This window comes from Mesocricetus auratus, unplaced genomic scaffold, assembly GCF_017639785.1.
Source record: "Mesocricetus auratus isolate SY011 unplaced genomic scaffold, BCM_Maur_2.0 Super-Scaffold_100004, whole genome shotgun sequence".
NCBI classification, from domain to species: Eukaryota; Metazoa; Chordata; class Mammalia; order Rodentia; family Cricetidae; genus Mesocricetus; species Mesocricetus auratus.
In genome coordinates, this window is record NW_024429189.1 from 57,230,587 (window position 1) to 57,302,239 (window position 71,653).

At 36.8% G+C, this 71,653-nt stretch overlaps 3 protein-coding genes and 2 pseudogenes across 3 annotated transcripts; all 5 read right to left on the reverse strand.

The window, feature by feature from the left end:
- Window positions 1–6,654: 6,654 nt before the first annotated feature.
- Window positions 6,655–7,605, reverse strand: LOC101833639 (olfactory receptor 4C15-like). The gene has a single exon (XM_005064980.3). The coding sequence runs from the start codon at window positions 7,588–7,590 to the stop codon at window positions 6,655–6,657; it is 936 nt and encodes a 311-aa protein (XP_005065037.1). The 5' UTR covers window positions 7,591–7,605.
- Window positions 7,606–25,748: 18,143 nt separating this feature from the next.
- LOC101829570 lies at window positions 25,749–26,726 on the reverse strand (annotated as a pseudogene).
- A 3,466-nt stretch (window positions 26,727–30,192) lies between these two features.
- Window positions 30,193–32,701, reverse strand: LOC121140281 (olfactory receptor 140-like). The gene is made up of 2 exons (XM_040744973.1): window positions 31,797–32,701; window positions 30,193–30,268 (listed from the first exon to the last, which is right to left on the reverse strand). Exons 1-2 carry the CDS (start codon window positions 32,699–32,701, stop codon window positions 30,193–30,195), a joined length of 981 nt encoding a protein of 326 aa, XP_040600907.1.
- A 14,402-nt stretch (window positions 32,702–47,103) lies between these two features.
- On the reverse strand, window positions 47,104–47,962 carry LOC101829299 (annotated as a pseudogene).
- Window positions 47,963–58,601: 10,639 nt separating this feature from the next.
- Window positions 58,602–59,543, reverse strand: LOC101833370 (olfactory receptor 4C15-like). The gene has a single exon (XM_005064979.2). The coding sequence runs from the start codon at window positions 59,535–59,537 to the stop codon at window positions 58,602–58,604; it is 936 nt and encodes a 311-aa protein (XP_005065036.1). The 5' UTR covers window positions 59,538–59,543.
- Between the last annotated feature and the right edge of the window lie 12,110 nt (window positions 59,544–71,653).

The following is a 71,653-nucleotide window of genomic DNA, read 5'->3' on the forward strand; positions in this document are numbered from 1 at the left end:
TAACTTCAAGACAGCAGCACATATAGTCCTGTTTTCTCAAAGGTTAATGGAATGCAGGTAGACGAAAAATTATGGAAGGAACGGAGAACAAAAAGAGAAGAGTGCTATGAGAAACAAAAGTGGAGATAACATTGCATTGTCCTTCAGAACCATGGGATCTCAGAAAGAACAGATTGTTATCCTATCAAGAAGTAGAAAATTGGCACCAACAAAATGACAAAAACATGTGTATCAGTGTAACTAAGCTTCACTAATGGAAGCAAGTCACACATGTAATAATACCTGGCATTGGGTCCAGATAAGGGCATTTGCAAACTAATGTGTATGACAGAATACAAGAAAACCACTGCTCAAGTCACTCTGACTAGGAAGCCACAGAGTCTTTGGTTCATGATGGAAAGGTAGTGCTAGGGCTCTCAAATGGCCACATAGAAGTCATATGCCATGGCTGTTGGGACAATCCTCTCTAGCACAGCAAATAAATATGTTATAAATAATTATCTTTGAAATACTAAAGTAAGATGTCCTTCCATTTGTACAAGAATTCTATAAGCATCTTGGCTGTGAAAACAGAAGAGATGCATTCATCCTGAAGGAACAAATTGTACATGGGACAGCCCAGCAATGCAAGACTATACATTAATTTGTGTGTGTGTGTGTGTGTGTGTGTGTGTGTGTGTGTCTGTCTGTCTGTCTGTCTGTGTTTGTCTGTGTCTGTGTTTGTGTGTATTGTCCCTAATAGTTGCACTGTAAACCTATAAAAATGCCAAAAGTAGTAGACAGATTTTTCTGTAGACCTCCAAGTCACAAAAAATGTCATGGAGACTTATTATTAATTATAGAAGGTCAGACAATAACTTAAGGTTGTTATTAGCTCTTACAACTTAACTTAATGCATTTCTATTAATCTGCATGCTGCCAAGTAACTGGTGGCTTTTACCTCTCCTCCTGCATGTCTTGCTCTTCCTGCATGAAGCTCACAACTTTTTCTTCTTTCCAGAATTCTCACCACATAAAATTCCTGCCTAGCATTGTCATTATAATCTCATGAGTAGTCCACTTTCTTGTAAATCTGGCTGCCTTCCCTGTAGACTTTCAGTTAATCTTTTGCATATTTATTCTTGAATTCATTTTTGCTAGGTAGTCACAGCTTTAATATTTGTATCTCTTGTGTGGATATACATAGGAGAAATGCATAAGTAAAATACACTTTGAACGTGTGAATTTCTGCCTGCATACACACACACACACACACACACACACACACACAAATACACTGTTTGTTACATATCTGTGAGTAAAACTAATTTACCTCTACTTAGGAAAAAGTAATGTGCTGATTCCCCAGGTTCCATCTTGACCACTGTTTCCTTCTTAAAACTTCTATAAATGGTGAATTCTTCTACTAAGGACTATTTTGTGTTTTTTTTTCATGTGCAACATTCTTTTCTCTTTAAAAGACTATAATTTGTTTATGGTCCCCAAATATTAAATCATTTCTTTTGAAGTATTCTTAGGTTTCTGTTTGAAAAAGCTTGAATGCGGCATCATGTTGAGGGATAGAAGTCTGTTGTATAATGGATGGTCTATAGCTTTCCAGCAGAATTTGAACAGAATGCTGTGTTCCTATCAAACATATGAGCTTAATTCACTCATAAAGAATTCTCTGTCAATCTACAAGGAAAGTATAGGTTTTGTTTTGAAAATACTATATCAAAAACTGTTCATTAAAGAAAGAATTTCATGAAAAATATATGAAAAGCAATATAATATTATATAATATATAATGATTCTTATGATCTGTCTCCTCTTTCATATATCTCTGAGCCTTGGGAGGAGAGATGTGATAAAGACAGCCCATCTTGGGCTGAGTGAACTTTCTATACATAGTCCAGCTATGAGTCTCTGTGTTAGTTACCAATACATTTAAGAAGGGGCTTAGATTAGATATGAAGAGGCCTGTCTTAAAATTAACACTTAACGAAGCAAAATGAAATGAAAAGTTGTGAATCTGCAGGAGAGCAGAGAGGTATACCAGAGAGTATTGAAAGAGGAAAAGGAAAGAAGAAATTTTACAATCAAATTATAATCTCAAAAATTTTAAACAATCTAATCTTAGGAGAGCGTGTCAGATTTTTAGAGAGCTTGTCAAATGGATGAGGTAATACATAAAAGTAGAAAATTGTGCAAATATGAATAATAACTAACAAGACAAAAAATAAACAACAAAGCCAAGCCAGAAAGAAACATCTGTGATGAAGTCCTATGGCTGTTCTTCTTCCTACATCTCCTATGTTCTGATGAGTTGTGTAGTCATTGGGATCAACATTATATAAAAACTTTTGGAATTAAGTTTTCCTAATTATGCTCTTTTACTGAAAATTTCAAAAAATTTCTATGCATTATATTTTGATCATATTCTTTTTCTTTCCCCAACTCCTTCCGGATCCTCCCCACCTCTGTACCTACCCTACATTCTATTCTTTCCCTTCTGTCTCTCTCAACAAACAAGAAAACCAAAGCAAACCAGATAACCAATAAGATGAAAATTACCAAAATAAAACAAAAGGCCTACTAGAATATAAATAAGGAGTCCATGTTTTTCTTGACTATCTTCTCCTCAGCATGGGCCTTCCCTGACTCATGGTTGAGATGCTTAGTGCTCCTCCACTGAAGAACAATGGCTTTCCTTCTGCCAGAAAGTATCCATTACACATGACTTCTTGGTTAGAGGTCGGCCTTGATGCCCATTCCCTCTTCTCTGTGCTTGGGTTTTCTCTTATGTGATCTTGTGCTGGTCCTATGCATTCTGTCCATTTTCTGAGTTCATATGTGAATCTGCCCTGTTATGTCTGGAAAATATTGTTTCCGTAAATTCATCCACCATTCCTTCTTCTTAAGATATGTCTCCTGTAAATTATAGATATTAAAGCCTTGAGGGGGGATGTGATAAAGACAGACTGTTTAAGGCTTAATGCTCCATAGCTTGTTACTGTCTGTACATTGTTCTGCTATGAATCATTCTGTTAATTATCATATACCTCAAGAAACTTTTCTGATAAGGGTTGATTGATGGACTTGCCTATACATTGTTAGGGATTAATTTTATTATTTTGCCCATTTAACAAAACAATAGTATTAATTTTCCTGTAGAGCCCATGACCTATTTGGTCTGAGGTTCCTGAATTACCTAAAAGTATCATTTATTGTATATTGGTTCAATCTCAGGAAGTGAGTTTTAATTTTAAAAAAAGGGAAAAAAATGCTATGTTATTCCCAAAAAGTAACATTAATGCTACTAGTGAACTATTGGATATATCTTCCCGGCAGGTTGATGTTTATTTGGATTCTATATAAAAGCTAAGCTACATATTTTCTGATAGTGTCTTCTCTTTCTCTTTAGACAATACTCATTTCATACCTGAATTATAAAATACTTTGAAGTTGTCAGCATCCCAGCCCTCTGTACACTGTTGCCATCAGATAGGATAGGTTATTTGATGAGGAATCTAAAACTATGTAAAACAATTAACTAAAATTTTAATTAAAAAAATATGTTTACTCAGTAAGGAAACTAAAATAAAAGCTTTACTTACATTCTATCCCACAACTGTCAGAATGGCTAGAATCAAGAAAGCAAGTAAATGGTGTGTGACAGGTATGAGAAATATAAAATATGACTCCCTTCTAACAAATACTGTAAAATCCGTGTTTAAAACAAATAATGAAAATATTTTCATCTCCCTTACCTTATATGTAAATGTTTTAATACTCCCAATCCAGTAAAATCTTTGTTTATACAAAGGCCCTTGGCTATATTCTAGGAGTTTGATGGCTTCTAGAATTATCCCTTCTTCATTTTCTGTACACTTGTTTTTACTTTATGTCCACAAACCTATGTCTGACCAAGGGAAAAATGACTTATTAAATGCTAGTGAGAATGTTTTCAGCTGTTATGAAAATCAATATAACAATTCCTAAAGTGCGACCCACGGAGGGGACCCCCGTGGGGATGAGGTGATGAGGGTCACTACTAATTTGGTGGGTCTTCACGAGCAGATCCAATCTTAAAAAGCAAACTTCAAGAGGTTAAGACAACTTTTGCTGATCAAGAGCATTTATTCTTGGGGTGAAATGGTTTTTATAGGAAGAGAATCTCAGGGGGCGGTACAAGCATGTCAATCAAGTCTCAACTCAAATATACACCAAATAAGGTAAAGATGAAGCTGTAATTATCCATCAGTTGCATTCCACAAATGATTGTCAGTGTAAGCCAGGTGCAGGAATTAGGGAGGGGTAAAAAGTGTTCAAAGGAACACATTAACCTTTTGTTAACAAAGACAATTGCTCTATAAGGGTTACTTCTGCCTATCATTATGGTAAAAGCATCCAAAGGAACACATTAACCCTTTGCCAACAAAGGCAATTGTTCTATAAGGGTTACTTCCCCCTGGCTAGGCGAGTGGGCTGCCCTGTGTAAATTTCACTTTTGTGGTTAGCTATTTCCTTTGTCCCAAGGGCATGTGTGCCCCCAGTCACGTAGGCAGAAGGCCAAGAAATGGCTGACATACTCCATTTTGTTCAAGGTTCTTAGCAGTCCCCAATGCTAAAGTATTTAAGAACATAATATATAACCTCTATCTACAACTCTATAGTCTATCTAGCGAACCAAAGTAAATTTACAAGGGAGATATATTTATACACAGGTTTACCACACATCCACATGGGCCCTAATAGATCATCACTTAGAAATGTGATATAGACAGAGAATAGTTTTATGTAGCCATAAAAAAGAATGAAATTATGCTGTTTATAAGAAAATAGATGGAACAAGACACCATTGAATGAAGTAAAATAAGTCATTTCATAGCTCAAAATCCTAGTGGATTTTTATCTGGTATGTAAGAGAGAGGGAAAATGAGGACACAATAGTTAAAGGGAAACTACTAGGAATGAAATATTGTGAGGTGGAATTTATAGTAACTTAAGAAAGGAATGTGATAAAATGCATTACATGTGTACATGGAAATATTATAATATGACCTCTTATATTGTAATACATTCTCAAAAGTCAAGGAAAAGTACACCAGGGTGTCCATGGTTTGTTACACAACTACTAAGTCCATTGAAATGTTTATACTTTGTCCAGATAATGGTTTAAAACTTAATCCTTTATGAACTTCAAGATGAGACAACAATGAATGAAATAATTGCTGTCTCTTCATCTATTCTGAGAAATCTTATGCAGTAATGGGTACAAGTCACACAAAAAAGGATGATAACATTGGGCCTACAGAAGAGCTTCTATAAAGTGGTAACTATGTGTATGATTAAATATAAAAATCTCCTAGATCTGACTACCCACAGCAGAGTTCCCAGTTCATAATAGGAGAGGAAAGGGAAGACTTGAAAAATAGACACATGCTGGTGATAGGCCATGGCTGTGAAAACACAAGGTATTAAGGAAAAGGCAAAATGATTCAATACCATTTTTAGAATACTCAATGTGTTTTAATAATATTGGCATGCTAGAAAAATTTTAACTATAACTACAATGCAAAATGAGATAATAGCACAATTTATCTTTTCTTCTTTCTATTTTTCATGAGGAGGGGTATTCCTGTTTTCAAAAGTTGACATAGAAATCTTCATGTAGATCAAATTGGTCACAAACTCATGGGGAATCTATTGCCTCCACCCTCTGAGTGATGGTATTACAACAAACACTATGTCTAAACTTGAATGATTGCTTTATTAATAACTTTTAATAAAAGAGTTTTTACTTTGAGTATAAAAGTTAAGAAGATTAAAGTCAGTGTATCAATTAGAATACAATCCTCTTTTGAGAACTTTCTTTCTTTCTTTTTTTAATGCTAGTGTTTCCCAATGTTTTATTGCATTTTAGGGGCAGAAGGAGCCAACTCACCAAACTGTAGTTGACCTTACCTGTTTTAGAAGGGTGAAATTTTTAGAACTCTTTTGGTTATTTTCTTAACAGATAATTGTTCACAATTATGGGATCCTCCCATCTCCTTTCCCATGGCTGACTGGCCTAAATTGTCTCTCAACCCAAGAAGAAAACATGCACTGCCAGGAATGGCCAACCAAGAATAATCTCTCAATATATCAAGAAATAGTTCAAATTCTTTAACAAATGGCAAAGGACCCCCATGACATAATGGAGTCACAAGAGACAGGGAACCTACAGTACTTTTGTGATGATTTTCCTTCTATCCTTTATGAATTCTAGATGATACTGACATCACTACAATGAATTGAAAAAATTTTACTGAAAATAGGTTTAATAAGTTTTCATCCAAATTTATATGACATTTTGAATTACCTACAAATTTCTTTAAATACTTGGAGTTAATAGCCACTGTTGTAGCTATTAATTTTGATTCCATTCTTTTTAAATTAATAGATCCTAAGTATAGAATTCAATTGTCTTTCATATACACACATAAATGTGGAGTTTCCAACTTAATGAATATGTCTGATATTAAAGGGAAAACAGCATTCTCTAAAGCCAAAAATAATGCTATTTCTCAATAATAGCGTTAACTCCTCATAGGAAATAAACATACTGTTCTTTGTGTGCAATAATTTTGACTTCTTTACTGTTAATATTAATTTTGATATAATGTAGCATTTTTATTTTATATTTGAATGTATTATCAATTTCTTCCATACTTTCCTTATAGCATTCTTCATGTCCTTATTCCTAAAAGTGTAAATCATGGGATTAAGCAATGGGGATAACATGGTGTAAAATATTGCTACAATTTTGTCAAAGGAGAAGGCAGTAGGAGGTCTTGCATATGTAAATATACATGGGACAAAGAACAAGATCACAACAGCAATGTGGGACCCACAAGTAGACAAAGCTTTCCATCGCCCTTCAGAACTGTGGGATCTCAGTGAGAGCAAGATAAAACCATATGAAACAAGCAACAAAGACAAGATTATGATGCAGATAAACCCACTGTTGGCAACCACCAAAAGGCCAAAGATGTGAGTGTCAGTGCAGGCAAGCTCCAGCAAAGGGTACAAATCACATATGAAATGATCAATGACATTGGGTCCACAGAAGGGCAGCTGCAAAGTGAAGATGATTTGTATGATGGAATGTAAGAATCCCCCTGCCCAGGCCACCCCTACCAGAGAGCCACAGAGCTTCCTGTTCATGATGGAAAAGTAGTGCAAGGGCTTGCAAATGGCCACATAGCGGTCATAGGCCATGGCTGTCAAAACAATCACCTCAGCCCCACCAAAGAAGTGTTCAGAAAAAAGTTGTATCATGCATCCTTCAAAGGAGATGGTTTTTCTCTCATAGAGCGAATCCACAATCATCTTTGGTGTCATGGCAGAAGAGAAACTTGCATCCAGTAAAGACAGGAAAGCCAGAAAGAAATACATGGGGGAGCCCAGCAGTGTAGGGCTACAGACAATGGTCACCACAATTGTCATGTTGCCCCCAATAGTTGCCATGTAGACAAATAAACATATAATAAATATCAGTTTTTGAACATTTGGATTCTGTGATAGTCCCAGGAAGACAAATTCAGTTATTAAACTCTGATTTTGCATGGTTTCCAAGGAAAAGTGAAAATCCAGTAGAAAATATGTAATTTGGTAATGATAAACACTTGCTTCAATCCCATTTATAATTTTGCAATCAACAGTGACTTATTACAGCTAAATCCAAAATTACAGTGAATGCTTGATTTCTTTGAGAATCAAAAAAAAGGAAAGAAAAAATTTTACAGGGTGACAGAAGCTCAGTCAGTTTGAGGTAGAGATATATAATAGAACACTTAAAATCTAGAGGTCTGCATACATGGAAATGGAAACAGCTATGTGTGGAAGATTTTCCATTAATCTCCTCTTGTGCAAACAAATGGAAAGAACAACTGAATTATTACACTTATTACAGACATATATCGTTTGAGAAGCATATATTTGTAATAGTATGGACATGCTCATATCTGCTTGTTTAGAAGATATAAACGAATGAATAATATTTTACTACAAAGGTTAAAAATATGCTTTGTTAGCCAGGCAGTGGTGGCACATGCCTTTAATCCCAGCACTCGGGAGGCAGAGGCAGGCAGATCTCCGTGAGTTTGAGGCCAGGATGGACCGACAGCCTCCAAAACAATACAGAGAAACCCTGTCTCGCAAAACCAAAAAAAAATATGCTTTGTTTATAAATTCTACTTTCAGTTAATAGAAATATTTTAACTATGAATAAAACTAACAAACCTGTAAAATGTACAGTAGTTTCTCTGATCAATTCTCCAATTAATTTCTCCTAGGTGCCTATACTATGAATCCCAAAACCATTTACAAATTATCATCAATATCATTATGATAAAACAAACTTCAAATGATCATGGCTTCAGCGAATATCTATGTATCATCCAGGTAAGTGTACCAATACACATCTCAGGGTCTGACTAGCATAGCCAAAGGTTAAAGCAGGAAAGAGAACAGATAGAAGTGAATCAGAAAACCAGCTCCTGAATCTTGTAGACTGGCCCAATACAGGATTTTCTATTTGTTCTGTGGCTTGGAGCAAATTACTTAAGGTACTAAAAAATCTCAAAGCCCCAGGTGACATTTCTGTATTTGAACATGATAAGAATGTCACTTATTGGGTTCTTAACAGGAAAATATGATACCATGAAGGCAGTCTGAATATCAGGAGAAAACAGTGTTGAAGTGTGAGAACACACCCCACAATTAGAATGATGGCATTCTACTCCTAATTCTAGTTTTACTATCACTGGTGGTGATAGACATTGTACCAATATTCATACATGTTTAAAAATGTTCTAAAAATTATTTTGGCTGGTCACAGCATAATCATTAACAATAGTATAAACATGTGCACTTTGCCCACAGATAAATTTATGGCAATACCCTCTGATTTCCTGCTTTAGATAACTTCATTGTATAAAGAAGATCAAATCAACTGGGACAGTAAAAGGAAGACAAGGGTTATATTAACATATTAATAATTCTTATCACCTATTTTTTAGCAAGTTTTCTTAATTAAGCTTATTCAAATAAAAGCTATCTTGAAAAAATGTTTAAATTCTACTGCCAAATACCTAACAATGCCAGCTTGCTCATGTAGTAGCCATTGTCACAGACAAACTAATGTACTTCTGTATCCTCTGACAGAAAATGGACAGAGTAACATAGATCAAGGTCAGCGATTTCATAAAGTCCACTGGACAGCTTTTACAACTGCATTTTAGAAAACATGTATCAATGATGACAGACGTCAGCATAGTTTCTAAGCAACATTTTCATAAAAAGTAAAAACTTAATTAGCATGAAATAGACTATGTCCTTTATATATTATGCTGTCTTCATTTGGAACCCTTAAATTGCAACAAATAAGTTGCAATTTGTTCATTTAATTATTTTATAAAGTTTATGAATAGTATTTCTGAAACTCTAAATGTGTTTGGAAACTTTATTGTTAACAACTGAAGCTCTAAAAGTTAATATAAAAGTGAAATGAGGCAGAAAACAATATAATTAATGGTGCATTACAGATACTAACCAAAGAGAGAGCTGCCTAAAATAAGCATGGATAGATGATTATATGAATCAAATATTTATTCCTCACCCATCTATGTAAGAATGTTCCTTTATAGGACTATCTGGGAATGATGTCCCTTTCAGATTTTGATACTTCCCTAAGCTCTCACTGATACTCTAATGATTGTCTCAGATACTTCAATTATCATAAACTTGATATTTCTGGAATGGAATGGGCTGTGATACCATTCCTGTGTTTCACTGGTGTTCATTCCATAGGGTACCTGAAGCTTCTTCTGGAGTCTTGCTAATTCATGTGACTTGAAGGAAACATTAAACCTTGGATAGCACCAAAATAGTACAGGGCTCTAAATGTTCAATTTTCCTGAACATTCTTAAGCAGGAACCAAAAATAATTATTTGCAAATATCAAACACAATTATGGAGAGTAAATAGACACATTTAACTCAGCATAGTCTACTCCTTGACTTCTGTGATATTTCTTACCTTAAGGTCCATTCTAATCAACTTGATTGGTGTGTAATTGCGGACATTATAAATTCTATGTTGTATATTAACAATCAGAAGAAGGGCAGCACTTCATGGTTCTATATCAAGATTCTTGAGCATTCTCTGAAAATTAACTGTTTAATCTTAACAATGAAGACGTGTTCAAGGATAAAAATATGTTTAAAAAATAAAACTGTTGTGGAGGCAAAATATAACATCTGCTTATTACATTATAACTGATTTGCATTTACTTCACAGATAAAATTTAAATATAATATTAATACTATTAAACCTATAATAATAGCTGCTTTGCATCTCACTTCAAAATTCTGCAGTTTTTATTTTGATGTTTATTTTGTATCAAGACTTGTTCCACTAGTTCCACATGTGTTGTTTTTCCTGTTCCTCTCACCACTAATCATAGCATCCCCAGTTTATATACTACATCCTACCTATAATTCCCTTCTGAAAATGAAATAAAATAATTCTAAATCTCACTGATGTCAATCAATTTCTTAACAATTCTAGTGATGACACTGCTGCTTTCTATGTAGTAGCTTTATTCGATGTCTGGTCAAACTCTAAGGTTCCTAATTTTTTCTTCTCATCATGGGCAAAGTAAAGGGGCATCTTCTGTAAACCATGGCCCCCACACGCTGTCTTCAGTATGTGATTAAAAAGAAACAGAAGAAGCAGTATTTTCCTTATTTCCAACCAGAATTTAAAGAGCTTTCCATGGGACTTGAGAACATGTAGCTCCATCCATCTCAAGGCTTGGAAACTTTCCATTATTGTGATTATCCAAGACATAATTTTGAGTGTTGTTTCTTCCCCACTTGTTTATAAATTTCTTTGTCCCCAAAGAATTAGAGGATTTTTTTCTTTTCTTTGAACTTCTGCATTTCTGTTTGAAGAAGTTTCCAGATATGAGTTGAGTTCTGAAACACTATTCCAGCTGTTCACAAAAGAAACATGGAATTTCTAGAAGACTAGATTATTTATCAATGGATAATAAAATGTCTATTCACACACAGAAATATTTGCTGATTAAAACGTTATGTTTTCCTACCAGAAATTGAATTGGAGATTCTTTGCCTTTAAAACTAAATGCAAAATTTTGACAATTATTTTTTTCTTGTATTATAGAGGTGACAACACAAGACTGGCCAGTGTCATATTAGTGAAACACAGCACTAAGCTGGAAGCATGAGAGAAAACTGGTACTTAACTCTCGGGCAAGTTCAGAAAAGACCATAGAGTGAAATACTTCTGATTTGTTCAATTTCAATATCACATTCAACTTAGATTTCACAACTCACAAAGAAAAGTAGAATTGAGGTGATGCATATAGAAAAATCAAAGCCCTGAGCATCAGCTCTTTAACAATCTATAGAAGTAAACAGAGGTGGTTTGTTTTCATTTTGGTTTGGGTTTTTTTTTGTTTGTTTGCTTGTTTGCTTGTATGTTTATGTTAGTTAAAAGTTCACAAGCTGGTCACTTTGAAACATCTAGATTTTTTACTGTTTCTATGATTTCCTTTGCTTATTATTTTGTTATCTATTTCAATAAATGGAGTGGAGTTAGACCACAAAGAAATATCTGAAGTGAAATAGGGCAGACAATGTTAAAATAAATACCACATTACTCCAGTTAGAAAACTGCTGATTGTTGCCAAGTTATGGGTGGCAGTAATGGACCTAAGACCTGTTCAAACAGAGGCAAATTATATATGGCAGTGGAAAACTAGACAACAAAAAAGCGTAGTGAAGCTCTGGATTTTAGGAGGGAACCTACAACCACCAATTTACTAAATCAGCACAATCTAAATATATGACCATATAGCAATATGTAAGTGTAGCTCTCATCCTTCATCAAGGAATCTTCACTTTCCAACAGATGGAGATCATTACAGAAAAACACAATTGCTGCTTGAGGTAAATGTGGGACCTGCTTAGGCCCAACTCCCCAGGCCTAACTCCCCACATCCTCTCCTTGGAACTTCCTGGGTTGGATCCTTGTGTAGTGGACCTGCTCCTGCAAGCAAGATCATACAGAGCCTGTGCTCATCACAGTCTTGGCTCCCTAGTATCACTGCTTGAGTCTTTGGCTGTACACCCTCTGCTTGAGTGAACCTGCCCTAGGGCATATGAACCATCAAGAGTCTGCCCTCATCAAGGTCTTGGTCCCCCTATGCCCTCTTCTTGAGAACTTCAAGGGAGCTCAGACCATGCAAAGTTGCTGACATCAAAGTCTTGACACACCTACGCCCACCTGGAGGTGAAAGGAGAGAGAAAGACCGACTCGCTCCCAATGGAAGAAGGGATGGAAGGATGACAGTATAAGAACACATTCATCAATAGAAAGAACAATATGACACCACCAGAATCCATGGATTCTACACCAGCAAGACCTGAACATCCCAACATAAATGAAGCAGAAGAGAAGAACCTTAAAAACAACTTTATGAAGACAATAAAGGCCCTAAAAGAGGAAATGATAAAATTCTTCAAAGAAATGGAAGAAAAAGCAAAGAAAATTTTACAGGAAATGGAGGAAAAGACAAACCAAAAATTAAAGAAATAATTCTCTTAAAGAAAGCAAGGCAAGCAAAGCCCAGATAAAACAACCAAACAAGTGAAGGAAACAATTCGAACAGTACAAGACTTGAAAGCTGAAATAGAAACAACAAAGAAAACACATAATGTGGGAATGCTGGAAACAGAAAAGCTGGGTAAAAGATCAGGAGCTACATATGTAAATATAACCAATAGAATATAAGAGATGGAAGAGAGAATCTCAGGTGTTGAAGACTCACTGGAGAAAATAGAGTCATTAACCAAAGAAAATCTTTTTGTTGATGTTGCTGCTTTTTAAATTTAAAAACATTTTTGTCTCTCTTTTTTTAAATTAGAAACAAGCTTGCTTCACATGTCAATCCCAACTTCCTCAACCTCCCCTCCACCCCTGCCCCCCCAACAAGTCATCCAACTCCCCAGTCAATCCCACTCTGTTCCCCAGAGAGTGAGTGCCTACATAGGGGATCTCCAAAGTCTGTCATATTATATGGATCAGGGCCTAGGCCCCTCCCCAATATGTCCAGGATGAGAGAGCATTCCTCCATGTAGAATGAACTCCCAAAGTCACTTTTTATGCCAGAGATAAATACTGATCTACTACCCAAGGCCCCACAAATTGTTCAGGCCTCCTCATAGATGACCAGATGCAGGGAGTCTTGATAAGTCATGTGCTGGTCTCTAAGCCATCAGTCTGGGTCCATGAGCTCCCCAATCTTCATGTCAGCTGATTCTGTGGGTTTCACCAGCCTCATCTTGATCCCTTTACTCATCACTCCCCGTCTCTGCAACTGGGTTCCAGAGTTCAGTTCATTGTTGAGCTATGCATGTGTGCCTCTGCTTCCATCAGCCACTGGATGAAGGCTCTAAGATGGCATAGAAGGTAGTCATGAAACTCATTATCAGGAAAGGGCATTCGAGGTAGCCTCTCTACTATTGTTTAGTTTGCCAGTTGGTGTCATCCTTGTAGATCTCTGGAAATATCACTAGTGCCATATCTCTCCTCAAATATATAATGCCTCCCTCTATCATGGTATCTCTCACCCTGATCTCTATTCTTCCACCATCTCAACCTTCCTACTCCACAATGTCCTCCTCTCCCCTCCTCTTGTCTCCCATTCTTTCTTTCTGATCCCTCTCTGCTCCCTACATGCTCTCAATCTGCTCAGGAGATCCTGTCTCTTTTCTGAGGCAACATACATATTTCTCTTAGAGTCCTCCCCATTTCTCAGACTCTTTGATTGTGTGATAGTAGGCTGGCAATCCCTGCTCCCTGTCTAAAATCCATATATGAGTGAGTGCATACCATGTTTGCCTTTTTGTGACTGGGTGACTTCACTGAGGATGGTTTCTTATAGTTTCTTCCATTTGCCTGCAAATTTCAGGATTCCATTTTTTCCCACTGAGCAGTACTGCATTCTGTAAATGGGCCACATTTTCTCTATCCAGTCTTCAACTCAGGGGCATCTAGGTTGCTTCTACATTCTAGCTATTATAAATAATGCTGCTATGAACATAGTGGAACAGACATTCTTGTATGAATGCAATCTTTTGGGTATATGCCAATGAGTGGAATTGCTGGGTCTTTTGGTAGACTGATTCTCATTTTCCTGAGGAATCTCCATGCTGATTTCAAAAGTGGCTGTATGAGTTGGCACTCCCACTACCAGCAGTGCAGGTACATTCTCCTTTCTCCACATCCTCTCCAGCATAAACTGTCATTGGTGTTTTTGATTATAAGCCATTCTTACAGGAGTAAGATTGTATCTCAGAGTTGTTTTGATTTGCATTTAGGTTAACCAAATCCCTGAAACAAAATATACAGGAAATATGGAACACTGTGAAAAGGACAAATATAAGAATAATAAGTATAGAAGAATGTGAAAAAGTACAGCTCAAGGGTAAAGAAAACATTTGACAAAATCATAGAAGAAAACATTCCCGACATAAAGAAGGATGTGCCTATGAAAGTAAAGAGGCTTTCAGAATACCAAATAGTGTGGACAACAACAACAAAATCCCTTTGTCACATAATAATCAAAGCATAAAATTTACAGAATAAAGAAAAATATTAAGAGCACTAAAGGAAAAAGGAAAAGAAACATATAAAGTCAGACCTATCATAATTACACACAAATTCTCAATGGAAACCCTGAAAGCCAGGAGGTCCTAGATATATGTTCTACCAACACTAAGAGACTACAGATGGCAGGCCAGACTATGTCCAGAAAAGCTTTCAATCATTATAGATGGAAAAAACAAAACAGTCCATGACAAAATCAGACTTAAACAATACCTATCCCAATATCCAGTACTAAAGAAAGTTCTGAAGGGAAAAGTTCCACCCAATGAAGTTAGCTTCACCCATGAAAATATAGACAATATATAATCCCACTAAACCAAAATTAAAAAGAAAAAAGGGGGGTACACACAATGCCACCACTACCAACAAACGCAAAACAAACAAGAATTAACAATCACTGGTTATTATTATCCCTCAATATCAGTAGTCTTAACTTGCCTATAAAAAGACACAGTCTACCAGAATGGATAAAAAGACAGAGTCTACCCATCTGCTGCATACAAGAAACATACTTCACATTCAAAGACAGATGTAACCTCAGAGTTAAGGGTTGATAAAATATTTGCCAATATAATGGACCCTCAAAACAAGCTGGTGTAGCAATCCTAGTATATAATAAATTAGACTTCAAACTAAAATCAATCAAAAGAGATGAAGAAGGTCATTTTCTATTCAGCACATGAAAAGTCAAACAAGATGAAGTCCCAATTCTGAGCATCTATTTCCCAAATATAAAAACATGCACATTCATAGAAGAAATATTACTAAAACTCAAATCACTCATAAAACCTCACCCACCTACAGTGGGAGACTTCAACACTCCACTCTCACAAATAGACAGGACCAGCAGATAGAAAATTAACACATAAAATAACAGAAGCTATGACCCAATCGGGTTTAGCAGGCATCTATAGAACATTCCAGACACAAAAAAATAAACTTGTTTTCTCAGTGGCACATGGAGACTTCTCTAAAATTTACCACATACTCTGCAACATAGAGCACTTCAACAGTAAAAAAAATATTGGAACAATGCCTGTATCTTATCACATCTCCACAGTTTAAAGTTAGAATTTAACAACTACACAAAATGCAGAAAACCTACAAACTCATGGGAATTAGCAATTGCACCATTCCTGAGTCAAGGAAGAAATAAAAAAATTAAAGACTTCCTAGAATTCATTGAGAATGGAGATGCATCGTGATCAAAATTATGGGACACTTTGAAAGCAGTGCTAAGAGGAAAGTTCATAACACCAAGTACCCACAAGAAGAAATAGAAAACAGCCACACTAGAGAATTAACAGCACAACTAATAGCATTAGAACAAAAAGAAGCAAACTCACCATAGAGGAGTAGATGCCGGGAAATAATCAAATTGAAAACAGTACAAAGAATCTAGGAAACACAGACTTGGTTTTTCAAGAAAATCAACAAGATAGAAAAACCTTTATCCAAACTAACCAAAAGGCATGGAGAAAAAAATGCTAATTAACAAAATCAGAAATGAAAAAGAGGCCATAACAATGGACACTGACAAAATCCAGAATCATCAAGTCATATTTTGAAAATCTATATTCAATAAAATTAAAAAATTAAAAGGAAATGAACATTTTTCTGGATAGATATCATTTACAAAAGTTAAATCAAGACTAGATAAGCTTCTATTTTTTCTCAATAACTTTAGTTTTTTCCATTCCAAAAGACCAACCACAATGAGGCAAGTTACTTTTATTGTGATTTTATTGTCTTCAAAACACAATCAGTACAGAACTGGATCATTTATCTCCATGCACAAAACTTAAATCCAAATGGATCAAAGACCTCAACATAAATCCAGCCACACTGAACCTCTTAGAAGAGAAAGTGGGTAGTACCCTTGAACGAATTGGTACAGGAGACAGCTTCCTGAACATAACACCACTAGCACAGACAGTGAGATCAACAATTAATAAATGGGACCTCCTGAAACTGAGAAGCTTCTGTAAGGCAAAGGACACAGTCAGCAAGACAAAAAGGCAGCCCACAGAATGGGAAAAATATTCACTAACCCCACATCTGACAGAGGGTTGATCTCCAAAATTTACAAAGAACTCAAGAAGCAAGTCTCCAAAACACCAAAGGATCCAATTAAAAAGTGGGCTGCAGAACTAAATAGAGAATTTTCAATAGAGGAGTCTAAAATGGCTGAGAGGCACTTGAGAAAGTGCTCAACATCCTCAGCCATCAGGGAAATGCAAATCAAAACAACTCTGAGATACCATCTCACTCCTGTCAGAATGGCTAAAATAAAAAACACCAATGACAATTTATGCTGGAGAGGATGTGGTGAAAGGGGAACACTCCTCCATTGCTGGTGGGAGTGCCAACTTGTTCAGCCACTTTGGAAATCAGTATGGAGATTCCTCAGAAAAACGGGATAAACCTACCACAAGACCCAGTAACTCTACTCTTAGGTATATATCCAAAAAATGTCCATTCATACAACAAGGATGTCTGTTCCACTATGCTCATAGCAGCATTATTTTTAATAGCCAGAACTTGGAAACAACCTAGATGCTCCTCAACCAAAGAGTGGATAGAGAAAATGTGGTACCTTTACACAATGGAGTAGTATTCAGCAGAAAAAAAAACAATGGAATCCTGAGATTTGCAGGCAAATGGATAACAATAGAAGAAATCATCCTGAGTGGGGTAATGCAGTCACAAAAAGAGAAACATGGCATATACTCTCTCATATATGGAATTTAAACATAGATCTGGGGAGTGCCAGCCTACAATCCCATGGCCAGAGAGTCTGGGAAACAAAAACTTCATTCAGTGGCTGATGGGAGAAGAGGCATACTCCCACGGCTAAGCACTGAGCTGAACTCAAGAAAGCCAGTAACAGAGAGGGAGGACTGATGACCAAAGGAGTTAAAACTAGGCTGGTTTAATCCCAGAAACAGCTGACCTGACAAGGGTTAACTCTTGAATCCCAGGGTGATGACTGGTAATCCAACATGGGACTGATCAAGACCCCCTGAATGTGAGTGTCAGTGAGGAGGCCTAGGTAATCTATTGAGCCTTGGGCAGTAGATCAGTATACATCCCGAGTATACACATGGACTTTGGTCTCCCATCCAACAGTGTGAGATGAACTCTCACCCTGAACTCTTGTGGGGAGGGTCTAGGCCCTGCCCTGGATGAAATGACAGACTATGGACACCCCCATGGAGAGCCTCACCCTCCCTGGGGAAATGAGGGGATAATGGGGAAGTTGGGGGGAGGGTACGGGAGGAGGGGAAGGAAAGGGAGAGGGACCTGGAACTGACTTGTGAATCAACCATGTTTCTAATCTAAATTTAAACATAAAAATAAAAAAATAATAAAAAAGAATAGATAAGCAATTTAAATTGACCAATAACCCCTAATGAAATAGTCATCAAAAGTCTGCCAACCAAAAAAAGCACAGGCCCAGATATTTTCACTGCAGAATTCTACCATAAATTACAAGAAGAGCTAATACCAATCAATACTCCTCAAAATGGTCCACACAATAGAAGCAGAAGAGACATTGCCAAATTTTTTATTCTTTTTATTAATTTCTTTTAATTTAAATTAGAAACAAGCATGTTTTACATGTCAATCCCAGTTCCATCTCCCTCCACTCCTCCCTTACCCCCCAGATACCGCCTATCCTATCCCCTTTCTGATCCCCCTGGAAGATGAGGCCTTCCATGGGGGATCTTCAAAGTCTGTCATATCAGTTGGAGCAGAGCCTAGACCCTCCACCATGTGTCTAGGCTGACAGAGTATCCTTCTATGTGGAGTAGGCTCACAAAGTCCATTCATGTACTAGGGATACATACTGATCCACTACAAGAAGCCCCATATATTATCCAGGCCTTCAAACTTACATGCTTGTTCAGTGGGTTTGGAACATTCCTATGCTGATTTCCCAGGTATCAGTCTGGGACCCATGAGGTTCCCCTTGTTCGGGTAAGTTGTTTTTTTGTATCTCTCCAGCCGGGTCTTCACCCTTTGCTCATCATTCATTCCTCTATGTAGCTGGATTCCAGGAGTTCAGCTCAGTGTTTAATTGTGGATTTCTGCTTATGTTTCCATCGCTGCTGCTGGTTGTGGTGGCCAAACTCTTTTTTCACATGGCTACAATACATTAGTACCCAAGCTACACACAGACACAACTAAGACAGAACTACAGACCAATCTCCCTTGAGTACATTGATGCAAAAAACTCAATAAAAGTACTGGCAATTGAATGCAAGAACACATCAGAAAAATCATCCAACGTTAACAAGTAGGCTTCATCCCAAGGATGCAGGAATGGCTCAATATATGAAAACCCATCAATGTAATCCACCATATAAACAAACTGGAAAAGTAAAAACCACATGATCATCACACTAGATGCTACAAAATTCTTTGACCTAACAACATCCCTTTATGATATAGGTCTTAGAGAGATTAGGGATAACAGGAACGTACCTAAACACAATACAAGAAATATATAGCCAGCATCAAAATAAATGGAGAGAAACTCAATGTGATTCCTCTAAAATTAGGAAGAAGACAAGGCTTTCCATTCTCTCCATATCTCTTCAATATTTTACTTGAAGTTCTAGCTAGAGCAATAAGAAAACAAAATGAGATCAAGGAGATAAAATTTGGAAAGGAAGAAGTCAAGCTTTCATTACTTGCAGATGATATGAGACTTTCCATAAGTGACATGAAGAATTCTACCAGGGAATTCCTGCAGGTGACAAACTTCTTCAGCAAAGTGACAGGATACAAAAAATATCAGGAGTCCTACCATATACAGATGATGAATGGGCTGAGAAAGAAATCAGAGAAACATCTCCCTTTACAATAGCCACAAACAACATAAAATATCTTGGGATAATGGTAACCAAACAAGCGAAGACCTGTACAATTAGAACTTTGAGTCTTTTTTTGGATATCAAATTAAATATTTTACTCACAAAATGTAAAGCATTATGTCTTCTGTTGCTAGGTTGAAAATCATCTCCAATGACTGTATATTTTTAAAGATTGTAAAACGCTTTTATATGTTAGTTCTCTCCAGTATGATGTCTGTTCTTTTAAAGCTAGGTAAGTATGTACTGAAACAATGAAATAATAAATTGGTATTAGTGATCAACAGATGATTTAAACTTATTAAGCTACCTTACAGTGTATTTGAAGTTTAAGAAGCCATTCTTTTAACTATAATGCATATCTGGCTGCTATATGTAATGTGAAACATGAGGCATGATAAATCCTCTTACAACTACTTACCTAGCTTTCACAGAACTTTGAGTCTTTAAAGAAAGAAACAAAAGAAGATATGAGAAAATGGAAAGATCCCCAGGGATGACCCCAACTAAGAATCTAGGCATCAGTGTAGAGGCTGCCTTTGATGCCCTTCCCCTATGATGAGATTGATCCTGGAGTCTTCATCCAGTGGCTGATGGAAGGATAAGCAGACACCCACAAGTAGGCACTAGACATACTCCTGGAATCCTGTTGTTGAGAGGGAGGAGGGATGAGCAATGTAGTCAAGACCATGCTGGAGAAACCTACAGAAACAGCTGACCTGACTTAGTGAGAGCACACAGACCCCAGCCAGAAACATGGGAAACCAGCATTGGGCAGATTCAAGTCCACTGAATGTGTGTGCCAGTTAGGAGGCTTCGGCAGTGTATGAGACCTCTAACTGTTGAATCAGTATTTATTGCTTTTGCTTAAATGGACACTGGGAGGCCATTCCCTATGGAGCAATACTATTTCAGCCCAGATTCATGGAGGAATGCCTAGGCCCTCCTCCAAATAATGTGACAGACTCTGGTGATCCTCCATGGAAGGCTTTACTATCCTTGGGGAGTGGGTGTGAGATGGGTTGTGGGCCAGTGGGGGTCATGAGAGGATGGGAGTGAGAGGTAACAGGGTGGGTTATTGGCATGTAAACTACGATTGTTTCTAAATAAACACAATCAGTCAAAATATGGACTTATAGAATCCAGTCCCAGTGGCTATTTCTATACCATAGCTCCCACATGGAAGGCTCAGGGAGCCTTTCAGAAGAAGAGAGGAAGATTGTATAAGCCAGAAGATCGGAGAGTTTGCTGTGAGATTATGTCTCCTAGAAATTTCAGAAGCTGCACCCATGAAGTCTCAGCAACATGGTTGCCTAAGCATAACCTAAGTAAGAACATGCTAGAGAGGACAGCTGAAAAACTATGGGGCCCCAACTCTACATGAAGAACTACAGGCAACTAAAGATTGCTGTAAGTGAAAATACAGTCTTCCCCAGGCAGAGAACACCAGTTAGTTTTTCAGTACCAATTTTTGGGAACAAGAGACCTTGGCTAGAGGCCCATTTCCTCATCAGCCTGGGAGCAGGCAGCTGTAACCAATAGAAAACATGTTTACCAAAAAACAATCCGGTGACCATAAGAAATGTTTACTGGAGCAATAAGTTCCTGATAAGTGCTCACCCACAGGAACACCCTGACCTTTACTGTTCCAATGACTAATCGCCTTTTCCTGACCCCACCACAGCTTCCTCTGGTGTCAGGGCATATAATAACCAACCAGGATAAGAATAAAGAGGGGCCTTCTTGAGGCCTTCTGGAAGCCTTCTTGAAGCGTTCTTTTACCACCGACTGGTCTCTGTGTCATCAATCCTGACACCCTCCACAGATTCTTGGCCAGGCTGTGCAGGGAGCAAAGCACCAAATAAATATGAAAACATACATCTAGTAGTATACAAAATAAACAGGGTGTATTTATGTTCACATGTTTTTATTTCCATGACACTTATTGATATATAGGCATCTCTCTATATATATTTTATAACTGCCTTATCAATTGCTATATGAAAATGCTTTGTCTTTGTGGGGGCAAAGGAGGGAGTACCTAATTTTTTATTTTTATTTTTAAAACAATTTTATTTTACATAGCAATCCTGGTTCCCTCTCCCTCCAGTCCTCCCACTGCCCTCACCATCTCTGCACCCCACCTCACTCCCATCTACTCCTCAGAAAGGGTGAGGCCTCTCATGGAGAATCATCAAAGTCTGTCACATCATTTGGGGCAAGAAGACCCAGGACTTCTGCCCTTGTATCTGGACTGAGCAAGGAACCTCTCCATAGGAAATGGGCTCCAAAAAACCAGTTCATACAGTAAGGAAAAATGGGATGAGGTCTATGATGCAGAATTCAGTTATAATACCTAGTTCCTCATACTCAAGAAAAATTTAGGAAATTTCATCATGAGTTCTCTAAGTAGTGCATAGAGTCAAGGAAATCAGTACCTAAGGTAAAATAGCAAATCTCTCTGACATAATGGTACTTTTTTGTCAGGTAAAACATAGTAACTTAGTCATAAAGATGGTTGAGATATGACTTATGAGATTAAAGCCATTTCTGAGTTACATGCTGAGGTTCAAATGTTAGATCTGAGATCTCAGTGTAATAGGAACTACATATAGGTAATGGATGCTATGAAGTTTGATCTTTGTAGGACATTATTGGGTTGATATTCTACTTCTACTTAAAATAGATGTGTATTAATTTGCTTCAGCTTCAACTTCATATCATGAATATTCCTGAATTTTTCATGTTATAGTAGATAATCATATAATTTATAAGTAAATCAATATTTACTTCAGGGATGAAGATCATTAGAAAAATAAAGTTAGCAAAGTTATAAAACATCTGCAAGACATTTTCGGGATTTGAAAGGTTACAGTGGTCATATGAATGTACAGAGCAGTTCTGAAGTGTACAATTGAATAAGTTCAGGTCTATTTCTCTTGCTGCAAAATTATGAATAAGATTACACATGTTAGTTTAGGGATGTCATCATGTTCCTTCAAATACTTTTTTTATTAAAAAAATTTAGTTCTAAATTTAAATTCAAATTAGAAACAAGGTTTCTTCACATGTCAATCTCACGTCCCTCTCCCTTTCCCTCCTCTCCTCTGACCCCTACCCACCACCCACGCAAAACCCCCTCCTTTCCCCAGGGAGGGTGAGTTCTTCCATGGGGGTGTCCATAGTCTGTCATTTCATCCAGGACAGGGCCTGGAAACTCCCCCAAGAGTCCAAGGTGAGAGTGCATCTCTCATTGTGGGATGGGCACCCAGTGTCCATTTGTATGTGAGGAATAAATACTGGTCAGCTACCAAAGGCCCCATAGATAGCCTAGGCCTCCTCACTGACACCCCCATTCAGGGGGGCTTTGGCTCAGCGGTTACTTCGACAGTGCATTCTGCTTGTTACTTACACTCGTGGTGTGTTCAAGCTTTGCCTCCAGCCCTTGCAAAGCTTTCAAATACTTTTTTAAAATTGAACAAGAAAATGTTTTCTCCATAAAGCTCTTACACAGACCAAAGTTTTATTAAGATCACATTCTTTGCTGGGCGGTGGTGGCACACGCCTTTAATCCCAGCACTTGGGAGGCAGAGACAGGCAGGTCTCTGTGAGTTCGAGGCCGGGCTGGACCGACAGCCTCCAAAACAATACAGAGAAACCCTGTCTCGTAAAACCAAAAACCAAAACAAACAAACAAACAAAAAACAAAACAAAAAAAAGATCACATTCTTTTTTGAGATGTGGCAGGATAAGAAAACTTAAATCTGGGTAATTTTTGCTAAGTAATTGGTATAAAGAGCAATTGTTGAGCAAAGGCTTTTGAACCTAAGTTTTTAAAGCTATCAAATCCATGTTGGATTTGGGTTTTAGTTGTACACTGAGAATGTATCTTTGATAACTCTGCTCTCACTGAGCTTAAGAATTAAAAGGAAAAAAATGTCTGCTCAGGGACTCAGCCTTCCCACGCCACCTCACTAGTGCTCAGCACTGACCCCATCTTCATTCTGCTTGCTTATCAACACCTTTTCTATTTTGTTAAGAGTGCTCTCTCCACTGGGCTGCTTGGGATGGTATCATCATTTGGTTCTCAGTTTAAAAGTTCCCAAGGAAGACCAGCTGATTCCTAGAATTAATCAGTTATTCAATGCTTCAAAGAAATGACCCCAAAAATCGTTTATATCTTGGGTATCTTTGTTTTTATTTTTATATAAATTATTTTCTTCATTCACTAAGACATAAGGTCCCAAATGTAAGCAAAACATAACATCTTATCTACTATTTCTGGAATATTTGCCAAAACTTCAAACTCAACACATCCTTGTAAAATGAAAGAACAAAAGTTGTAGTTGTTGATTATAGCTGACGATTTTTTTTTTGGTTTTTTGAGACAGGGTTTCTCTGTATTGTTTTGGAGGCTGTCCTGGAACTCACTCTGTAGACCAGGCTGGCCTCGAACTCACAGAGATCCACCTGCCTCTGCTCCTGAGTGCTGGGATTAAAGGCGTGTGCCACCAAAGCTCGGCTCAGTTGGACTTTTTATACATAGATACTGGCTAAACACACACACACACACATATTTAAGAATGAAAATAATTATTTCAATAGTTTATTTGAAAACTATAGTTGATCCTATCCTTAATGTTATGTCATATATCATACATACTTGTTTTAGGATACCAGAATATTAACTTATCCAGAACGTTAGGCTTCACATACACCTAATTAAGGAAAAAATTTAAACACCATAGTATATTTATGGAATTTTCACAGAAAAAAATATTTAAGAATACAAATATCCATTATTGTGGGAAGCCAAAATTCTGAATGTAATAGCAAAACCACACCCCCATAGCCATTCAATTAAGCTGCACAAGTCTATAGAGTTGTTTTTATCTTGTGGAGAATATAAGATTTCAATTCAAAGACATATAATTTTAAAATCTCTGCAATCAACCAGAAGTGACCCTGAGTTTATTTCACTAAAGAATAACAAGAGAATATTGGGAAGTGCCCCAGAATGTAAAGTGTTTGCTGCACAAGGAGAAGGACCACAGTTCAGGACCCCAGAATCTATATGAAAATAGGGTAGCCTATAAAGAAGTTGGCTGGTCATAGTTTCCAAAACTATGACTTTTGGATTCAGTGAATGATCCTCAAGGAAGGTGGAGATCCATATGGAAAATACCTTTGCCTCAACATGCATGCACAAATATCCATCTTCATATTCATCAGCACATAGATATGCATTTGCATATATATGAAAATGCAGAAGTGTATGCATGTATGCACACCATAACCAACTATACAAACACACACACATGTGGTGTGTGTGTCTGTGTGTCTGTGTGTAAAAAAAACCAACATAAAAAATGAAAAATGTTAGACCAGAATTTCAGTGAATGGTGGCTACTATATTAAACAGCACTGTAATAAACAGAAACCACCTTAAACCAGAACATGTGGAAGCTTGTGATGATGTAAGTCAAAAATCCAAAAATGCTGGTATTTGTTCACCCTGCTCACTTGCTTTTCATCTTTATTTGCAAACTTTTAATACCTAAATGTCTTTGAGACTTATTCTCATCAAGTAGTATTTATTAAGCATATGTTAGGTGACTAAGAGTGTTCCATTAACTAGGGTTACAGCATGAAGTGAGAAACACAATCCCTGCTGTGACAAGAACTAAGAAGTGAGCAGGGAAACGTAACATGTAATCCAAGTAATATTTATAAAGAAATACTGATCATGAATCTTAAAGAAATAACCTGAATATAGAGGTTTACAATAAATGAAGTAAATTACTAGAGGAAATCAGGAAATGCCTCTCTTTTAATGTAGGAGTTTATAGGGAAATAGAAAAGTATAAATTAATAACTAAACAGCCAGTAAAAATAAAGCAAATCCTTTGAAAATTTATTTCATCCAAGAGTAGACTTAACAAAGAAAATTCACTAGTCTGTGAAAGGTTCACACTATGGGTTGTTTTGCTTTAGTTTTTGTTTTCACAGATGTTCCCAAAGCATTGAGAGGGAGAACCTGTATTACAAAATATGCTGGTATGGTGAGCTGAAGATATGGGCAGAGATGGATTAAGCAGGATGCATTGAACCTGCCTTTTAAATTTGGAAGTTGCCTCTTCTAATGTGTATCTAATGGTCTGGAATTAATGAAGAAGGTATATCTCCAAGAGATTTCTTTGTCTTTGTCATACAATGGCAATCAGGGCCCCTTTTCATCCACATTTTCCTCAAAACACTTTTCACCTGTGCATTCCACAAGATATAGATCAAAGGATTTAACATTGGTTTAACAATGGTAGCAGACAAAGTCATGTCATTGTCTATGGGGCAAGTGACCGCAGGCCTCCTGTACAAGAAGATACATAGTACAAAGAACAGCACACCCACTCTGAAGTGAGAACTACATGTGGAGAGGGCTATGCACCTTCCTTCAGAGCTGCAAGACTTCAGGGAAAACAGGATGACTACATAGGAAGAGATGAGGGTAAGGAAAATGGTCATACACATCACCACACTATTGATAATGTCTAAGAGACCCAGGATATGGGTGTCCATGCAGGCCAGTTAAAACAATGGAAACAAGTCAGAGATGACATGATCAATGATATAGGTGCCACAAAATGGTATTTGATACATGAAGAGAACCTGAATAGTTGCATGAATATATCCTCCAACCCCAGCTCCTCCCACCATCAGACAGCACTCGAGGACTAGCAATGGTCATATAATGCAGAGGTTTACAGATGGCCACATAGAGGTCATAGGCCATCACAATGAGAAGGATGATCTCTACCCCACCAAAAATGTGCTCAGCAAAGGGCTGGGCCATCCTTCAAGGGAGATGGTAATGTTCTCAGACAGACAGTCTACAATCAACTTGGGAGCAGTAACTGAAGAGTAGATGACATCCAAAAGGGATAAGGAAATGAGGAAAAAGTACATGGGGGATCTTAGATTCAGATTCATAGTTATAGTTACCACAATCAATAGGTTTCCCAACAGTTTGGCCATGTATATGATAAACAAAGCAGAGAAGATTGTTCTCAGCTCTGGAATCCTTGTGATGTTCAGAAGAATAAATTCAGTCACATTCTTTGGATTCTCCATTTGTTGTGAATTGGTGAAAGCATGGAATTCTTCACTGAAGCATCTATTAAAATGTATTACTTCTAATTAATAGCTATCCAATGAACTGGATGTTTTTGCACCCCATGTTTCCACCCTCTTAAGCTTTCTTGTTTTGTTTTGTTTTCTCTAACTAACTATACACACTACCATGTGTTAGATGCTAACAATAATGTATGATGGCAACTTCTGTTGTAACCCCAGAAGTCTATATCCTCTCCATCATTCAACTCAGACTTTCTGTTATGGAGCTTGATTCTGCAACAATAATCCCTGTTTTGGAGTTCTACAGCATACAAAGTCCGAAGAAAATATGCCTTTAATACCTTGGTGGAAGTCAGATAGTATTAAATAGGAGCAAACTGATAAATCTTAATCTGTTTAATGCTATCTGGACTTACATTTGTCTTTTCCTGTCTCACGTTTCCCAATGAATTTCCTGTTTCCCCAATGTCAGCTGTTTCTGCTCAGCCCTTTCCTAGGTTTCTGCTCTTGAAAACCTTGCAGATAGGCTGTTGACCTTCATTTATCGTTGAACATACTCAAGAATTCAGAAAGTATGTGAGTATTCATGTATTATATATAGATATATAGGTAGATAGGTATTTATATAGATATAGCTATTGAATGTTTATATTATACTCCTTTATGACTTGTAAGATTATATATGCCTGGAAATTTCCATTTATCAAGAACCATAAGTATATAATCTAACAAGGAAGAGGCCTTCTAAACTCATTGGTTTTTGTTTTATTTTGTTGACAATTTCGTGGGTTGTGCAGTTTTGACCTGTCAATATAATGTATTTTTGAGTAGTTTAAAAGCAATGGAGTTCACTGTGGTAATATCATATAGAATTTGTTTTGTTGATCCTACTCAGCTTCTCTCTACCATACCCTTGCCACTCACTTGTAACATTCTTCCCCTCACTAGTTTTCTTTCTGTTCTAATTTTATATTTAGTCACAAACTGTCCTTTTCTCCTCTTCCGTTTCATAGATCCTTTTCAACTTTTATGACATCCCACATACATATAAATACAAAATGTCTGCATGCATACAAACACACATGCCTACACACACATACACACATGCGTACATACATATTGCAGGAAGTTTGGTGTCTTTGTACAGGAGAAACACCCCAGTGTCAGAGTGAGCAGATTTAGTTCTCTTATGCTGGAAACCTCCTTACAGATGACTATTCAGTGCCACTGAAGCAGAATGAGCAATAGAAATCAAAGCCAATGTGAGCCAGGGGCTGATTAAAGAAACAGTGTTAAGATCTTTATAATTTTCTTTCCTAATTTCTATAAAACTGTAAGAGATAGCTGCAATGAAATGTCATGCATATTTAATCTTAGCCTTGTTGATTCTGAGGGAAGAAGAGTATGAGTTGGAGAACTCTGAGATGTATGGTGAATACATGACTCAAAAAAGAAAACAAAGGCAAAATATTTACAGGAGATAAAAGCTAATGGCAGCCGGGCAGTGGTGGTGCATGCCTTTAATCCCAGCACTCGGGAGGCAGAGGCAGGCGGATCTCTGTGAGTTCAAGGCCAGGCTGGACTGACAGCCTCCAAAACAATACAGAGAAACCCTGTCTCGTAAAACCAAAAAATAAAAAAATAAAAAAAAGCTAATGGCAAAACAAGACTGAAGACTGTGAGAAGTCCTGAAACTCAGATAAATCCATTTATTTGATAAATCTACAGCCCAATCTGCTGCTTACTATATCCTTTGTCTTCTCAAAAAATGCCATCCTTTCATCAATATAAAAGAAAGAACAAGAATGCAACAGTTTGGTTTTGAGCCACTGCTACCACACAATGCTTATGAACTGGTTTTAAAAGAATCTTAACTGTAAAATGTTGGTAGCTCAGACCTCTCCATTCTGAGACCAATTGTACAAACAAATAAAACAAGTGAATACTTAACATACTTGAAATAAAGTTGTATTTTGGAATTTAGTTGTTGTAATAACCTCAAATGCCATCTCTCAGACTAATTGCCACAATTTCTATCAAGTAATTTTAAGGCATCTTCAGTTTCATTTTTTGTCAATTCTATGATGTGCAAGAACCACTCACCGGATGATCCAAGCAAGTAAAAGGCAAAGATTATGGAGGGAACTTATCTAGGGCCATTTTTACCAAAAGTCCAGTGCCAGTACACATGTTCTCAGGGCCAGTTCCTCTAGAGAATAGTGATGAATCAGATCAGGGTAAGGCAATCCAGCCACCATGGAGGAAGTGACTTTGTTAGCAGTAGAGTTTCTACTGACTTCAAAGGAAGATTAATGCTGGATGTTCTGAGTGTCCCAGTATCTATATAGGAAACAGCTTGTGGTTTGGAAAGGACTTGAAATTTTCTTTGTAGATTCTCAAAAGTCAGCCAGCAAAATACCTCACAAAAATCACCCATAGCATTGTGTCTACCATTTAGTTTTATTTTGATCTTAATTAGTAAGCTGCCCCAAAACATATTTTAGAAGGAACACTATTAGAATATTGTCTCTTAAGTAATGGACTTGTGAGGAAATAGTTCAGAGCATAATTTGCTAGAGGCACAGATTGCTAAGCTATACATATTTGCCTCATTTCAATCACATTCCTATGTGACCATGTCTCCACTGACTGAGAATCTAATCACTCTACCAGTAATTTCCCATCTATCCCCATGCCATTGAGAAATTTCCCAGAAGCAGAAGTAAAGTGGAACAAGGCCAAGATGATACTCTACAAAGCAATCGAAAGTCATAGATCATAGTAGGAGCTTTTCAGTTTCTTATTTCACAAGTAAGTTATTACCTTCATGAACATGATTGTCCATACATTGGTTTATCCAACTTGAAATGAATCGAGGAAAGGGATTTTTTTTACCTTAGCTACCTAGTTAGTACTCTGTCCTAAACATTTTTTCCAGTCCTGTTATTCTTATCTTTTAAGATTATTATTGAAATACACATAAAATACCAACATTATTTTCCTTATGAATTTTAGGAAAAACACAACACATTTCCTTTTGTTTAATATATATATATTGTATGCTTGTATGTATATATGTATTATATTGTGATCATATATACACCATTACCTTCTGCTATTACTCCTCCTACCCCTGCCAACCCTCTTGTTAACTAGCCCCTCTATCTAAATAACATCATTTCTCTAATTATCCCAAATCTTACAATCTTTCTGCCCCTGGACTTGGCTATTATTTCTTCACTATATATAATCATATGGCAGCAGTTTTTGAGATTTACTTGGTTTAATAAGAAATACCATAAAATTTCTTAAAATTATTAACAAGGAGCAAAAGTCCATCCCCTGAGCTTGTCTGACATGTTTTTAATTTCTAATTGTGCTTTTAAATTGTCTACTTAACTTACTCACTCATACACTAAGAAGTTGGTATATCACTTAGGACAAAGTCATCAGCCTCGGTATTCTACCTGAAAACACCCTGTCTTCGAATAGAGGACATTGTCTCAATACTTCTCCTTTTCCCTGGCTTTTCATGATATCTAGGTAATCACAGGACAAAGTAAATGACAATTAGCGTAACTTAGAGTCTGTTGAAATGTTTATTCCTCACTAGAATGTTATATTTTAGTAACTTAAGTGCTGAATGTTTCATCTTCCAGGCTTGATTTGTGAGGGAAAATGTCATTTTTCTAATAATTTGATATATTCAAACATTAAGGCAGACCAGATGGTCACATTCCAAAAACAAGTGTACAAGGTCCACAATTAGAGTATGTTCAAATTATGGAAGAAATATCTCCCTGAACAGTAAATTTGAGAAAGGGGATATATTCATGAAGCACGAATGGAGAGGCTACAGTGAAAGAATCTTGGATTTGTAAAGGTGTTTCTGTAATAATATGAAACATCTTTACATTGCTACAACTGAGAAAAGACAAAATTAAATAAATAAAAGACTAAAAAAAGAAAAAAATGACATTTCCTCAAAGGGTAAAGGGACACACCAACAATATGTACCAATTCCTTATCTTTTTGTATAAACATACCATGAATTTTGTTCTTTCTTTGACAAATGGAAGACTGAGAGTGAGAAACTGTATTTGAAACCTGAAGCTGACTTGATGTAAAAGCATTTCTCAACTTCAATTACCTTCTTTGTAAGATGGATACAGTGTCATTAAAATGATCAGTTTAGATCCTAGGCCATCTACCTAAGTGGATGTTTCTGTTAGATTTTAAGGCATTTAGTATAAACATATGAATCATACATACGAAGTAATAGCATGAGAAAATCATATATCAGTGTGATAAAATGGATGAATATTTTCTCTTATTGCTACAAATGGCTACTCTAGCTATGAAGAGGGAAAATGTACCTATCTTTTATATCCTAAAAAATATTTAACCATGATAATATTTGAAAAATAAGAACAAATTTGGAGTAATTTCAAAATTTCTACATATATTTCATCCTTGGGGGCTAGGATTGGGCAATAACAGGTCAGAAATTCTTTCTTCTTCCTTTTACATACTTGCTCTACTACAGTTTAATATTTTTTGCATAAATAATACAAAATACACATGACATTAAAAACAAGCCAAATTTTCTTTTGTTCCTCAAATGTCTAATTCCTATTTATCTATTTTTTTTTTGTTACCACGTTCTATGCAAAATTTACTTTAAGTTCTGCCTCTAAGTCAGTGTCACCCAAGTAATAAATGTATGAAAATATTAAATTCTTAATGGTGACTCTAGAAAAGAAATTCTCCAAAATTATTAAAAGTGTATACCTGGTGTTTTTTATTAGAAATCAAGACTCTATGAATATTAATATTTTAACCTTGAAAACAAAGCACACAGTAAACATTATTAAAGGTTCACAGAAGGCCTAGCAGCTAATAAGTGCCCCAAAACACTGTTGTGGGAAGTTTTGTTTTTACTACTTGCTAACAATCTGTGAAATTTGTAAATTCTCTTTCACAGTTTACCACAAACACAATGCCAGTAGCTTATCTGCATCACCACCTTCTTGTCATGTGGAACAGGTTGTTACTCTCCTCTTCAACAAACTCTTCATAGCATTCTTTACCTCTGCATTTCTTGCTGTGTAAATGATGGGGTTTAGCATGGGAGTGATGATGGCAAAGAACACAGTCACCAGCTTGTCCACAGAGTAGGTGGTCACAGGGCGCATGTAAGTAAATATGCAAGGCACAAAGAAGAGAACAACCACAGTGAAGTGAGAGCCGCACGTGGAGAGGGCTTTATTTCTCCCTGCAGAACTATGAGATTTCAAGGATTGCAGGATAACTATGTATGAGATAAAGAGCATGGTAAATATGAGCAAGCACATGGCCCCACTGTTGGCAGCCACTATCATACCCAGCCTGTGGGTGTCTCTACAAGCAAGTTTCAATAACGGGAAGAGATCACACATGAAGTGATCAATGATATTGGGGCCACAGAAGGGCAGATTGATCATAAAAAATATTTGCATGGTGGCATGCAGGATTCCTCCAACCCAGGCTATCACAACGAGGAGTCTGCAGAGCCCTTGTTGCATGATAGTGACATAATGTAGAGGTTTGCATATGGCCACATATCGGTCATAGGCCATAACAATGAGGAGGATAATCTCTGATCCTCCTAGGAAATGCTCCACAAAGAGCTGAGACAGACAGCCACCCAAAGATATGGTTCTCCTCTGGTACAACAGGTCAACTATCATTTTGGGTGTGGTGACAGAGGTGTAGAAGGCATCTATGAAGGACAAGTAAGTGAGAAAGAAGTACATAGGTGCTGAAAGGGTGGGGCTGAAGGAGATAGTGATGACAACAAGTAGATTAGCCAACACGGTAAATAGGAAAACAAGCAAAAAGACAATGAACAGTATTTTCTGCAAGCGTGGATTCTGTGTGAGTCCCAAGAGAACAAATTCAGTCACGTTACTCTGAGGCCTGTGGAGCTCCATTCAGGAAATAACACCTCAAGATCTGAACTCCCTACAGAAACATAAAGGTAGGTAATTAATCCTGAATGTATTTGTCATCTGATGTTCACACCACAGCAATAGTGCTTTCTGTAACTGTGGAGGGATGAAATGAACAAGGCGATCAAGAGCATGATATTGAAAACCACACAGAGAGCTGACAGGAGCTAGTGGAAATTCACAGACTATGGACCACCAGCTGGGGAACCTGCATAAAACCAAACTATACCCTGTGAATTTGGGTGACGGTTATATGGCTTGATCTGTTGGGGATGGCCTAGCAGTGGCACCAGGACCTATCCCAGTTGCATGAACTTACTTTTTCAAGCCCATTTCCTATCTTGGGATACATTGTTCAGCCTTGATATATGGAGGAGGTGCTTGGTGCTGCTTCAACTTGGTATGCTAGACTTTGTTGACTCTCCAAGGAAGGCCTCACCACCTCTAAGAAGTAGATGAGGAATAGGAAGGGAGGAAGAATAGGCGTGGGAAAAGGGGAGGGAGGGAGAACTAGCTTTGATATATAAAATGAAAAGTAACTTTAAACAAAATAAGAAAGAAGAATTTTTGTGCTATTCACCTTCCATGCAGTTAAGTGTTGGCTACAAATATAGTTTATTCTTCAAATTGTGTTCCCCAACTATTTCTTTATCATAGCCTCTTTTCTTTATATATAACATATCAATATATAATATATAAATATGCATTAATTGATATATAATATATCACCTAATAAATAACAGAATGCATAATGCATATGTAATATGCTATATGTAATATATAAAATTGTAATTGTGCATTAATTAATATTTAATATATAAATTAATACATAATACATGTAATATATAAATACACACTGTATGTATGTTTGTTATTGGGCAACCAATTTAGAATAATCATCTTTAATAAATACATAGTTTCAATTGACTTGGAAAATAATTTTATTTAGGTTTTCAAAAACATGAAGACTTACTATGGAAAAGAAACACTTATTTTAAATTTTTTTAAATAGAAGTTTAAAATGAAAGTGGAAAGAAACTGACTACTCCATAAGATAAAATAACATGCTTATACACACATATATGATAATTGCTATGAACTAGCATCTATTTGGTAATTACCCAGTAAATATTTGTTGAACCCACATATATGTATATCTATGTGCATGTTTTCCTATATGAAGACTATAAAATTGTCTATGTTGATAGCCTGAAGTGATCCCACTCCTGACATTTTGTCATTAAGCATCATCTATCTAGAAAAGCATGTGTCCTTCCCATTTCTATGTAGTTTTAATCTTCATGTTCTCAGTTCTTTACCAGTCATGCACTATACATCACTTTTGGATAAGGATATAAATGTAACTGTAGAATATGTGAAATACATTGTGACACAAATTTCCCAAGAAATAATAAGAAAGCATATCTATAAAATACATTTCATATTTTCTATGTTAAAGGGGATAATATACTTCTGCTTTTATTATTCAAGATGAAATTTTCACACATTTGTAAGAATGGCATGCTGTAGCATCACTGTATCTCTTACTTGAATCAACATGTCTGGAGAGAGAGCAAGACACATACCCAAGATGACAGTGACCTTTGTATCAGCTTGCAACTGTGGTTCGCGACATGCAGGCCAAAACCCTTTTGGTGGTTACATATCAGAAATCCTGCATATCAGATATTCATAAGAGTAGAAAAATTACAGTTGTGAAGTGACAATGAAATAATTTCATGATTGGAAGTTATCACATGAGGAGAAACTGTATTAAAGTTTCATAGCATTGACAAGATTGAGCACCCTGACTTGGAGAAATTAAAACTGTTTTAGCCTTATTTACAATTTTCCAATATTAACCCTAGAAATAAACCCTAAAATAAATATATTTACAAAACAAACATGGAGTCAGGTGATGATGGCCCATGCCTTTAATCCCAGCACTCAGGAGGCAGAGGCATGTGGATCACTTTCAGTTCAAGCCCGCCTGATCTACAGGACAGTTAAGTCTACACAGAAAAACTCTATTATAAAAAACAAACAAACAAAACCAAAAAAGATAAACATTATATAGGAATATTTTAGTTGCAATTACCAAGGAGTGAGATTATTTAGAAATCATATGAACTATAGACATTGGAGAAATGTGTATGCAAAATGTTGCAGATCAACTGGAATGCTATGTAATGCTCAGTAAGGTGTTTTATCCTGGCAGAGTTTTGCATACCTGCAGTCCCAGTGTTGGGAGATGGAAGCAGGAATTTTCAAAACTCAAATCCACTCTCTGTCATACAGCAACTTCTAGACCAGCCTTTGTTGTGTGTGTTTCAAAAAGAAACAATATTTTTTTTAATTTTTAAAATATCATAGGGAAACCCTTAAATTATCATATTAATTGGAGAAATTTAGAATGAAAAAGTTAATACATAGTATGATTTTTACTAATTTAAATATAAGGAAAAAACTCCGGGATACTTTTACTTCTACTGGAGTGGAATTAGCAGTTATCATATATATTGTTTAGCACTCTGAGTACAAAAAAAATCTAGAATGGCTGGGATAGTGGGTGTTTATATAATTTTTAAGTTCTATTTTCTCTTTGGAGTCTATAATTATGTTTTATTTACAAAATATAAAATTCCCACCTCACCTATCAACTTGTCTGACAAATTCAACGTCCTGGGCCCCAGGTAGCTGTTAGTTCTTCAAGACATAAAGCTGTAAGGGTAAAGATGTCAACTAGCTCAAGCATGCTAAATCATTGTTGATTATAAATGTCTACTTTGGATAATGCCTTTCTCTGGAGCTTATCACTGATTGCCAATGTGCTCTGTTAGCAGTGAAACTCTGAATTTTCTGACTCCTGACTAATTAGACCTCAGGAGTATTCCATTGCTATTAGTAAACTTTTCTAAAAAAACAATTATATGACTTAATACAGATAACTTGCATAGCATTTGCTTTTAATTAACATTTCTTTGAGCCCAGCTGAAGATGAATCACTATACCAAGAGAAACCAAATCAGGCAACTACTAATGAACTTCAATATTTGATGACAAACTAACTAATATTTATGAGGAGTCTAAGTTAAACATTCAAATTAAACCATTACGTGGGTGACTGTGATTTTTCATTATAATATTTTATCTACCAACTGATACTTCATTGTTATATTGAAACATTTTCAGACATAGTGAGTTTCATTTATGACCTGGTACCATGCTGGCACATCACACCAGGTACAATTGGCAGTGCTTCAGATCAGTCATTTCTCATACTGAACATTGAATTGTAGTATTTGATGATGATGAAAATTGTCAGATTTTCAAATTATATTCATATATGTAAAATTCATTTGACAATTTATATTAAATCTACAGAACAAAAGAAAGCATTGGTCTTACCATATTATTATACGAAAAACAGAATCAGGTTATCATAACATCATCTGCTAAGATAAAATAAATAATAGCCACACCTCCTGAGTCCAGGGTCAATGCCCTTATTCTCAGATGTTTGTCATTTGTACAGAATATGCCATGGTACATTTATGCTGTCATATGTTGATAAGTATATTGGAATTATCTACTAAAAGAAATATATACCAATATTTGACTATTTTTTGTTCTTGCATATTACATCCCAACTGCAGTTTCCCCTCCCCTTTCCCTAGTCTCTATCCCATCCCTCCCTTCTTCACTAGATTCCCACCCCTGCTCTCCTATCAGAAAAGAGAATGACTACCAGCGATGTCAATTAACCATGGCATAATATGCCGCTATAAGACCGGCACATACTATCACATCAAGGATGGACAAGGCAACTCAATATGAAGAAAGGGGTCCCATAAATAGACAAAAGAGTCATCGACCACCCTCATCCCCACTGTTTCGAATCCCACACAAACACCAAGCTACTCAACCTTAGCATATTTGCAGAGGACCTAGGTATGACCCCTGATTTCTGTGAGCTCCCATGAGTCTAGGGCAATTGATTCTGTGAGTCAATGTTCTTGTGGTGTCCCTGATGCCTCTGGTTCCTCTGATCCTTCCTCCTCCTCCTCTACAGGACTCTATGAGCTTCACCTAATGTTTTTCTGTGAGATTCTGCATCTGCTGTAATCAGTTGCTGGATGAAGTGTCTTTGGTTTCTTTGATGAAGACTATGCTAAGTTCCATTGGTTCCATGCTGGTGGCAATGAAAGAGAAGCATCAGGTGGCAAGTGAAGTTCATAGTGTTGGTCTACCAGGAGGCAACTCTCTGCTGGGTGAATACTGTTTAGGCAAGGCCATGGGACTACAGACCCCAGAATGTTATTTGCTTCTGCTGTGACTTTACCTGCTTGCTACTGCAATATTCATCTGGTATCTAGCATGGTGTGAATGGATGGGGAGAGATATCCACTGCCTGTAATATAGTATCTTTATCTCATGCTAAACTCCTGTTTTGCAGGGCATTTTTTTCACAAGACGTTTTTTATTGTTATTGATCTAAACCTATTCATCCACTCCTCTTCCCTCCCACCTCTCTTCTTCCACCTTCCACCTACCCCCATACTCGCAATTTACTCAAGAGATCTTGTCTTTTTCCCCTTCCTAGGTGGATCCATGTACATCAATCTTAGAGTCCTCTGTTACCTAGGTTCTCTGGGGTTCTGACATGTGAGTAGGCTGTCCTTTTCTTTATGTTTAATATCTACTTACGAGTGAGCACATATTGCATTTGTCTTTCTTCATCTGGGTTACCTCACTCAGGATGACTTTTTCTAATTCTTTCCATTTACCTGCAAATTTCAAGATATGACTATTTTTTCCACTGAGTAGAACTCCATTATGTAAATGCTCCATATTTTCCTTATCCATTCGTCAGTTGAGGGGCATCTTGGTTGTTTCCAAGTTCTGACTATTATGAATAATATGGCTATGAACATAGCTAAGCAAGTATTCTTGTGTTTTGAGTGTGTATCCTTTCGGTATATGCTCAAAAGTAGTATTGTTGGGACTTGAGGTAGACTGATTCCTAATTTTCTGAGCAACTGTAAACTGATTTCAAAGTGGCTATAAAAGTTTCCACTCCCACCAACTGCTGGGCATTTTTATCAGTGGATTATCAAGAGTATTTTTTTCCGAAACTGCAAAATCTAAATTAATAGTAATAATTATAGCCTATACAGAGTTTTAATGAATAAAAATAAACACAAGCATATGTTTCACAGCCAGGGACTGATTTTCACCTAAGGAGCTGCATAGACTGCAGCTCAAGGTAATGACTAAAAATTGAGTCCCAGTAGCCCAGCTAGTTTAGTTCTTTTAAATTTAGTATTGGGTCATATATTCACAGGTTTTTGTAGTGCATCATAGTTGAAAAAAAGTTTTGAAATTATCAAAGCTAGGCTAAGATGCTTTTGTTAAATAGCTTGGAGGTTAAGAAACAACCCGTACCCAACAGGAGATGGAGAGACTCTCCCTCCCATACCCACTGGAAGAAGAGATGGGAAGAATAAAGTATGAGAAAACATCCAACAACAGAAAAACTTACATGACAACACCAGAGTCTCAGGACTCTACACTAGCAAGACCTGACCATCCAAGCACAGATGAAACAGAAGACAATGACCTTAAAAACCACCTCAAGATAATGATAGAGGCCCTCAAAGACAATATGAGAAAAATCCCTTAAAGAAATGGAAGAAAACACAAACCAAAAAATGAAGAAATCCACAAAAGACCATAAGGAAAGCCAAGAAAAAACAATCAAACAGATTGAGGAAACAACTCAAACAGTTCAAGACCTAAAAACTGAACTATAAACAATAAAAAGAAGAAAAACTGAGGTAATGCTGGAAAAAGAAAAGCTGAATAAAAAATCAGGAACTATAGATGCAAGCATAACAAGCAGAATACAAGAGATGGAAGACAGAATCTTGGACACTGAAGATAAACTAGAGAAAATATATTCATTAACAAAAGAAAGTCTTAAATGCAACGAATACTTAAAACAAAATATCCAAGAAATATGGGACACTGTGAAAAGACAAAACCTAAGAAAAATAGGTATAGAAGAAGGCGAAGAAAGAAGCCCAGCTCCATGGTGTAGGAAAAACATTTAACAAAATCATAGAAGAAAATTTTTCCCAACCTGAAGAAGGAAATGCCTATGAAAGTACAAGAAGCTTAGCGAACACCAAATAGACTAGATCCAAAAAAAAAAGTCTCCTCGTCCCTTGCCACATAATAATCAAAACACCAAACATACAGATTAAAGAAATAATATTGAGAGCAGCAAAGGAGAAAGGCCATATAACATATAAAGTCAAACCTACCAGAATTATACCTGACTTCTTCATGGAAACACTGAAATCCAGAAGGTAATAGATAGATGTTCTACAAACACTGTGAGACCACAGATTCCAGCCCAGACTATTATTCCCAGCAAAACTCCCAATCACTATAGACAGAGAAAACAAGATATTCCATGACAAAACAAGATTTTCACAGTACATATTCACAAATCCAGCCATACAGAAAGTTTTAGAAGGAAAACTCCAACCCAAGGAAGTTAGCTACACTCACAATAACATGGGAAATCTATAATCTTACTTTAGCAAAAGCCAGAAATATGGGAAAATCTCACACAGAATACCACCACCAAAAATTGACCCAAAACAAATGAGAATCAACAATCAAGGGTCATTAATATTGCTGAATATCAATGGTCTTAACTCACCTATACAAAGACACAGGCTAACAGAAAGGATACCAAGATGGAATCCATCTTTCTTCTGCATACAAGAAACACACCTTACCTTCAAAGACAGAAGTTATCTCAGAGTTAAGGGTTGGGAAGAGATTTTCCAATCAAATGGACATGAGAAGCAAGCAAATGTAGCTATCCTAATATCTAACAAAAAAGATTTCAAACTAAAATTAATCAAAAGAGACACAGAAGGTCATTTCACATTCATCATAGGAAGAATCCATCAGGACAAAGTCTCAATTCTGAACATCTATGCCCCAAGTACACAGCTACCCACATTTGTATAAGAAACACTACTAGAACTCAAATCACATATTAAACCCCACACACTTACAGTGGGAGACTTCAGTATTCCTCTCTCACTACTGGACAGGCCCATCAGACAGAAATTTAACAAAGAAACAAAGGAACTAACAGAAGTTATAACCCAATTGGTTTTAGCAGACATCTATAGAACATTCCATCCAAACACAAAAGAATAGACCTTCTTCTCAGCACCACATGCCAATTCCAGGTCCCTCTCCCTTTCCCCCCCCCCTTCCCATGCCCTCCCATCAACCTCCCCAATATCCTCTCATTTCCCCAGGGAGGAATCCATGGGGGTGTCCACAGTCTGTCATTTCATCCAGGGCAGGGCCTAGACCCTCCCCCAAGAGTCCAGGGTGAGAGTGTATCTCTCATTGTTGGATGGGAGCCCAAAGTCCATTTGTATACCCACGGTTTTTATTGCTGTGAAGAGATGCCAAGACCACAGCAACTCTTTTATTTTCATTTTTTAAAATTTAAATTAGAAACAAGTTTGCTTCATGTGTCAATCCCAGCTCCCTCTCTCCCCCTCCTACCCCGCTCCCCCAAACAGGTCCCCTAGCCCCCCTCCCAATCCCCACTCTGATTCTCCATGAGGGATCTTCAGAGTCTGTCACTTCATCCAAGGCAGGGCCTAGGCCCTCCCCCAAGAGTTCAGGCTGAGGCAGCATCCCTCATTATGGGATGGGCACCAAAAGTCCATTTCTATGCTAGGGATAAATACTGATCTACTACCCAAGGCTCCATAGATTGCTGAGGCCTCCTCACTGACACCCACATTCAGGGGATCTGGATCAGTCCCATGCTATACTCACAGCCATCAGTCTGAGGTCCAAGAGCTCCCCCTTATTTAGGTCAGCTGTCTCTGTGGCTTTCACCGGCCCAGTCTTGACCCCTTTGCTCATCATTCTTCTGTCTCTGTCACTGGGTTCCAGGAGTTCAGTTCAGTGTTTAGCTGTGGGTATCTGCCTCAGCTTCTATCAGTCACTGAGTGAAATTTCTTTGTCCCAGATTCTCTGGCAGTGTGATTGTAATTTAAATTGGGTGGCTTGTAAACAGCTCAGAGGTTTAGTCCATTATCATCACCATGGTGGGGAGCATAGTGACATGAAGGCAGACAATGTACTGGAGAAGTAGATGAGGGTCCTATATATTTAAGACAATAAAAAGTGAATCCTCTTTTACGCATAGAAAATTGAAACCTCAAGCCTAATTCCAGAATGACACACTTTCTTCAACAAGGCCACAACTCCTAATAGTGCCACTCACTTGGAGAGCCATTTACCTTCAAACCACCACATCCAATATTCTGATATACATATGCATGACAGAACATTTGAAGGGCCACAAAAAGTTGTGGCTGTTGCTGCCCAAGGACAACCATCTATTTAAACCCCATCTTCAAGACACAGGTTATATTCAAACTTATAGATGATCTGAGAGCCAGTTAATTTATTACTCAGCTCCTAAGATGATAGCCTTTGACAGAAGTGCCCAGCTACTCACAAATTCTGACCCACAGAAGACATCTGCCAAGATATTAAGATCATTCTAGTATTTTAAACCAGATTTAACACCCAGGAGTATCTGACAATGGGCACTAATTTGACTCTGAATAGCATGAATGTTGTGAAGATGTGAAGAATAGTGTTGCAAGGTAGTCATCCAATAGATGGACTTGAGAAACATGTTAAGGTAAGAAATCAAGCTGTACTTCAATTTCATATAATGAATGAAAGGCAGTAATTTGTATATTGGTATAAAAATTTAATTTGAAAAGCAATTTTTGAAAGAATTTATATTGTTTCTATATGTAATTGGGGTCAGGTTATAGGCCTGATAAATAGAGGCAGATTTTCTTCACAAATCCAGCTTCCCTACATCTGTAATAGCTTTAATTTAAACCCTTATCCCTGGCATTTTCATGTTTTCCATATGTCAACGTCTCTAATTCCCAAAATTATGAATATCTGTCTTTTTTATGAGCAGGAGGCATTGACACAGGATTTCTCTGTGTAGCTTTCTAGACAAGGCAGGTCTCAAACTCCCAAAGATCTGCCTGCCTCTGCCTCCCATGTGCTAGGATTAAAAACATGCACCACCACTGACTGGCTAATATTTATGAATTTCTTAATTCTCTATATTTGTTTTATCTCTCAGGAAACACTTATCTATAATACTTTTATGTTTTCATCATTGAATAAAAATTTCATGCATAGCTTATAGTCAATGTGTGAGTGAGTTCAACACCCTCAAAAGAACATAGGAAAAAGAACAATGTAACTGAGTTCATCCTCTTGGGCCTCACCCAGAACCCTCAGTACCAAAAGATCCTATTTGTCTCATTCTTGCTCATCTACATTATGGCAGTAAAGGGCAATCTGCTCATCATGGTGACCATCATGGCCAGCCAGTCCCTGGGATCTCCTATGTACTTTTTTTCTGGCTTATTTGTCATTGATAGGTACTGTCTATTCTACTGCCATTGCTCTGAAAATGATTGTTGATTTGCTCTATGCAACAAAACCCATTTCTTTCCAGGCTTGTATGACTCAAGTTTTCTTTTCCTTTTTTCTTTTTCTTTTTTCTTTTTCATGACAAAAATGCTTAGGTATTTTGTCTAAGCATCAGGATACATGCCAAGTGAGATTTCGTAAGCTATAGGAGTGGGAGGGCCTGCTCTTCCACTGTCCCTTACCCCAAGTTTTTCATGAATATTTGACAGAGTGTAAAAGACTTAGAAAACCATCCTGCAAACAACACAGTGGTGTTATGCTTGTAAACCTCTCTGATTTTATACTTTTTTAACTTTAATTTTAAATAGCTTTCTTCACATGTCAATCCCTATTCCCTCTCCCTCCCCTCCTCCTCACCATCCCCCCCCAAGCTTGCCACTCTATCCCCACTTCCTCCCACATAGGGGATATCCAGAGTCTGTCATTTTGCTCAGGGCAGGGTCCAGACCCTCCCCTAAGAGTCCAGGCTCAGAGAGCATCCCTTTTTGTGTTATGGACACATGAAGTCCTTTTGTATGCCAGGGATAAATACTGATCTACTGCCCAGGGCCCCATAGTTTGCCCAAGCCTCTGCACTGACTCTCACACTCAGGGGGTCTGGATCAGTCCCATGCTGGACTCTTAGCTTTTGGTCTGGGGTCCAGGAGCTCCTCCTTGTTTACATCAGCTGTCTCTACTGGTTTCACCAGCCAGCTCTTTGCCCATTTGCTCATTGCTCTTCTCTCTGTCATTGGTTTTCATGGGTTCAGTTCAGTGTTTAGCTGTAGGTGTTTGCTTCTGAATTTTTCATTTTATTTCTGATGATACATAATTAACTTCATTGTTTGCACAATTACAAGAAGTAATCAGGATAGGACTCATCTTGTATATATTATAAAACACACACATCAGATCCCATAGTTGTCTGCCAGGTCTTCTAGCAAAAGGCAGTGATGAAACTGAATGTTTATTATTAGAAAGTGTGCTGGAGGCCTCAGAATTTCATAAAAACTGCCATGAGAATAGAAAAGGTATTAAAAAATGAGTTTTCATCACTTGGCAAGCTAAGGAAATATTTATAAACTGCTCTACTCATGTTCCTTCTATAACCAAACTGCTTTACATCAGGTAGTAACACTAAAGATATACAAAGAATTTTAATTTGTCAAATGGACGTGTTTCGCTTTGAGAATTTGGAAAATTAAAATATGTGCACCATACAATAGACACACTTTCAGTATTTCAATGGACTCTGAGCTCTGAAAGGGCTGATTCTGTTGTTACACACCTATTAGAGGTAATGACTACTATAGATATACCTGCACAAATAAAAACAATGTTCCAGTAAATTGAAACAGTTTTTAAAATATTATAATATAAAGCATGTTACTAGTATGCTCCACAATCCTATAGGACAAGCAGTTGTTCAGAGATCTAATTGTGCTTTAAAGGGAATGTTCTGTAAGTAGGCAGAGGGAACCAAGACCCCCTCAAAACAGATTACATAATGCTTTACTAATTGTAAGCTTTCTTAATGCTAATGAGAAAGGAAATTCAGCTGAAGAAAGACATTGAACAATAGAAAAAACTTCTGAGCTGAATCAGTGTACTTCAAGGAAGTATTGACCTTAGTATGGAAGCCAGAATATATATGCTGGGGTAGGGGTTTCACCTTTGTTTCTACAGGAGATGAAAAGTTTTGGAGACCATCAAAGTTGATCAAGGTCCAATTTGAACAGGAGAAATGATAGGTTATCCACAAAGGGATATCCCAGGAGTTGTATGGAGACCTCACAGAGGTCGGGGGAGTGTTCTGTTCTTGTCTTTATAGGAAAACAGAAATCACCCATCTTCAAGAAGCCAAAAGACATAAACAAGAAAGGATAGCTACCCAGAAAAAAATGAAGAATCTAATTTATAGTACCAATATCTATTCTTAGTAAGGTCCCGCTACCTAAAAACTTACATATCTTTTCTTCCTAGTACTCTAGTAGCCCCAATTCATGTAAAAATCAATGCTGACTTTGAAGTTGGATTTGGTTTTCCAAATGCCAACTAAATTCAAGCATGTTGTTAAAATAAAATTCAGACTTTCTGCCTTATATCAAGATACCAATTGGTGTCAGAAAGAAGAAAACAAAATCTAGGGGCTATTGTTTTCTCTAAATTCTGTTATCTCTCAAATATCCCAATTTTACTCATTTATTTTCATCCTTATTGTTATCTTTCCCAGAATTCTCCTTGTCTCCTGGTATGCATACCAATTCAATTTGAACATTCTGGGTTGATATTAATGTTTAAGTCTTCCACAATGAACAATAACATTTGCTAACAGCAATCATTGGAATCTCTGGAAAGACGATGGGGTCCCACTTTATTGATTCCACTTGGTTCAACTTGATGTTTTTGAACTAGTAAGCACCACTCTATACTGCTTAATATATCTTCTTGTAAACTAATTTTAGCAACTATTAGCTATAGATAACTTAAATTGTTAGATTTTTGTATATTAACTGAATAGGATCTTCTTAATGTTTACAGTGTTTTGCATGCAAATATAACACTATCTAAATATATTTATATATGTGTGTATAATATATTGATGCAACTTAGGATATTTTGTTATATTTCACATTTCAGTTCTATTTCTGTTATCGGGAAGTAATGTTTTGAAATCTTTATCCTTGCTAAATTATTTTGGGAAGCTTCAACCATTGAGCAACTTTTTCTGAGAATTACAGATTATAGTTACCCATGCTTCTTATACCTATGAGGTTAGTTAGACATACAATTTTGATCTTCAAACACTTTGAAAACCTGAAGAATATGGCATTTAAATGTTTTAATATTAGTACTCCATTCACTTAGACACGATTGCTCCTGACAGCACCAAGCTATTACCAAGAGTATGTTGGGCACTGATGAAACTACATATGGAGTTAAGTCTCTCCTCGGCTATTGGCCTCTTGGGCAGTACGCTTGCACTTCCTGTCTACCTGGTATTGTTATTTTCCTTCTCAGATATTTGATGAGGTTGAAGACTATACATTCATAGCAATATCCTCATTTATCTTAGAGTTAGACTTTCCAGATCAGGACTACTATGAGAGTAATCTCTGTAATGCCTTTAACCTGATACTGGGACATGTAGTATTTATCTGTGTTACTCAGTGTTGCTCTTGCTGATAGTAGGTTTTAATCTGGGTATGTTTACCAATCAAGTTTTTCCTGGAGTATACTTGATGTTTGTTATCATCGTATATAAATAATTTTTGCATGAGGCTTAAAATCTTCTTTATATTAAAATTGGAATTTTAGGGGTCTTGTCAGTGAACTTGTAATGGTGGCCACAGACAGCAGCACAAAGAGAGGATCTTGAAGCATGGTTTTCCTTGTCATGGTCTTTATGGTGGGTCAGTGGATCCGGTAGCAAGAGCAGGGAAATGCTCCAGTGGTTCTTTGTGTTTTTTCTGTATAATTGTTCCCCAATAAGCAGCCACTTATCATTTATCTAGGGTTTAGTGATAAAATTACATCCTCGCCTTCACATGGAGGATCATCAAAGTCTGTCACATCATTTAGGGCAGGACCTGAGTCCTCCCATATTTATCTAGGCTAAGTGAGTATCCCTCCAAAGAGAATAGGCTCCCAAAGCCCATTCATGTACTAGAGATGAATACAGGTTCCACTGTCAGAGTCAACATAGACTGTCTGATTAGGAGGACTTGTTTGGTCTTATACTAGTTCCCCAGTTGTCAGTCTGAGGTCCATGAGTTCCTACTTGCTCAACTGTTTCTGTGGGTTACTCCAGCATGGTCTTGACTCTTTGCTCATAAATCCTCCTTCTCTACAACTGGATTCCAGGAGTTCAGCTCCTGGTTTAGCTGTGAATCTCCACTTCTGTTTCCATCACCTACTGGATGAATGCTCTATAATGGCATTTAAGGTTGTCATCAATCTCATTATAGGCGAAGGGCATTTAAGTTAGCCTCCACACTATTGTTTAGATTCTTAGTTGGGGTCATCTTTGTCGATTCCTGGAGATTTTCCTAATGCCAGGTTTCTCTTTAAGCTCATAATTGCCCCCTCTACTATGGTATCTATGTCCTTGTTCTCCTTCTCTGTTCTTCCCCCAAATCTACCTTTCTGATACACCATGTTCTCCTCCTCTCTCCCCTTCTCACTCCACTTTCTCCAACCTCCCTCTCTTATTCCCATGCTCCCTATTTACTCAGGAGATCTTGTCCCTTTCCCCTTCTTGGAGGACCATGTATGTCTCTCTGAGAGTCTTCCTTGTATCCTAGCTTCTCTGGAGTTATTGACTGTAAAATGGTTGCCCTTTGCTCTATGTCTAACATCTACTTATAAGTGAGTACATACCATGTTTGTCTTTCTGTGTTTGGGTTACCTCATCTTGCTCAGAATGGTTTCTTCTAGTTTCATCCATTTGCCTGCAGATTTCCAGATGTCATTATTTTTCACTGATGAGTAGTATTTCCTTATGTAAATGTACTACATTTTCTTTATCTATTATTTGACAGTACATATATTAAAATTGAAATAATACAGAGAAGCATGGCCATGTATAAGGAATGAAACTCAAGATAGGGCAACCTCACACCTAACCTTTTAAGCTTATACAAACATATTCTCTGAAGAATGAACATAATCCTTTTAAAAATTGATTTTGAATAAGAGACTAAATATCCAAAAGACAAAACTAATAAAAAGGCAAATGTTTGCAAAAATGTAAATTATCTTCTTAAAAATTAAATATACAGGGCTTCATTATTTAAGAATGAAATAGTCCACCCACAACTGAGCTATGATTTTTCCCCCGAAATCTCCTCATGGCATTTTTCATTTCTGCATTCCTCGGAGAGTAGATTAAGGGATTCTCTATCAGACATTTGAAAGTTAAAAGCACAGTGTCCAGCTGTTAGAAATGTGGAAATAGGTCTTGCATACAGGAAGATGCATGGAACAAAGAATACAACAACCACAATGATATATGTTGGACATGTATACAAAACTTTGTGCTTCCATTCCATACTATGTGCCTTAATGGAATGTAAAATTACCCCAGAGGAAACCAGAAGAATTAATAAAATGACAGTAAAATTTGCTCTGCCACTAGCTATCACACAGAATCCAATGAGATAAATATTGGTTCAAAGAAGAATTAGTAAAGTGACAGTACAATTTGTTCTTCCAGTAGTTATCATACAGAATCCAATGAGGTAAATCTTGGTACAAGCTAGTTTTAGCAAGGGATACATATCACATAAAAGCTGTTAGTGTTGTTTGGACCATAGAAAGGGAGCTGATGAGTGAAGATGAACTGAATTCATGACTGAAGAAAAACCCCAAGCCAGACCCCCAACAGCATGAGAACACGCACCTGATATTTCATGATGGTAAAATAATGAAGAGGTTTACAGATGACCACATAGGGATAATAGGCTATCACCACCTGAAGAATGACCTAAGTTCATTCTTGTGTCATAAAAGTAAGATAGGAAATGGTCTTTGTTTCATAGAGGAAGACAATGATTATTTGAGGGGTAAGTAGAACAGATAGAATTTATAAATGATATTAAGTCAGAAAAAAGTCAATAGGAGATTTGAGGGCAGATTGCCCATTACTGTCACCATGTCAATGAAAAAGAATGTGACAAGCATAACGTTTTGGCCCTTAGAGTTCTGGGTGAGGCTTCCCACTTGTTCTTCTGAGGATGTTGAACTCACTCAGGTATAGGAACCTACAGAAAAGATCAAATGATGAGTTTGAAATGATTTTAACTCCATGTCACAATGAAGACATTTTTTTCAACAGTTATGCCATGCTGGTTACACAATATCTCACTGGAAAAGGAGAGTTTGAATCTCTTCAATCATTGCCCACTCATTTTAAAAAATTCCTTTCTACAACCTTAAAAATTAATCATCAGGGATCGTATAGCAGAACCTCAGATGATGTATTCATGAAATTATCTACTGAGAGTAAAATCACAAGAAGAAGCTGTTTTTTCATATTCATGCAAAATAATATCTACAATATAAACAATAAAATATTGTGTCGAAGTTTACATAAAGCCTTTCTGATTACATAGTATGATGCTATGAGCTTTTTTGTGTTTGGTTTTTTGAGACAGTGTTCCTCTGTGTAGTCATGGATATCCTGGAACTCACTCACATTATTTAGTTCAAGCTGGCCTTGAACTCAATGATTCTCCTGTCTCCCCAGTGCTGAGATTCAAGGTGTGCACTACCAATGCCTGGCTAATATGAGCTCCTAACTTCTGTAAATTGCAGCAATTCTATCAAACACATTTGATTGGCCTTTAAATGCACAATCTAAATATAATTGAATTTCAAACTTCCTTAGAGATGAGAGTGAGCAAAATTAATGTTAAATTTACTCTCCATGAAAATCAAAAAATCAGTGTTTTCCAAAATAATGCTCAGATTTTAAGAGCAGCACTGGCTGCTCTTCCAGATGTGCTGAGTTCAATTCCCAGCAACTACATAGTGGCTCAAAATCATCTGTTTTGAGATATGGTGCCCTCCTCTGGCCTGCTGGCAGACAGAACACTGTGTACAATAAATAAATATATGAATACATAAATAAATACATAAATAAATCCTTAAACACAGATGTTAAGGTAAGCTTTATATAAATTATGCATGTATTTGTACTCATACAAATAAGTATACATCAGTTGAATTCATTTTTTTATATTCACGGCTATTTTGTACAAAAAAGCCACACAATTCATGATACATTGGTACTTTAAATGTTTTCTTCTCATGTTTTAGGATATATTATTACTATTTCTGTATCAAAAATTCAAAAATATAAAGAACCTGCTTTTGCATAAGAGTTTCTATGACAATATGCAATCTTTGTCTCTGTTATTTTGGAATAATCAAGCACAGCATAGTATTCCTTATTTGGGATCATATTTTATTTCCAAATATATATAGGTTGCTGAATTCTTATCACTGAGAATTCTATCTCAATAGATATAATAACATTTTTATTAGAATATTTTCCCATTAGTAAAGCTAATATAGTATGTGCTTAAGGCTGTTATAATCACTGCATGAAGCAATTCTTATTATTGGTTATTAAATATTCACATTAATTCTAAATGTATATATCATTTATTCTTATTTGAGTTAAGTAAATCATGTATTGCTATTTTCAGATGTGATTGGGTGACAATTTTTGTGCGAGATTCAAACAGAAAGATTGACAACATACTCCATTTCATTTTTTTTTTCTTTTAATTTTAAATAGCTTGTTTTACATGTCAATCCTAGTTCCCTCTCCCTCCCCTCCTCCTGTACCCCCCCACCATTCCCCCAGCCTCCCACCCTATTGCCATTTCCTTCCACCTGGGGGGATATCTCTAGAGTCTGTCATTTCACTCAGGGCAGGGTCCGGGCTGAGAGAGCATCCCTCTTTGTGTTATGGACACACGATGTCTGTGTGTATGTCAGGGATAAAAACTATTCCACTGCCCAGGGCCCCATAGTTTGCCCAGGCCTCCTCACTGACTCTCACATTCAGGGGATCTGAATCAGTCCCATGCTGGACTCCCAGCTGCTGGTCTGGGGTCCAAGAGCTCTCCCCTGTTCAGATCAGTTGTCTCTGCCAGCCCATTCTTTGCAAATTTGCTCATCACTCCTCTCTCTCTGTCATTGGGTTGCTTGGGTTCAGTTCAGTGTTTAACTGTGGCTGTTTGCCTCTGCTTCCATGAGTCAATGGATAGAGGCTCCAGCATGGTTATAGACATCAAGTTCAATATCAGAAATGGGCATTTGAGGAGGTCTCTCCACTATTGCTTAGCTCGCCAGTTGGTGTCATCCCTTTAGATCACTAGAGGTTACACTGGTGCCTGTTCTGTCTTCCAATATATGATGCCCTCTTCTCCCTATTCTTCCCCCCTCAACCTTCCTGCTCCCCCATGACCTACTCTCTCTTCCTCTTCTCCCCCTCTCTACTTCCCATCTCCCACTCCTCCCACCCCTCGCCATGTTCCCCATCTGTTCTGAATATCTTGCCTCACTCCTCTTCTCTGGGGTACCATGCATATCTCTTAGGTTCTTTCCTGTTTCCCAGACTCTGTCAGTAGAAGTGAAGACTGGCACTATCCTCATCCATGTCTAAAATCATATATGTGTGAGTACATACCATGTTTGTCTTTTTGTGGCTGTGTTACCTCACTCAGGATGGTTTCTTCTAGTGCCATCCATTTATCTGTGAATTTCAAGATTCTATTGTTTTTTTTTCTACTGAGTAATACTCCATTGTGTAAATGTACCACATTTTCTCTATCCACTCTTTGGTTGAGGGGCATCTAGGTTGCTTCCAGGTTCTGGCTATTACAAATAATGCGGCTATGAACATGGTGGAGCAGATGCCCTTGTTGTATGAATTTGCCTCTTTTGGATATATGACTAAGAGTGGAATTGCTGGGTCTTGTGGTAGATTGATTCCCATTTTCCAGAATCTCCATACTGATTTCCAAAGTGGCTATACTAGTTGACACTCCCACCAGCAGTGGAGGAGTGTTCCCCTCTTTCCACATCCTCTACAGCATAAACTGACATTGGTGTTTTTGATTTTAGCCATTCTGGTCAGTGTAAGATGGTATCTCAAAGTGGTTTTGATGTGCATTTCCCTGATGGCTAAGGATGTTGAGCACTTTCTTAAGTGTCTCTTGGCCATTTTAGCCATTTATTGAGAATTATCTATTTAGTTATGTACCCCACCTTTTAATTGGATCCTTTGGTGTTTTGGAGACTTGCTTCTTGAGTTCTTTATAAATTTTTGAGATTAGCCCTCTGTCAGATGTGGGTTTAGTGAATATCTTTTCCCATTCTGTGGACTGCCTTTTTGTCTTGTTGACTGTGTCCTTTGCCTTACAGAAGCTTTTTCTTTTGAGGAGGTCCCATTTGTTAATTGTCTATCTCAGTGTCTGTGCCACTGGTGTTATGTTAAGGAAGTGGTCTCCTGTACCAACTAATTGAAGAGTATGTCCTCTTTTCTATTCTAAGAGTTTCAGGGTGGTTGGATTTATTTGGGATCTTTGAGGCATTTGGACTTAAGTTTTGTACAAGGTAATAGATATGGATCTATCTGCAGTCTTCTGCATGGCAATACCCAGTTATGCCAGCATCATTTTTTGAAGATGCTTTCGTTTTTTCCATTGTACAGTTTTACCTTCTTTGTCAAAAATCAAGTGTTCATAGGCGTGTAGGTTAAAAACACAGTTTACAATTTGGTTCCATTGGTCTACCTGCCTATTTTTGTGCCAATACCAAGCTGTTTTCAGGACTATAGCTCTATAATAGAGCTTGAAGCCAGGTATGGTGATGCCTCCTGAAGTTCCTTTATTGTATAGGCTTGTTTTGGCTATCCCGGGCCTTTTGTTTTTCCATATAAAGTTGATTATTGTTCTTTCAAAGTCTGTGAAAAATTGTGCCAGAATTTTGATAGGCATTGCATTGAATCTGTATTCTGCTTTTGGCAAGATTGCAATTTATATTATGTTGATCCTACCAATCCAAGAGCATGGGAGATCTTTCCATTTTCTGGTATCCTCTTTGATTTCTATCTTTAAAGACTCAAAGTTCTTGATATACAGGTCAGTCACTACCTTTGTTAACATTATCTCCAGATATTTGATGCTGTTTATGGCTATTATAAAGGGTGATTTTCTCTGATTTTTGTCTCAGCCACTTCATCATATGTATATAATAGAGCCATTGATTTTTTGAGTTAACCTTGTATCCTGCCACTTTGCTGAAGGTGTTTATCAGCTCTAGGAGTTCCCTTGCGGAGTTTTTTGGGTCACTTATATAAACAATCATATCATCTGCAAATAGTGAAAGGTTGACGTCTTCTTTTCCTATTTGTATTCCCTTGATCTCCTTTTGTTGTCTTATTGCTGTAGCTAGAACTTCAAGTACAATATTGAAGAGATATGGAGAGAGTGAACAGCCTTGTCTTGTTCGTGATTTTCAAGAAACTGCATTGAGTTTCACTACATTTAGTTTGATGTTATCTGTTGGTTTACTCTATATTGGTTTATTGTGTTCATGTATGTTCTTGTTATCCCTGATCTCTCTAGGACCTTTATCATGAAGGGGTGCTGGATTTTGTCAAAGGCTTTTTCATCATCTAGTAAGATGATCATGTGGTTTTTCTTTCACAGTTTGTTTATATGGTGGGTTACATTGATAGATTTCCTAATGTTGAATCATCCCTGCATTCCTGGGATGAAGCATACTTGATCATGGTGGATGATTTTTCTGATGTGTTCTTGAATCCGGTTTGCTAGTATTTTATTGAGTATTTTTGCATCAATGTTCATGAGGGAAAATGATCTATAGTTTTCTTTCTTAGTTGTGCATTTGTGTGGCTTGAGTATCAAGGTAATTGTAGCTTGTAAAAAGAGTTTGGCTGTGAGCCTCCTGCTTCTATTGTGTGGAATAATTTGAAGAGTATTGGAATTAGCTCTTCTTTGCATTTCTGGTAGAATTCTGCACTGAAGCAATCTGGGCCTGGGCTTTTTTTGGTTGGGAGATTTTTGATGACTGCTTCTATTTCATTAAGGGTTATAGGTCTGTTTATATTGTGTATCTGTTCTTGATTTATTTTTGGCAAGTAATATCTATCCAGGAAATTGTCCATTTCCTTTAAATTTTCTAATTTTGTGAATTACAGAATTTCAAAGTATGCCCTGATGATTCTCTGGATTTCTTCAGAGTCCGTTGTTATGTCCCCTTTTCATTTCTGATTTTGTTAATTAGCATGCTTTCTCTCTGTCTTTTGGTTAGTTTGGACAGAGGTTTGTCTATTTTGTTGATTTTCTCAAATGACCAACTCTTTGTTTCATTGAGTATTCTCAATGTTTTCCTGGTTTCTACTTGATTGATTTCAGCCCTCAATTTGATTATTTCCTGGAGTCTGCTCCTCCAGGGTGAGTTTGCTTCTTATTGTTCTAGAAGATTGAGCTGTGCTCTTAATTCTCTGGTGTGACTGTTCTCCAGTTTCTTCTTGTGGCCACTTAGTGCTATGAACTTCATTCTCAGCACTGCTTTCAGAGTGTCCCATAAGTTTGGGTATGTTGTGTCCTCATTCTCATTGACTTCCAGGAAGTCTTTAATTTCTTTTTTATTTCTTCCCCTACTCAGGGATGGTGCAGTTGTGTATTGTTCAATTTCCACGAGGTTGTAGGTTTTCTGTGATTTGTGCTATTGTTTAATCCTCATTTTAATGCATGGGTGTCTGATAAGATACAGGTGGTTATTCCAATTTTTTTGTATCTGTGGAGATTTGCTATGTTTTCTATTATGTGATCAATTTTAGAGAAGGTTCCGTGTGGTGCTGAGATGAAGGTATATCCCTTTGTGTTTGGGTGGAATGTTCTATAGATATCTGTTAAACCCAGTTGGATCATAACTTCTATTAGTTCTTTTGTTTCTTTGTTAAGTTTCTGTCTGGAGGTCCTGTCTAGTGGTGAGAGCAGAGTGTTGAAGTCTACTACTATTAGTGTGTGAGATTTTATGTATGATTTGAGCTTTAGTAATGTTTCTTTCACAAAGGTAGGTGCCTTTGTATTTGGGGCATAGATGTTCAAAATTGAGACTTCATCTTGATGGACTTTTCCTTTGATGAATATGAAATGTCCTTCTTCATCACTTTTGATTGATTTAATTTGAAGTCTATTTTGTTAGATATTAGGATTGCTACACCCACTTGTTTCTTGGGTCTGTTTGATTGGAAAATCTTTTCCCGACCCTTTACTCTGAGTTTACGTCTGTATTTGATGTTGAGATGCATTTCTTGTATGCAGCAGAAGGATGGGTTCTGTCTTTGAATCCATTCTGCTAGCCTGTGAATTTTTATGGATGTGTTAAGGCCATTAATGTTGAGAGATATTAATGACCATTGATTGATAATTCTTGTTTGTGCTTGATTTATTGGTAGTGGAGTTATTTTTTGTAGGTTCTCCTCCCTTTTTCTTTTGGTGTTTGGTAAAGTGAGATTATCTATTGCCTGTTTCTTTGTGAGTGTAGTTATCTTCATTGGGTCTAAGTTTTCCTTCTAGCACTTTCTGTAGAGCTGGATTCATGGATACGTATTGTTTAAATCTGGCTTTGTCATGGAATATTTTTTGTAGGACATCTGTCCAGGATCTTCTGGCTTTCATAGTTTCCATTGAGAAGTCAGGTGTAATTTGATTAGGTCTGCCTTTATATGTTACTTGGCCTTTTTCTTTAGCTGCTCTTAATATTTTCTCTTTAATCTGTAGATTTGATGTTTTCATTATATATCACAAGGTGACTTATTTTCTGGTCCAGTCTATTTGGTGTTCTGTAAGATTCTTGTAATTTCATAGGCATATCCTTCTTTAGGTTAGGGAAGTTTTCTTCTATGATTTTGTTGCATATGTTTTCTGTACCTTTGAGGTGTATTTCTTCACCTTCTTCAATACCTATTATTCTCAGGTTTGGCTTCTTCACGGTGTCTCATATTTCCTGGATATTTTGTGTTAGGGATTTGTTGGTTTTGATATTTTCTTTGGTAAATGAATGTATATCCTCTAATGAGTCTTCAACACCTGAGATTCTCTCTTCTATCTCTTGTATTCTATTGGTGATACTTGCATCTGTTGTTCCTGATCATTTACCCAACTTTTCTATTTCCAGCATGCCCTCGTTCTGTTTTCTTTATTGTTTCTATTTCAGCTTTCAATCCTTCAGCTGTTTGAGTTGTTTCCTTCATTTGTGTTTGTTTTTTTTTCTTGGTTCTCTTTAGATTCTTTAAGTGATTTGTTTATTCTTGAAAATTTTCCCCCATTTCATAGATTATTTGTTTGTTTTTTCTTCTATTTTTAAGGGATTTCCTCATTTCCTCTTTGAGGCTCTCTATCATCTTCATAAAATAATTTTTAAGGTCTGTCTCTTCTGCTTCATCTATGTACTGCTTTTCAGGTCTTGATGACATTGGATTTGTAGATTCTGGTGGAGTTATATTGGTCTTTCTATTGCTGAGTATGCTCTTATTCTGTCTTCTTCCCATCTCTTTTTCCAGTGGGTGCAGGTGGGGTCTTTTCATCTCCACTGGTCTCCTTCTTCTTGAAGCTGAAGCTGTGGTTGCCGGAGTTTGGGGCCTGGAAGGGCTTATGCCTTTCCTGAAGCTGGGATCGCTGGAGGTTAGGGCCTGGAAGTGCTGATGCCTTTCCTGTGTGGCTGGGTCTTCTGGATGCCAGGATCGGCCCCAGGATGATCAAGGGGATGGGTGTTGGGCAGGGGATGGGGGTTACCCCCCCCCAGAAACCCAAGCTCACCAGAAGCTGGGATCGCCGGAGGTTGGGGCCTGGAAGGGCTGATGTCTTTCCTGTGTGGGCACCATACTCCATTTCTTTTCCTAAACTACTAAGCAGATATTTGAGAAAGAATGTTTTGTTTTTGTACTTCAGGGAGCAGAAGTCATCTACAGCCATCGAATGCAGAGCAAAAGCTTTGACAGTAAGAAGATTAGAGATATCTAAAAAGGATAATAAACAATGGCTGTAAAAACCATACAGTAAGGACCCTTGGTGAACAATTAGAGTGGGACTATAGTAAGGCAGAGTGCACTGAGTCAAGGAGTTTCAGAGTTCCTGAACTGCCACTTGTAAGATGACCGAGAAGGGAGGATAGCATTTGTAATAGACCTCGCTTCCAGAAATCTTTGTTCTTTTCTCCAAATAAGAGAAAATTGTCAAAAACTTGTGCTAAACGTTAGTGAATATCAGTAGAAAGATGATGTGTCTTAAGAAGAATTTCCAACCCAGAGACCACTGATGATGCTATGGAGCAGAACTGTGAATCTGTAGCTTCATTTACAGCAGAAAATGACCACTATTTACAGGAATATACTTTCCAGCATAGTGTCTCTCCAGTTTACCTGAGCGTATAATTCTCATTTCTAGCACTGAGTGTACAATTAATGTCTTGCAATAAAAAATATTCTTAGGTATGTTGCTGTTACTCCAAAGTATTTAAAAATAATTTGTCTGAATGAATAGTACAAAGTTATACACTTTGTCAACAGCATACTTTATAAAAAAGAAGTCGTAGAAATAATTTGAGACTTCAAACTTCTTAAAATACTTAGAAAATCAGTTATTGAGGGACATCAACATTTAAAATTTTGATAAATAATGTGAAATAGTAATTCCACACAACAGGAACTCTGGTCCTGAGCCATCTCCTAGAGCAGTGACATTAGGAAGTGTGTTTCCCTGTACCCCCAGCTTATTGATCTTTGCCCTGTTTCCTTTATATTTTTCCACAAATTTTGAATTATTCTACAAAGAAAAGTATTATATTTTCTTTAGTTTGAAACATTCTTGTCTCTTTAAAAAGCTATAAATTTATGCTCCCTCCAGATATTATTTCTTTTCTTTCTAAGTGTTCTTGGATTTCTGTTTGACAATGTTATAATATAGCATGGTGTTTGAGGACAGACTCTATTATGTAATGGATGAGATTCAGTATCTCTGTAGAATTAAAGCAAAATGCTTTGTACCCACCAACATAAGAGCTGATTTCTGTAATGATGAATTCTGCTGTTAATCTGCAAGGAAAGTGTATATCTTATTTTGAAAATACTATATCGAGAATTGTCTTTAAAGAAAAATTTTTATTAGGAATATGTGAAGAACATATAAGTGTGTGTGTGTGTGTGTGTGTGTGTGTGTGTGTATATGTATGTGTGTGTGTGTGATGTATGGGTATTTATTGGTATTTGAGTACATTTCAAACATTACGAAAATCACCATGACAAGTTCACAAATGCTTTACTATTAAAACATAAAAATGTAGCCCTGGGTGTCTACCTATTAAATTAAAGTAAACTTATAATGTAAACCTGGTTCAAGTTTGAACTTTCTTTAAATCCTCTGACTTCTAATTCATTAGTAATGGCAAAAAGAAAACAAAAGAAGTGAAATAAAGGAGTGTGAATTTGAAGCACAACAGTGAGAGTTATATGGGAGAGTATAGAGAAGGGGAAACTAAGGCAGGGATTTTATAACCAACTTACAAATTATAATCTCAATAACTTAAAAAATGATATCAATTTCAGGAGAGCTTGACAAGTAGATGAACAGACACACAAAAGTAGGAAAAAAAGAAAAAAGAAAAAAGTAGCTAATTAACATCAACTAAAATTCACTGAAGTCATGTGATACCAAAACACTAGAGATGAAGTCGTATGACTGCTCTTCTTTCTGCATCTCCTAATTCCACTCATTTGAAAAAACATGACATGAAAGCTTCTTTTGGAACTAAGTTTTCCTAGTTTTACCTTTTCATTATATTTATGCGAAATATTTTGATCAAATTTTTCTCTTCCTCCAACTCCTCACAGATCCTCCCCACCTCCCTACCCACGCAACTTATTTATCTTTCCCTCTTTATCTTATCTCTCAAGAAAAAAGAAAAGCAAACAAAAAAGAACAATAAGAAAATATTACAAAAACAATGTTTAAACTATATAAAAATATACATGGAGTCCCATTTTGTGTTGTTTAATTACTTCGAAGCATGGTACTTCACTAACATGTGGTCAGTATGCTTTGTGTTGCTCCTCTGAGGAAAAGTGATATTCTCTTGCAAACAGCTTCTTGGTTAGGTATGAGACTTTATACCTACTTCCCCTTCTCTGTGCTTGAATTCTGTGTGGTTTGATTTTGTGCAAGCCCTGTGTCTGCTGTTTATCTTCTGAGTTCATATATGTATCTGCTGTTTTATGTCTGGAAAAAATTGCTTTCATGTATTTACCTACCAGTTCTGGTTCTTATTTCCCTTTCTCTGTCACATATCAGATAAAACATAAAATGGGTGTTTGAGTTGTGAAGTGGCTTATTTTTCTTAATATATTCTTCCAATGTGCCATCCATTTTCTTGCAAACAATATAGTTTTATTCTTATTTATGACTACATAAATGTCTATGACATCTTTAATTTCTTTTAGAATTTTGAAAGCATCAATAAACAACACTAATTCATTGCATTATTTTATTAAGAGATTTTATGTATAAAATACAATTCTCTTTAATTTACAGGTGGTTATTTGCAATGCAGGGGACATGACAGATATAAAAAGAAAAGTAACATACTCTAACACCCAAAATAACGGTAGTTATGGAGAATTGCATTAACTCATTGCAGATAATATATATACTCTAGCCTTTGCAATGATTTTGATTTTTTACACTTTATAGTAATTTTGATAAAAATGTAATGATTTTTTTTATTTTTCATCTGAAACCATTATCAATTTCTTCCACAATTCCCTCATGGCATTTTTCATGTCTTTGTTCCTAAAAGTATAAATCATAGGATTGAGTAAGGGAGACAGCATAGTATAAAATAATGCTATCATTTTGTCAAATGAGGAGCCAGTGTGAGGCCTTGCATATATAAATATACATGGAGCAAAGAACAAAACCACCACTGCAATATGGGATCCACAAGTAGACAGAGCTTTCCATCGCCCTTCAGAACTGTGGAATCTCAGAGAGAGCAAGATAAAACCATATGAGACAAATAACAAGAAAAAGACTAAGATGCAGATAAACCCACTGTTGGCAACCACCAAAATGCTAAAGATATGAGTGTCAGTGCAAGCAAGCTTCAGTAAGGGGAACAAGTCACACATGAAGTGGTCAATGACATTGGGTCCACAGAAGGGCAGCTGCAAAGTGAAGATAATTTGTACAGTAGAATGTAAGAATCCTCCTGCCCAGGCTACCCCCACCAGAGTAACACAGAGCCTCCATGTCATAATAGAAGAGTAGTGTAAGGGCTTGCAAATGGCCACATAACGATCATAGGCCATGGCTGTAAGGACAATCATCTCAGCCCCACCAAAGAAGTGTGCAGCAAACAGTTGTATCATGCATCCTTCAAAGGAGATAATTTTTCTCTTGTAGAGAGAATCCACAGTCATCTTTGGTGTCATGGCAGAAGAGAAGCTTGCATCCAGGAATGATAGGAAAACCAGAAAGAAATACATGGGTGAGTTCAACAATTTAGGGCTGCAGACAATAGTTACCACAATCATCATGTTGCTTCCAAAAGTTGCAATGTAAACAAGGAAACATATGATGAACATTAATATTTGAATATTTGGATTCTGTGAAAGTCCCAGAAAGACAAACTCAGTCACAAAACTCTGGTTCTGCATGGCTTCTATGGAAAAGGTGAATGCTCAATAGAGAGCATGTAATTTGTTAACAGTGGTAAACATTTGCTTCAATCAAGTTTACAATTTTGTAGACACCAACAATTTATAAAGGCCAGTCCCAAAATGTATCTCAGTGCTTTGATCTCACTAATACAAAAAAACAGGATAATTTTCAGTATGATAGTTGAAAATCAACCACATTGAGGCAGAGATAAATTATTCAATAATTAAAATGTAGAGCTCTCCATACATGGAAAAGGAAATAGCTACATGTGGTTAAGAAGAAATGTACAGGTGTAATGTAAGTGGTTAGCTCCTAAGATTATAATTATATGTCAGACTTGAAAGTTTAGCAATGTTTCTTTTAGCAATTGCACCATTACATTGCTATTAAGTAACTAGTAAAATGCTTTACCCACAGATTTTCCATTCATTTCCACCAACTATAAATTCCAAAACCTTTCATAAATAATCTCCAAGAAACAGGAGGATAAAACAAACTTCAAATGATCATAGCTTAAGCAAATACCTATTTATCATAAAGGAAAGTATACCAATACATGATGCAGGGTCTGGCTAGCCCAGCCAAAGGCTAAAGCTGGAAAGAAAATGGAGAGAAATGAGTCAGAAAACCAGCTTCTGACTCTTGCAAACCCACCCAATGTAGAATTTGCTGTTTGCTATGTGTCATGAAGCACATTACTTAAGGTTCTAAAAGCTCCAGGTGATATTTCTGTGTTTGAACTTGCTAATGATGTCTCTCAATTGGTACTTAAGAGAACAGCAAATCATGTCATGAATGCAGTCAGAGTATCAGAAGATACTGCTAAGGTGTGAGATGGATGACACTCTACTCCTACTTCCATCTGTACATCCTCCAACAGTGTCTAAAATTTTCCTAGTCTTCTTATATGTTAAAAAATAAAAAAAGGATTTGGACAGTCACAGTGATTAAATACACACATTGTAATATGCAGTACACATTTATTTTTGAAATTATAATATAATTACATTTTCCCTTACTTCTCTTCATTCTAAACTCTCCCATATACCATTCCTTACTGTCTTTCATATTCATGTCTTTCCTTTATGTTCTGTGTTATTACATGACTCTTTGTAGATGGATATACATATATTCTTTCATAAATTCACACACATACACAGATGCTTATAATTTTTTCAGTCTGGGTAATGCATATATGTTTTCAGGGATGAGCGTTTGGTATTGGACAACATATTTGTGTGCTTTTCCCTAGGGAAAACTATTTCTCCCAATCTCACCATTCTCTACTTGTCTGTAGTTCTTGTGTGGGATCAATGACTTTTGGATTTTATCCCTGTCCATGCTGGCACATGTCTTTTGGAGTCACCCTTTTTCAGATCAAGTTTAGGTGACCTTGTTGGAAGAATTTATGTATAAATATTAGATGTTACTAGGAAACATAGTCATCCAACTCTATGAAACTCAGATCTTACAATCTTTTCACCTATTCTTAAAATTTTTCCTTAAGCCTGAGGTATGTGAATGTTTTGTAGCTGTGTCTCTCTGGACTGGACTCCACAGCTCTGTATCGCCTTTAGTTGTAGCTTTCTCTATTGGTCCCTGTCTTTTGAAAAGAGAAGTTTGATAAGGAATGAAGGATACTTTACTAAACCAGCACTAACAAAAACCTAAACATGTGTCCTTTGCCCACAAATAAGTGTATGACACTCCCTCAGACTTCCTGCTCTATATAACTTCATTATATCAAGAAGATGAAATTGAGACAGTAAAAGGAAGACAAAACATATGTTAATTGAATAATTCTTATCACCTATACCCTTGGGAAGTTTACTCAATTAAATCATTCAAAATAAAAGTTAATTTAAAAAAATATCTAGTTTGTACTATCAAATATTCAGCAATGTCTGCTTGCTCATGTAGTATTCATTGCCACAGAACAAACTAAGGTACTTCTGTATCCTGTGACAGAAAATGGGCACAGTAACACAGATCAAGCTCAGAGGCCTGCGAATGTCCTTATTGTAACCACATTTTAGAAAACATGTATCAATGATGATAGACAATACTTATGTCAGTGTGACTTTTAAGCAGCAGCTACATAAAAAAAGTAAAAATTTATAAGAATAGTAATAAAATGTGTCCATTTAAAATTATTCAAATTTCAATTATAACCCTTAAAATGGCAACAAAATTTGCTCATGCATTTAATTATTTTATGGAGTGTATGAGTAGTAGTCCTGAAAGTATAAACATATTTGGAAACTTTATATTAATAATCTCATCCCTAAAAATGTTATAAAGGTGACATGAGACATGTAAATGATATAAAATGATACATTACAGATACTAACAAAAGAGAGAGTTGTCTAAAATAAGCATAGATAGATACTTACATGAATCAAATATTTATTGTTCACCCATCTAGTGGCTGATCGAAGAAGAGGCAGACTCCCTTGGTTAAGTACTGAGCTGAACTCAAGAAAGCCAGTAACAGAGAGGGAGGACTGATGATCAAAGGGATGAAGACTGGGCTGGTTTAACCCCCAGAAACAGCTGACCAGACAAAGGTTAACTCTTGAATCCCAGGCATTAGCCTGGGAAGCCAGCATGGGACTGATCAAGACCCCCTGAATCTGGGTGTCAGTGAAGAGGCCTAGGGAATCTATTGAGCCTTGGGCAGCAGATCAGTACCCATCCCAAGTATACACACGGACTTTGGACTCCAATAGAACAATGTGAGGTGCACTCTCACCCAGAACACTTGGGAAAGGGTCTAGGCCCTGCCCTATATGAAATGACACACTATGGACACCCCCATGGAGGCCTCACCCTCCCTGGAGAAATGAGAGGATAACGGGGGGAGGGGAGGGTACGGGAGGTAGGGAGGGAATGGGAGAGAGACCTGGAACTGACTTGTGAAGCAACCTTGATTCTTATCTAAATTTAAACTGGAAAATAAAATTAAAAAAAAAAAAGAATGTGCCTTTACATGACAATCTCGAAACTATGAACCCCTAAGATTTTGGTACCTTCTCTCAGCTTTCACTGATGCTCTGATGCCTGTCTCAAATACTTTAATTGTCATTATCCTGCTATTTCTGGAATTGGATGGGCTGTAATATCATTTCTATGTTTCCACTGGAGTTCATTCCAGAGGATACCTGAAACCTCTTCTGGTGTCTTGGTTATTCATCTGACTTAAAGGAGACACTAAACCATGGAGAGCACTAACAGAGTGCAAGGCTCCAGATGTTTAATTTCCCTGAACTTTCTTAAGCAGGAAACTAGCAATATTTATTCATAAACATCAAACACATTTAAGGGAATAAGTGAACACATTTAACTTGGAATACTCCACTCTATGACTTGTGTCATTCTTACCTTAATGTCCATTCTTATGAAGTTGGCTGATATGTGTTTGTAGATATGGTAAAATCTATGTTATACATTGTTAAGAATAAAAAGGATAGAATTCCATAATTCTACATCAGGATTCTGAAGACATTCCCTGAAAATTCAAAGTTGATTTGAAGTTAATTTATAGAGAGAATTTAAAGATAATATTAATTTCATTAAACATACAAGAATCATTGCTTTGTACCCCACTTCAAAATTCTGATTATTTTTAAATACCTGCTGTTTTTAGTGGATGCTTACTATGCATCATGTCCTATTCTACAGGCTTCATGCTTGTTATTTCACTGCTTCTCTCATCACTGATCACAGCAGCCACAGTTTAAATTCTAGAGTTTAATTATAAAGCCCCTATGAAAGTGAAATAAAAGATTTTTAAATCTCACTTATGTCAACCAATTCCTTAACAATTCTAGTGATGACACTCTTCTGTTTTATATGGAGTAGGTTTATTCCGTGTCTGGTCACACTCTAATGCTCGTTCTAATTTTTTCTCTCGTCTTGAACAAAAAGGAAGGGCATCTTTGGCAAACTAGTTCCCCTCAGGTGATATCAGCAACATGTTATCAGGAAAAACAAAAGGGAAACAAAAATCTTTCCTCCTTGACTTGCAACTGAAATTTAAAGAATTTTCCATGGGAATTGAAGTCATGTAGCCCCACCCACCAAAGGGCTTAGAAATTTTCCATCATAAAGATTTTTCAAGATATAATTTTGGGAGGTGTTACTTCTTGTCCTGTTTACAAATTTCTGTGTCCCCAAAGGATTAGAGAGCTTTTTTCTTTGAACTTCTGCATTACAATCTGAAGAACTCAGTACTGAGACAAGAATATATCCATGTTTAAAAAAACACAAATTTCTGCAACAGCTAAGTGATTATCAAAAAATAAAACGTATATTTACATATGAAAATATTTTTTAGCTGTTCAAAAGGTTATGTTTTAAACCCAGAAACTGATTTTGGAGTTTAATAGCTGTAACACTAAATGTATAATTTTGACAGTTAACTTTTCTCTTTTCATATAGAGTGGATATATTTGGTCAGTGTCATATTAGAGTAACATAGCACTGAGCCTGAAGCATAAGAGAATACTGGTGCTTAGCTCACTGGAATCTTTCAGAAAAAAAAACATACAAGGAAAAATCGAATTATTAAATGTTTTATTCTACATAGTTTTCACACCTCATACAGAAAAGCATCTGTGCACCTATAGGATAAATATTAGAGAACATTTAAAGTATTCACATTAATTAACTTTTCCTTGAGTCCATCTGAAGATGATTCACTATGCAAACAGAAATCAAAACAGTCAACTACTAATGAGCTTCAATAGTTGATGAAAAATGATCTAAGCAAGAATATATATGAGGAGAATGGGAATTAAATACTTAAAATTAACTTTTATATGGGTAACTGTGATTTAGAATTTTTCAATATAATATTTAATTTATCAGCCCACACTTCATTGTTATATTAAAACATTTTCAGACATAGTGAGTTTAAGTTATGACCTGTTTCTATAACAGTACATATCACACCAGATACAATTTGCAGTGTTTCAACGCAGTCATTTCTCATACTGATCATTGAATTATATAGTATCACCATGATGATGAAAATATTCAGATTTATTTCTCATGTTTTTTATTCAAAGATTTACTCACAGGAAGTATTTAAAGTCAGGTTTTTTAAATTAAAGACATAAACTACAAAATTTTGCAAATACGACTATGACAGAGAATGAGCATCTAGATAATTTAAGCCCTCATTAATCGGGAGTCCAAGTCTGTAATACAGAATACACAAGATTGGTGGTATCATTTAAAACAAACACCAGAGAAACCATAGGTACTGGTAAGTTTGTCAATGAAGAGAGACATCAGTTTCAGCCTTGCAGATATGAAATTAGCATGTAGTAGAAAGAAAAGTGTCCCATAAGAGGCAAAAAGAATCAGTGACCACCTCTACCTCCAACTATTAAGAATCCCTTCAGAACACAAAGCTACTCAGCCATAAAATATATGCAGAAGACATAGTTCTGACTCCTACAGGCTCCCTGAGTTCTGTGAGCACCAATTAATTCCATTGAATTGATTCTAGGAGCAAGGTTTTCATGGTGTCCCTGAACCCCTGGTTCTTCTGATCCTTCCTATACAGAACTCTCTGAGCTTCGATCAGTTTCTGGATAAAGTCTCTCTGGTCTCTTTAATGACAGTTAAGCTAGGCCCCCAATGATTCCAGAATACTCAGCAGGTAGGACAAGCAGTAGATTGAAAGTTTTGTGGCTGAATTGGTATCACAAACCCACCAATTGAGGCCATGTCTGGTTATAGAAGTTGGCAAGTTCAGGCTCCTTGTCAAACTAATTAGAAGTCTTTCCTAGGTTTACTCTCATAGATTCCGTGGCGCTTCCCTTGAACTAGATTTCCACCTCACCTCCTAAATATCCACAATTCCAGACATTTCTCTCAGTATTTACTCTCCCACTGGATCCCTCCTCTTATCCACTGTCGACCTGCTAGAGCTATTCTATTTCCCATTCCCCTTTGCTTTCCTTGTCATCTTTACTTAAGTCTCCTTGTCACTTAGTCTCTCTGGGTCTGGGGACCATGGTTAAAATCCACTTATAAGTGAGTATAATTCAGGCATATTCCTACAAATAATCACATCTATTCAGTTACATTCAAATGTATTTCTAAAATTTAAAAAGTGGTGTTATTTTCTTGAGGAAATTCAGTCAATATGAGTGATATGTGGTAAGGTAAAGAATTAGAGTTCTTAACAAAACTAAGATCACATGACTAATATGGTGATATTAATGATTTATTAAAGCTTACCTGAGGATTCAGAAAGCAAAGTCAGTTACAAACCATAGAAGCCAGACACACATTTTTAATCCCAGCAGCCAGAAACAAGAAGATGGTGATACAGACCATTAATCCTCTTACATACCTTAATTTGGGTTAAGAGGTAGACAGATATCTATGAGCTTAAGGCTACCCAGATCTATACAGATTGACATAGTCCTAAAGAGAAACAGCTTACACAAAGATAATCTCAGCACCTGGGATCACATGCATTTAATCCTAGCTTTAGGGGGGTATATAAGACAGAAGCACAGTCTCAGTTTCAGGCATTCATTGTCCTGCCTCATTGAGGATAGGAGGCATGGATTCTCCACTCACACTGAAGATTGGAAGGTTCAGTATTAGGGAGGATAGGAAGACATTGTAGTCTTAGTATTCTCCAGCCATTCTGATGATAGGCATCAGCCTGGGAATCCAGCATGGGACTGATCAAGACCCCCTGAATGTGGGTGTCAGTGAGGAGGCCTAGGTAATCTATTGAGCCTTGGGCTGCAGATCAGTACTCATCCTGAGTATACACACGGACTTTGGACTCCCATCCAACAATGTGAGGTGCACTCTCACCCTGAACTCTTGGGGGAGGGTCTAGGCCCTGCTCTATATGAAATGACAGACTATGGACACGTCCATGGAGGGCCTCACCCTCCCTGGGGAAGTAAGGGAATAATGGGGAGGTTGGGGGGAGGGCACGGGAGGAGGGGAGGGAAAGGGAGAGAGACTTGGGACTGACTTGTGCAGCAACCTTGTTTCTTATCTAAATTTAAACTGAAAAATAAATTTAAAAAAAACTAAGGAGGAGAAGAAGAGGAGGAAAAGGAGGAAGGAAGGAAATAAAGAGTGAGAGGGAGAAAGATAATTAGATAAGAGCCAAGAAATTATAGACAATTAGGGCATTAGAATAGAGAACAGTAAAGACAGAATAAAGATCACATGTACAGAAAGAATGTGTGTGAAAAGATACTTGTCTATAATTCTCAGACTTAGATCCTATGTTTTTGGTAGCATCTATCTTTTGTACCCTAAGGGAAAGCTTTTATAGTTGGCCCTTAAAAGTTTTCAATAAAACCCCTAAAGATTCAATAAAGAAGTTAAAAAATAAAAAGGGGGAGATGCTATAACACGCTCCAAGAATGGAGTCATATGAAGAGATTTCTCAGTGCTTGTGAGAACAAATAAAAAAGGCAAGACAATAGTCTTAGGACCTAACTTTGTTCAAAAACACCAAAATGTTCTTGGATTATGTTTTTGTGCCCCTCCTAGGAGTAATAGGTAGGAGTGAGGTTATTCAGATTACTCATAACAATTCGAAATTGTTATTTGTTATATCTCCTGCCTAGATATTTTGACATTCATCTCTTCATGAGACCAATTAGGTGTTTAGGCAGGCAAAGTAGCATAGCTTTACATACTTAAACAAATGTAACATGAAAATGCAACACAGGCAGGCATTGGTGGCCAATGTCTTTAATCCCAGCACTTGGGAGGCAGAGACAGGCAGATCTCAGAGAGTTTGAGACCATCCTGGCCTACAAGAACTAGGACAGCCTCCAAAGCCACAGAGAAACCCTGTCTTGAAAAACCAAAAAAGAAATTGCAACACATATTTGCATCATTAAACAAATGTTCCACAGCATAAACAAGTGTAACACAACTTAAATTAATATTCCACACTTGTCCCCCTTTTCGTCTAAATAAAAATGAAAGGTTTTAACTTTAACATTGTAAAACTATACACAACAAAACTGTTATTAGCTAGGAATTATATTTACAATGTTCAGTCTACTACTATTTAGAAAATTCAGAGAAAATACTCCATTTTCAATCTTACTTTAGTGATTCCAAACTTTCTAACATAAATAAGGAAAACTATAAATCTAGCTGTTTAGTCTTTAATTCCATCAAACACCCCAGAAGGATGTAATATTGCCTAACAACAGAGACATCTAGATAACTGGAGAGTCACCCAAAGTTCCTCTGCAAAGTTGGGGCATTCATCTTCAGGCTATAGGCCTAGGATAAGTGACAGACTTTTCAGTGAAGCAAGAAATTTAAAGGACTTTCACATCTTGTGTTGTAAAAGTTTGTCTGTCACTTTCCTCTGCGTCCTGCAGAATATCTGGCAGACTCTTCTATATAGCAGGAATCTGAACAGAGTGTCTGTCTTGACTTGGCAACATTCAGCAATCTTTGTCCTGTGCCCCACTTTTCCAGTCCATACAGCATACTGTCAGCACTCAAAGCAAGAGCTCTTGACTTACCACATTTAAACCAAACTCTATATGAGATTTCTTTGATGTCCATTATCCTTTTATGAAGCAAATTGGTACTACCAAAAACAGATATGTTTCATTGTCATGAGAAACCCTAGGTCATTAAAAATCTTAAAGACATATTTTTTTAGGTCTTGAAGGTGTGAAAAATCATTTGTCAAAAGTATACCTGTTTAACCTTAAAAACATACCCAATGTGACTATAAATTTTAATATTTCAGACTTAACTAACATCATTTCTTAATTATATATTGCATTCTTAAATGAGCTGTATAATACCCCAAACAAGAGTAAAAACATATACAAAAGTAACCAAAATTCATGTCAGTGCAAAAAAATCTGAGATTAATAGTTGCCTTTTTATCCTATAACTCTTTATTTCCATAAATGATAACATTCATAGTCTTTGAGAGCGCAACCTTAAACTTGCAAGCCCAATCTGAGGTATTTCTGACAAGGAACTGCTTTCAACATACCAGTTCTAGAATGATGGTGCTATTTAGTAGTCCAAGGAAAACTGGGATTCTAGAACAACAATCAATGAGTCAAATGAAAAAAATAGGCATGTATGTGTGTCTATAAATTTATTCATTTCAAACTGAGAGAGTAATCAAAAGTATAAGAAAAATTAAATACAGATCAAGCCATAGTTGATACTCAGAGAGGGACAGATTAAGGAGAATCTGGAGAAATTAGAAGCAAATATGATTTTTAACATTGCATACATTGATGTGATTCACAAGAATAAAGTTTATAAAAAGAAAATGTTGTATTTGAAAATTCAAAAGGAAGTAACTTAAGGTATTAGCGTGATATTTGATAAATTAGTGATCTAATGTAATACTTGCCTGTCTAAATGTTATTATGAATAGTTTCGTGTCGTCTAGTCAACAGAGAAGCATTTCCCAGGCAACAAAACTTTGAAATTGGGGGTTAGTATAAAGTTGTTAAAAATGAAAAAAACTTACAGATACAAATATTTTGTTATTACAAATTAACTAAACTGGTTCTTTCCAGTAGATATGGGAACAAATAAGATATATAAAATAATAAGTAAATAAATTGGTTCAGGGTATCTGTTCTTATGTTGATGTTCTTAATTCATTAGAATCTGATTTTTCTTCATGGAAACAGTGGTCAGTTCTCAGTCTTATGCATGTAACTATTCAGTTTGATGAAAAACGATTGTTCAAGGGGCCATCTTTTGAGTATTCTTGGCATATTCATTAAAATTCAGGTGTCTATAGGTATGTGGATTTAAGCTTGGGTAATCAGTTCTTTTCCGTTGAGAAGCATGGCTTTTTTGCATATAAAATGTTGAATTTATTGTTATAGCCCTGTGATACATTTGAAATCCTGGTTAAACTTCAAACAGTTCTCTTTACTCAGGATTATTTGTGCTGTCTCTCTCTCTCTCTCCTTCTCTCTCTCTGAGTGGTGTGTGGGGGGCGTAATGTGTGGTGTGTAGTGTGTGTGTGTGTGGGTGTGTGTGTGTTTCCATTTGACTTTAAGATTCCATTTGACAATTTCTGTGATGAATTGTATAATTCATGATGTAGGAAGGTATTATGCATAATATGAGAAGAGAAAGGTAACCATTTAATCTCATCCAGCTAAGAACCCTGTGACTTACAATACCAACTTGTCAGCCTAAACTGGTACAATGTTATGTAAGCAACAAAAACTACTTCTGAAAAATTAAATTTAATGCACACTTCATAAACTGGAACAGATGCTGAATACTGCTAAGTCCCATTACTTTTCAAGAAGCCATATACACTTGCTATCTGCTAGGAAATTGGAAAATGATTTTTTCAAGAAAGTGACACCTTGTATATCAGCCACATACCAAGGCAAGCCTCACTGCAGAAATAACTGTTCAACACAGAACAGTCTCCATGATTTTGGGTAGACAGAATTTTCTGTACTGCCCAGTCCCTCAGCCAGTTAGTCCCAAACAACCACACAGAGGCTTATAATAATCACAAACTATTTGGCGTATGGATGAGGCATCTTGTTGGCTAACTCTCTATTAATTATTAACCCATTTTTATTAATCTTTACATCTCCATGTGGTACTTACCAGTGATGCATGGGCATCTTTCTTCCCTTTCTTCCTTGGTAGCTATATGCCATCTCCCCTGTTACTGCTTCTCTGCCTTTCCCCTTCCCAGAATTCTCCTACTTTGGTAGCCCCACCTATACTTCTTGCCTGGCTATTGGCCAATCAGCACTTATTCATCAACCAATAAGAGAACATATATTTACAACATAGAGAAGGGCATACCACATTATCTCTTTCCTGTCTAAATAAAAAAAAAGGTTTTAGCTTTAACATAGTAAAATTATGTATAACAAAACAGTTATCAAGCAAGAACTGTCATAAACAATATTTACTCCACTAATATTTGGCAAAATTTAAAGAAAATATTCTATCATCTATCCTATCTTTGTGAGTTGTATTCAACTTACTGTGTTTAAGTTAAAAAATTAATTTATGATAGATAACCTGTATGCCGAAATGTGTATGTAAAGTTTAGTAATATTCATGCTTTTAGGCTGCAATGAGCATCTAGGAATTTATTTCTCATGAATAAGGGGCAATATTGTGGGGAAATACAAAAATAAGTGATTTATATTAAATCATTTACTATCCAAGATTTAATTCTTTCTAGTTTGTGATGGAGAGGATGGAGAGAAAGGGAAACAATCCTCCACTGCTGGTGGGAGTGCAAACTTTCAAATCCACATGGAAATCAGTATAGTGGTTCCTCAGGAAAATGGGAATCAGTATACCACAAGATCCAGCATTTCCATGCAAGGTCCCTCCTGCAGGTACAGCAGGGGAAGGGCCAGTCCAGCTGGCCTCTTCTTGTGGGCTGAGTGGGATGGTGAATGTCAATGACTCAGACCCTACCCCCTACTAGTTAAGGGGGGAGGGATGACACACTGAGTTGGGAGTCTATCGAAGAAGGATCTCAATTTATTCCAACAGGCAGGAACTTATATAGGACTGAGGTAGGGGATGGGAATCTTAGGATAGGGTAAAGTGATGTGAAGAGTTAAAGGCCAATACTATCCCTCCAAGCAAGCAAGTAGCTAAGCAGGGGCAATCTTGCATGAGGCCTGAGTGAGTCACTCACTACATGGAGGTTACAGGTTAGAGACAGGTCACCAAACTCTAGCCAGGCTCAGGAGGTTACACTGGGCCTCACATCTGAGCCCTAAACTCAAGTCAGACTCAGGAGCTCACACTAGGCCTTGCATGTGAGCCTTTCTTAGGCCCAACCCAAAAGATCCACATTCATACAACAAGGACATCTGTTCAAATATGTTTAAAGAAGCATTGTTTGTAACAGCCAGAACCTGGATGCAACTTAAATGTCCTTCTACTGAAGAATGGTTAAACAAAATGTGATATATTTACACAATGGAGTACTACTCATGAGAAAAACAACAGCAACAACAACAACAATGGAATCCTGAAATTCACAGGCAAATGGATGGAACTAGAAGAAACCATCCTGAGTGATATAATCTAGTTGTAATAAGATAAGCAT

What these genes read in the sequence shown, in the direction of transcription:
- LOC101833639 (XM_005064980.3), bottom strand. Translation starts at nt 7,590, where the DNA reads ATGCAAAATCAGAGTTTAATAACTGAATTTGTCTTCCTGGGACTATCA.
- LOC121140281 (XM_040744973.1), bottom strand. Translation starts at nt 32,701, where the DNA reads ATGGAGCTCCACAGGCCTCAGAGTAACGTGACTGAATTTGTTCTCTTG. An exon ending in AAGAATGCTATGAAGAGTTT is followed by an intron (nt 30,269 to 31,796) that starts GTTGAAGAGGAG and finishes GTGATTACCTAG; the next exon opens with ATATCATGAAAAGCCAGGGA.
- LOC101833370 (XM_005064979.2), bottom strand. Translation starts at nt 59,537, where the DNA reads ATGCAGAACCAGAGTTTTGTGACTGAGTTTGTCTTTCTGGGACTTTCA.